The sequence below is a fragment of the Pinus tabuliformis genome, chromosome X (genome assembly GCF_031772625.1).
Source record: "Pinus tabuliformis cultivar Carrire ecotype Pingquan chromosome X, CPIR1, whole genome shotgun sequence".
NCBI lineage: Eukaryota > Viridiplantae > Streptophyta > Pinopsida > Pinales > Pinaceae > Pinus > Pinus tabuliformis.
The window spans coordinates 431,136,858-431,208,946 of record NC_142308.1 but is presented as its reverse complement, the minus strand read 5'-3'; positions in this window follow the sequence as shown (position 1 = coordinate 431,208,946).

The following is a 72,089-nucleotide window of genomic DNA, read 5'->3' as shown; positions in this document are numbered from 1 at the left end:
CTGATATCGTCTTTACACCATTACCAAGGCTGTGGGTGACAATGCATTTGAGCTCAACATTCCTCCATTCCTTAGTCTACACTCAGTGCTCAATGTGTACCGCCTTCAACCATACTTCCCACCATTGTTGGACACATCAAACATTGTAGAACAACTCACACCTACAAATTTAAATTCAGATTGCATGGAGCAAGCCACAACTGATCAGATCATGGACACGTAGATCAAGAACACTCGCCAGCAGAAGATCCAACGGTATCGAGTTGTCAAAGCAGGCCAACTCTTTCACCAGGGCAAGTGGCTCACCAGGGACCAAGTTCAACAGAAGTTTTTTCATTTCATGGATGAACTCAACGCAATGGGGACCATTGCTTCCTAAGGGGGGAGGAATAATCTAGGTGGATATTGGTGGCCACCCGCCAATTCCACTTGGACGCCCGCCATTATTTCTTTTAGTTTTTCAGTTTCCTTAATTGTAGCACAATTTACTATTTTTAGCATTTTTCGGGTCCTAAACTTCTGGAGCTGTTTTGAGGCCCTAAACGACGCTTTTTTGGCAATCTACCGCCATTGCTTTTTTTTCCCCAAAATTGTTTTTTCCATCATAGTCTTCAGAGAGATATTTCCAATGGGTTATCATGTGTGTCAAACAGAGATAATATGACCAAGTCGCGACCCCGGAAATTTGGCTGTCTAACTCACCCCAACAGGGCCCATAAGCTCTTGGTGTTACATCTCCTTGTGTTAGGGTTTTGGTTATTTATCATTTTCTCTTATTGTTCAATAATAAAAAGGCCGTTGAGCCTCGTTGTAACGTAGTTCAGAGGCATGTAGTGCCACAACTCTTCTCAGAGATAAGCTACCATCGCCCGAGCTAATCTTATTTCCATTTTGTTTGTAAGCATATTTCAGTATTTGATATTAATGAAATGAAGTGTTATTTCTACTACATTTTTGTATTTATGGTTATATATGTAATTTGTTGCGTCCCTGTTTAAATCTGGATCATTAGTTTTCTATAACCTAAATTTTTTTAAGACAAAAGTGTTAAAAATTGTAATTACTCTCGCATGTAGAGTTAGCTAAAACTTAGAGAGTCAGTTAACTGAGTCATTGAGTTATTGAGTGTTTGAGTGTTGAGTCAAGTAAGTGATAGACCACTTTTAGTGTGTGGTTGCATGTCAAGATATTTTAGGCAAGTCACTAGTTGGAAAAAGTTAAATACCCTTCACTGAGTTCATTGTAAACATTATGTTTTGTGTGACCAATAAAAGAACAGCAACTCATGTTTAATGTATGAATTCATATTTTGTCTCCTCTACCTTTTCAACCGACAAAAAAAACAAACAAACATTTTATCTTATAAATTAATAACAAAATTAATGCTATCGTTACTAATCATTATTTGATGATGGGAAAATGGGAAAAATGGCTTGACGCTATGTTATTTGAAAGCAAAGTTTATAGGAGCCTTTTGGCCTCGTGAAAAGACAAATACAATCTATACACTTTTCAAACCTTTTATTGTCTAATAAAAAGCAGTGTCAATATATAATGTCAATATATAATTGGCTAGACAAAAAGCAAAGTAAAAAAATTGTATGAGAAATTTAGGTTTCATATGATAAGTTTTACTATTTATTTATTTTTTTTCGGGGCAAAACTAATAATGAAGACCTCACCGATTACTGGAGGGACTAATAACAAGATTGTTGTATATTAATATAAGTGTGTTGGTACGATATATCAATTAAACATCTATTTAAGATTTTCCCATCATTAAATTGTTATACTCATAATTTATTTTCCATGTTTCGTTCAACCGAAACATTTTAATTAATAAGAGAAATTCACTTTTAATTAATAGAAGAAATTCGCTTTTGAAGGGTAATTTGTGTTATTATTTGAGGTTGGATTAGATTTTATTTTAAAACTGAAATTGCTATGTCTTTTTCTAGTAATGTAGATTTTGTAATTGTTTTGGTCTTTATTTGTACGATATATTTGGTTTCTCTTAATAATTTAGAGGTTTTTTCAGTTAGTTAATTTATTTTTAAAGGAAAAAAATTATTCCTTATAACATTTAATTATTAATTAGGGTTTAAATATATTTTGCCAAGTTATTGTGTAAATTATTTGTTAGTTGCTAAGGATTTATCATGAGCTTAACTTATTATAATAAATATTTCATAAATAATTAATTAAGTTACAACATTCAAATCAAAATAACAAAATATATTTTTTTTATATTTATTTCCCTATAAACTAGCAACATAAAATATCTCAGATATTATTTACACTAGTGAGTAAAGAGCTTAGAGGCTTAAGCTCTCCATAAACAAGTTTTCTTTTAGAAACTATATAAAAAATATGACAATAACAAAGAGTATTGTAAGTGTAATTAAACTAGTAATTGAATAACAAATTGCTTTGGTAAAGTACCTATAATAACTAATCCAACACTTGCTATGAGGAGTGGGTCTTGTATCCCCAAACATATTATTATGCATTTCTTTCAAAATATAAGAAAGTAACAATCCCATGTATATCAACTTCATAAAACCTATGCATAGAGCTTGCATTAATGAGAAAAGTAGTTCATAATACACTTCAATCATTAATCCCTTCTCAAGAAGTGAGTACATAAAGGCCTATTTCCCCAAAAAACACAAGAATAATTCACTAAAGTGACAAGAAATGTGGGGAGAGATATAAATTAGACAAAATGCATCATTTTAGGCAATAATAGGCCCAAAATGGTTGTCAATGGTCACAAAAGGTAACAAAAGATAGACAGAAAAATGTGTCCAATGATGGCATTTCTAAGACCCAACACCCCCCCAAAATGAAGGTTTTGTGTATTGTGACATCCCCAAGATGATCCCTTCTATGTGTTTATACATCTTATTATTAGTTTGGTGAGCTAGGTTGTGTTAGCCTTCAATACCTATGTATATTTATTTATTTTTTGTGAGGTTTGTCTATCTACGTTTATCTATTTTAATGCCAACAAGCCTAATGTTGTAAAATGTAATCACACACATGATAATAAAATACATCATGACTATATACCACTCAATAAAAAGAGTGAGGGGTGTTAGAAATTCATAAGAGGGAAAGGTGAGGGATGGAACCATGATGTGGTTCCTAAGCCATGCAAATAATAAAGCATTCATAAAGTCACTTTATGAAATAAACCCAAAGTCATGAAGGGTTATTATTTCCTAAGTCCAAAAGTAAGGTGAGGGAGTTCCCTATGTGCCACTTAAAATAGATAATACATGTACATATAAGTTGGATCTCCCTACACTTTAGAGGAGGAACAACACCATACCATTTTCCCTCCCCTATCCATAAATACCTCATTGTTCAGTCCCTTATTTTTATTGTTGGTTATTAGTTGGATATGTTGAGATTAGATGAGTTGTGAACATAGATCATCATCAAACCATGTGATCATGTAAATCTTGTGAATTCCATGGTGGAATTGATGATCAATTATCCTTACTTGTCTTGAATGAGATTGAAGCTTGGACGAGAATTGGATAAGCTAGTATGCCTAGTGAATTGTATGACCAATACTCCTTTCTCCCCTTGGGTAAGGCTAGAGTGTGGAGGGAGAATTGGTTGAAAGGAATTACCTAATGTGAGGCTTGAGGGGTCTTTGGACAATTCCTAAGGGTAGTTATAACTCCAAGAGTTGCATATCTTTGATACTTCCTGATTGTTTAGCACTCAAAGTGCAAGAGGAGTAGTTACACAACTTAATGGACTATAGGAGTAGATAAGAGGTGCATTTTCTTGGTTTGTGTAGGAATGGGTGATGTGGGGTTGTAGTTAGGGAGTCTATTAGAGATGGAACTTGGCCTAGTACCTATATGGTACTATACACATGTTTCAGATGGTCTTAGGTGAGCCTTTATCTTTGTGGAGTTAAAGCCCTAGATCAGGGATCTCGCTAGTGAGATTTTTAGAGTGTGGTCTATGGTTGGGGTTGTTAGGATCCTATAGTCTAGGAACCATAGTGTTTCCTTATCCTACTATTCCATTTTTGAATTTTGTTTGTAATTTCTAGCCTATGAATCATTAGGTGTCATAACCTAAAGGTTTCTATGTGAAAAGGTTTGTGGGTGTCATAGGTTGTCATCCCCCATTTAAAAAGGCTCCTGTTATAAATGGGTCTTTGAACCTAAACTTGAATTTGTAAAGTCTAAAGTTTAAATGCATGTGAGGGTTATAAGGTCATAATTTGCAAATGTGTAATCATGGAGGGACAAAGAAATCATGTAGGGTTCAAGGGGTCAGTTCATGGGGTTCTTCCATCATTAGTCAAAGTCATGTTAGTCAGATTCATGTTAATTAGAATTGCTATGGGTCTGGTTAGTGGTCTTTACTTCTCATTATTAATCATCATGGGAAGTTATCCTTGTGTCATTTCACCTTTCCTCCACTGAATCATTCATCCTCATGACATGAAAATAAGGCATATGGAGGCACTAAATTCAGGAGGGGGAAAGCCACTTCCACTTACAGATGTGGGTGAAGGGTTCCCAGCTGCAGTTCATTATCGACATTGGGAGACAAAAGAACCTCATTTTAGTAGAAGTGGTGAAGAAGCTGGGCCTAAAGACTACAACACATCCACAATCATACACCATCGGATGGATTCACTAAGGACATGATCTTCACGTCAGCCAACAGTGTCTCCTTCCCTACAACAACAAGTCCTTCACGGATGAGATAATGTGTGACGTTTCTCCTCTTAAAGTTTGTGATGTATTGTTAGGACAACTATACTTGTGGAAGCGACATGTTGTATATGAGTCCAAACCTTGCTCCGTGATTATTACTTTGGATAATAAGTTGTACATGATATTGGAGGTATCCCTGCCAAACACCATCTCTTTGATCACTACAAATTAATGCAGTAGGATCATTTCCTAAACAAGGAATTTTTTTTTCGTTATGATTTTCCCCCAGAGCAAGAAGAAGGTTATGGCCACAACTTCCAGGCAGGGCTCCTTTGCACAACAACAACAGATGGACAAGGTCATGGAGGAGTACAGGTATTTTTTTGCCTCACCCATAGGGGTATCTCTACACTGTCACGTCAAGCACTTCATCAATCTAACCCCGGGCTCGCCACTTCCCAATGGACCAATCGTTGGATGCTCTATTATGGATAATGATGAGATCAGGATGTTGATTCATGAGCTATTGAATGAAGGGCACATCAGGCCAAGCTCATCACTTTGTGGGAGCCTAATTGTATTGGTAAATAAGAAGGATGGGGCTTGGAGGCTCTGTATTCACTATCGGGCGCTGACCAAGATCATTGTTTGCAATAGGTACCCAATCCCATGGATTGATGACCTTCTGGACTAGCTCAAGGGGGCCAAATATTTCATCAAGATTGAATTGAAGTCAGGTTATCACCAGGTGCCTATAAAACCCTCTAATATGTGGAATATTGCCTTCAAATCCAAGGAGGGCCTTTTCGAATTGTTGGTCATGCCGTTTGGATTGATGAACACCCCGACAACCTATATGAGGTTGATGAACGACATCTTGTGACCCTTCACCAATGCATTCATGGTGGTGTATTTAGATGACATCTTGATCTTCAGCCAGAGTTTGGAAGAGCACCTCTGCCATATTCAATAGGTCCTTCAAACCCTCCGACAACACAAGCTGTGTGCTAACTTGGAGAAATGCACCTTTGGCCTGACCCAGGTTCAATATATGGGATACATCATTGATGAGAAGGGTGTAAATATGGACCCATCCAAGGTACAAGTCATTTGAGATTGGCCAGCCCCAACCACTCTAACAGAGCCCAACAAATGTTTGGGTCTTGCCAATTTCTACGGTAGGTTTGTGTTGGGTTTCTCTCATATCACTTAGCCCTTAAGTCAAGTCACCAAGGGTGGAGCGAACACAAAGTTTTTTTGGTCAGAAACCCAACAACAAGCATTCTCCATGTTGAATAATCACCTTTGTTCTACACTAGTGCTCACATTACCAGACCTACAACAACCATTTGAGATTGAGACAGATGCCTTTGACTATTCTATTGGTGCAATTCTTACTCAACATGGGCATCCAATGGCTTACCACAGTTAGACACTTTGAGATGCAGTTCGAAATTACCCCACTTACGACAAATAAATGTATTCCATTGTGCAAGCCCGTCGTCAATGGAAGCATTAAATTATGGGGAAGGAAACAATCATTGACACAGACCACCGACCTCTATGGTTCATACAACCACAAGGGAAGTTGCAGAATGATCGCCATCAGAAATGATCCACCTATTTGCAATAGTTCCATTTGAACATTAGGTATAAGAAGGGCTACACCAATAATGTTGCTGATTTCCTCAGTCGTCCACTGGTCATCGCACTGATCACTGTGCTCGACTCTTGTGGGCACGAGACATCGGGGTGGCCACATCTTTACAAGAGAAATCCAAAATTCAACAAAATATACCAAACACTTCTAGAAGGGAAGCAAGTTCCAAATTTTCACCTTCAATATGCACAGTTATGCCACTTGGGACACATCTGTGGTCCTGCAAGTGAGTGTGCCAAGATGATTTGGGAGGCGCACTACAGTCAGGTCATTAGAAATTTCAGAGTAGAGAAAATAGTAGCGGTATTGCAGAAGTATTTTTTTTGCCCGATACTTTGTCAGGATGTTGGGAAGTACAATAGATCCTGCACCACTTTTGACATTTCCAAACAAACCATCAAGAAGCAAGGCCTGTATACTCCTGTACATACTCCTAGCCGACCTCGGGAATCTATCTCCATGGATTACATGTCGAGCCTTTCTTCTACTAAGCATGACAACGATTGCATTTTTGTGGTCGGCGACAGATTCTCTAAGATGGCCATCAAGGCACCCTGCAAGAAGAGTATCACAGCAGAGGCCACTACTAAGCTCTTCTTTGACCAAATGTGGGTACACTTTGGGATCCCACAATCCATTATCTTAGATTGGGACAACAGATTCCTGAGTGAATTTGATTCAAGTCTCTGGTCGATGCTGGATATAAAATTTACTAAGTCCATGGCTTTCCATCCCCAAACTGATGTCCAAGCAGAGGTTGTCAACATGATGATCATACACATTCTGTGCATGTGCAACTTGAATCGTCTACGCACGTGGGATGAAATTCTCCCCTATGTCCAACATAGATATAAAAGATCTCTCTACAACTCAATAGGCCACAACCCCTTTCAGGTAGGGTTGGGATTTCAGCCATTATGCCCCATTGATGTGGCCATACCATTTGCAGCCACTCAGGTAGATTCGGCTCACATTTAGTCTGAAGTTGATAGGGCTAATAGCTTCATTTAGTGCATTTAACACATCTGCTAGCAGGTCCATAATATATTGGATAGGTCCAACGCTATGATCAACATTGAGTGCCACACAAGTTCCAGGTGGACGACAAAGTTTGGCTACATTTGCAAAAGGAGTGCCTTTCTGGACCCCATTGCAAGCTTTGCCAGCCCTGATATGGGCCATACACCATCACCAAGCCTATCAGTGACAACGACTTCTAGCTCAACTAATCAGGTGATCAATATTTAGCTCAAAAGTCAAAGTGCACAAAATCACTCAAAAGCTTAACAAAGGCATCTGTCTCGGTGATACGATCCTAACGCAACTCGTTTCACTCAAAATAGAGCTCGTATGAGGAAGATATCACGTTTTGTCCACTTTTCCAAACAGAGGAATTTAAAATAAAAAGGTATAGTCACTGCACAATCAGCAATCCGTACTATTGACATGGTAGGTGATTAGGAAGGTCAAAGGCTAGTAAGATCTTTCCAAGTGGTGCATTCTGGTTGGTAAATGGTGTGGTGAGTTGGCATTCTTATTGGTTGAGGAAGGACCAATGAAGAGGAGACATGTGGCAACCTTGGTGGCCGCCACATGTCCCTCCCCAAAGATCAAGCATAATTAGTGCGTTGCAGGCCATGGAGTCGAACCTATGACCTGCACTACACAAGCTCCACAACTTACCATTCTACCGCCACCGAAGTTCTTAACATACAACGGTTTGAGATTATATTTGATGTGTTATACGTGGTGGTTTGGAGGTAAGCAATTAATGGTAATTGACAAACTAAACCTCACATGTGACCACCTCCACAAACCACTGGTTAACGGTTAGCATAACTGCATGGATTAAGTGCTAACTACAAGACTAACTCCTAATTAATCTAACTTATCAACTAATTAATTCGTAGTTAAGTTGACGGAGTATATGGTGGATCCCCCAAATTCGGCACTAACTCCAGATTTAGCGAAGTTAACTGGAGTTCCTCCAGTTTTAGTGGAGAATTCCTAGGAGAAAATATTTTGGCCATAACTTTTGCAATTTTCGACCAATTTGGGATCAAGAAAAGGCATTCCTAGATGATTTTGACATAAAACTTGACAAAATTTACATGTTCATTCACAAACAACATAAAGGAAACCTATGCACATGAAGCAAATGATAAGCAAATGTTTCTAATTTTGAAGTTGAAATTAGCACAACAAAACTAAAATTCAACAATAGATCAAGTTGGTATTAGAGCAAAGGTTATTTGCTTGATTTATTGAGTTTTGTGGAAGTAGGGTTTTAATGGTTGCAAATTTTTGATGCTTACAAGGTTAAATTTGCATAGAGGAGAAGGGAAACTATTGTTTTCAAATATTGAGGTAATGCCCAGAAGAAGGAGAGCCATAAGGCCAAAATCTCCACCCAAAGTTTCAATCCTAGCTACACTTGAAGCGCCTCAAGTTTCACCTTCAATTGAGATTGAGGAGGTACAAGAAGTACCAGAAGCTAAGCTTGAATCCAAAGCCGTCATGTCTGGAGCAGGAGAGGCTGCAAGTATTTCAAAAGAGGAATCATTCAAGAAATATTTCTATGGCTTAACTGACAAGGTTAGAGTCCTCTTTGAAGAGAGGAATACTAGAGTGGCTTGAGAGAGTTCTAAGTCCCCACATGGAGAGGGAAGCTCAGAAGATAAGAAAGATGAAGAGAAGGATTCAAAGGGTAAAGGAGGAAATCCTCCTCCATCTCCACCATCTTCATCATCTTCCTCATCATCTTCATCATCCTCATCATCTGAAACAACATCATCTTCCACTTCCACCACAAAAACTGTTCATACTCATTCAGAAACCCCAAATAAAAAACTCCCTTACTCAAATTGGACATTAAATTTGAACTTCCCATGTACAATGTTTAGGTGAATGCAGAAAAATTAGACAATTGGATTTGAAAATTGGAGGTCTATTGTAGAATTTAGAACCTTCAAGAAGACGACATAAAAATCTAGTTGGCTTCATTGAGGCTAGAAGGAGAAACAATAGTTTGGTGGGAAGCAAAGACTCAGAGGAAATGTGACTTCATGGTGATATATCCATTTCTTTGGTTGAATTTGTTTCTTAAATTAAAATAGATTTTTATCCTTTAGTATATATGTAAAAAGCCATTGTGAGTTGGCAAAATTTTAGGCAACTCAAGGGCCAAATAGTTCAAGACTATACCCAGGAGTTTAGGAAAAGGGCTTTGTTTTTTAGGATTAAACTTGAATTCCCAAGTCACTCTCTTGAAATATATTGGGGGTTTACATTCCTACTTAAAACATACTATCCTTATGTTCAATCCAAGCAATTTAGATGAGGTATGTCTGCAAGCCACACACCTTGAAGCAGGAGGAAATAACATTCAAGAAGAGGGTAGTAAGAAGAAACCACTCAAGGGTAAGGACAAAGAGAAATGTGGAAAATAGAAAGGAAAGAAGAATGCGAGTTTGAAGAAAGAAGGGGAGAAAACTATATGCCAACATTGTTCCAAAGCGGGGCATGATGAAACTCACTGTTGGAAATTACATCCCGAACTAAGGCCTAAGAAACTGAACAATAAGGGAAAACAAAAGAAGACCACTACCACACAACATGATATTGGATCTGATTCTGGTGATGATACCAAGATTTCAGCCATGGTCACAAAAGGAAAAGAAGCTATTGCAAGCACTAGTTCCTCACATAGTCATAACAACACTCCAAATGAAGAATCAAGGATAGAGTTGTTCCATGTAATGGTAATTTCAAATCATACAAAGATTGATGCATTATTTGATAGTGGGTCACAATCAAACTTAATTTTAGAAGACTTGGTCAAAAAGCTTAACCTTGAAACTATACCTCATCACAAGCCATATCCCTTAGGTTGGATAGTCGATAATGAAAATTTACAGGTTACAAGGAAATGCTTAATCAGGTTTGCCATTACTGAAAAATTCATTGATGAAGTTGAGTTAGATGTAGTTCCACTTGACATCTCAGGGATCATTTTGAGAAGCCCATATTTGTATGATAGGAAAGCAGTATTTTATTGCCATGAGAACAAATATCTATTGCTCAAGGATGGAGTGGAGTGTATTGTGTGATCCCATCGTAAAATGTTAAACATTTCTTTGGTTAATGCAGGGCAGATGAAAGACTAGTAAATGCAAGTAACATTTGTATGCTTCTCATGATCAAGAAAAAAATGATATTGATTATGAATCTTTTGAAGGTTGTGATGATAAGTTAAAATCTGATTTGTTTGATGTGGTAAGAAAGCATGGCGAGATGTCTCGGGAACCAAAGGGGTTACCTCCCAAGAGGGGAATTCAACATGAGATGCAGTAGCAACATGATGTTCCACTTCCAAACGTTGGCATGTATCGCATGTCGATCATGGAGAGCAAGGAAATCAAGAAGAAAATTCAAGAATTGTTGAACAAAGGTATCATACGCCCATCAAATTTGTCATGTGGTTCACCAATTGTTTTGGTGCCAAAGAAGGACATGACTTGGCACATGTGTGTGGATTTCTGTGCACTGAATAAAATAACTATAAAGAATCGTTATCCACTCCCAAGAACTAATTATTTTCTTTATCAATTGAGGCATGCAAAGTATTTCACTAAGTTATATTTATGAAGTGGTTATCATCAAGTTAGAATCGCTGAAGAGGACATTTGGAAAACCACATTTAAAACTAAACAAGGATTGTTTGAATGGCTTGTTATGCCTTTCGGTCTTACAAATGCTCCAGCTACTTTCATAAGAGTTATGAATGATGTATTGAGACCATTTCTAGATGATTTTTTCATTTTTTTACTTAGATGATAATCTCATATTCAACCAATCCAGAGATGAACATGTCATGCATGTAAACGAAGTAATTGATGTCTTGAGAAAAGAACAGTTGTTTTTAAACATGTCAAAGTGTGAATTTGGAAAGACTTCTTTGGAGTATTTGGGACACATTGTTGGATGAGGTGAGCTAATGATAGACCCCTCTAAGGTTTAGGTCATTGTGAATTGGCCCAAGCCAAATAAAATTACAAAGGTAAGAAGCTTTCTAGGGGCAACACAATATTGGAAGAAATTTATTGCTAATTTTTCTTCCATTGCAGCTCCACTACATGCATTGACTAGTGGCAAGAAAGCCATCCATTGGGGAGATGTACAACAGAAAGAATTTGATGATTTAAAACAAAAGATCATTTCAGCACCAATATTGGCTCTTCCGGATCTTGGACAACCATTTGAGATTCAAACGAATGCTAGTGATTACGCCATGGGGGCAGTTCTTATGCAGCATGGTAAGCCCATTTCATTTCATTATGAAAATTTTAATGGTTTTGTGACTAACTATCCCACTTATGACAAAGAACTTTACGCATTGGTACAAAGTGTTAAAAATTGGAAACACTACTTGATGGGAAAGGAGACCATTATCCATACCAACCATCAACCATTGCAGTACTTACAGCCATGGTCAAAGTTGCAGCAATCATGACACTTCAGATGGATGAGTTTTCTACAACAATTTCATTTGGTTATCAAATACAAAAAGGGAATCTACAATAAGGTAGTTAATATGCTTTCTAAGCCTATGCAAAATCATCTATTATACTCAAGCACAGTTATGTTTTACATGAAAGTTACAATGAGAAATATGCATATGATAATACTTTCAAAATGTGTATGCAAGCTTGAGGCAAGGAAAACAAATTGAAGAGTTAGATTACCATGTACATAACAGTTTGTTGTATCAATTGGGCAAGTTATGTATTCCACAGGGAGAAAGAAACAGTACCATAAGGGAGACACACACTTCATTGATTGTTGGACACTTTGGTGTAGATAAGACAATAGCGAATATCCAAAGGTATTGTCATTGGCCACACATGTTTGATAATGTATCTCGTTTTATTAGAGGTTGTTCTTTGTGTGCAATAAGTAAGCCTATCAATAGAAAACTAGGGTTGTACGCTCCACTTCCGGTACTTTCACGTCCATGGGAGAGTATCTCAATGCATTTTGTAGGAAGTCTTCCATTGTCAAGGAAAGGTCACGATTACTTGTATGTAGTTGTAGACACGTTCAACAAGATGTGTATTCTAACACCATGTAAAAATCAAATTACAGTTGAACAAACATCTCATCTTTTCTTTCAAAATATTTGGGTTCATTTTGGTCTTCCTACTTCCATTGTAAGTGATCCAGATTCTAGATTTGTTTGGAATTTTTGGTCAAAATTGTGGGACAAGAAGGACATTACGTTATATGAATTCAACATGATATCTAAATTTCCCAACATATCGATAAAAAAGAAAATCCTATTGTATAGGTACCCTAAAGTTGTTGATTCTACCATTATTTTTACACATTTTTAAACTTTAAAGTTTTTCTAAATATAAGTGTATTTGTGATTTTATAGAAATGGATTTTTCTTTATGTATATATATTCAATTATTGTATCATTAATATGTCAAATCTTGATGACTTCTAATTATAATTAGATAGTTTTTTATTAATATTTTGGATAACATCTCATTATAATTACGTAATTTGTTATTTAACATTTAAATGTTGAAATTATACCAAGTTTCTTATTAGGAATATTTACCAATCAATAAAATCTATATTAATCTGATTCTAAACTTTAACGCTAACATAAATTTAATATTTTTGCTTTAATTTAATTGCATTTAACTAAACGACACGCACTAATTACTATGTAGCCTTTGTTAATCATGTGACAAGGAACAACTTCTTAGAATCCGTTTCAAGGAGGAACATGAGTGAAAGTAAAGTCCACATTAAACCAATAAACATACTCACTTAATAAGCAATTCATAATGGTATGTTTAAGTTCTTAAAAGAAACTATCTGGATCAAAACCAACAACATCGAACTGTCTCAAACTGTCTCAAGACGTGTGCTGAAATAATGGGAGGGGGAAAAATCATAATATCTAATGCTTAAAGGACGCAACAATGGCACAATTTATATTTAATGAATGTTTTTATTTGTACACACGGAGTTTGCATTTTCTGATAAATTGGAGAAAATTATAGAGTTTGTGGATATAAAGATGCATATTGATGTGCTGATTTTGATAATTGAAGATCAACATTAACTTCTTTTTTAAATTGTGAGCTGCAACAAAATTTTATGTTTTTGTTTTTGTTTTTCATTGGAATGGGCCCTATAATTTTTAGTTGGATTTCCATTTTTATTGTTTTAAATGTTTTTAAAAATTATAAATAAATTATAAATTTTGAAAAAATAGAATTATATCAATTTTACAATTCAAAATTGTGATTTCAAACCATTTTTAAAATTTGTAAAATAAATATGGCTATATAAAATTTTCCACATATATATATATATATATATACTCAGACTACCTCAAAAAAAATCAAATTAGAAAACAAGTTGTCTTCTATTGAGGAACTGATGTCGTAAAAGAATGTCATTGGGCGTATAGGAATAATTTGAGTTTTTACATAAGTTTGATTTTTTAAGATTCAATTACTGGTGCACGAAAATATTCCATAATCATATTGAACATGATTATGTCATAGAAGAGATTGACTAATGCATTTGGAGACAGGTGAAATGATAGGAAGAGTTATTTTCAATGGAGTTATTGTTAGTGATGTATCTAATTTTGATCAAAATTTGTAACTTCAGTTTTGCAAACAACTCGGGAGTTATTATACAAACGTTATCAACCGTTAATGCATTTTATTAGTAATTGACTTTCCACCACATATTGTTGTACATAGTTTTGAATGTGATGGAGTTGTTTAAGTTTTATTACAGACACACATCACAAGTATAAAATTGTTAAAAAGAAGTCCAAAGAAGTTTTGGCAGATAAAATTAAAGTTATGGAACAAATGTGGTACACTAGTCTAGAGGAGCTTGCAGGAGGATCATGCTCATTTTCTTCAAATATTTACTCTCTAGATATTCTCTTTTTTGAGGTGAGTGAAGATGAGGAAATATGAATTGCATAATTTTAGGAGATATGTTATGTAACATACTTAATGATTGAAATACTAAAAGTAGTGTGGCTAATGTTATATGTTAAGAACATGGCATATGAAATGTGATTTTTAAAATTCAACAGTTACATCTATTTGCAATATTGTGTTACAAGCTATTCCTTCAGGTCAAAAGCAGAGTAATCAAAAATAATGTCATATCTTCAACATTGTGTCCCTCCTTAGTTTCTACTAGAGTGGATGAAAGAGATTGCATTTGGTTTAAGGTTACTTCATCTTGATCCAAACTGTCATACAAATATGTAAGTTGTTGGGTTGTTGTTTAAGTTTAGATTAGTGGTATCAGAGCAGTCTTCTCTTTCTCTGTTTTTCTTTGCATGTCCCCAACGAGGTCAGGGTATATGGAGTTAGGGCTTGATATAGTTGAACCATTGCAAGATCAACCTCTCAAAACCCGACGACCTCCCATGGCAGAAGAGAAGAAAGACGAGGGGGTAGGAGATTCTTTCAAAATGTTGCTTGAGTAAGCTCTCGAGTGACAGAGGGATGCAATGATGGATAACTTTGCTCATATCCTTCGAAGACTACCCATAAATGATGCATATTCATCCAGTAGCCACTCTAGAGGTGCCTCTCGTTTTAAGGTACAAGTTAAATTCAATATTCCCATATTCGAAGGCCTGATAGATGCAGATGCCATAGATAAATGGTTAAATCTGTTGGAAGGATATTTTCCAGTTCATGACTTTTCTAATCAAGAAAAGATTACTTTTTCACTTCTCAAAGTCGCCCCACACATCAAGGACTGGTGGGAAACCTACTATGAACAAAAGAATGAGAGTGAACCCTCATTTTTTCAGTCACACCCACTTGAAATTCTTTCCAAGACGCCATCAAGGAACAATATTACCCTGTCGATATCTATGAATAAAAATACATAAAGTGGACCACACTACGACAGTGAAGGGACCAAGATGTGCTAGAGTTCACAAATATTTTCCATACCCTTTGCACGAAGTTGGGTATCAAGGATATTGAGCGGAATTTGGTGCTCAAGTACTGTGGCTGTCTACACAAGCACATCCAGGACGAGATGGAGTTCCTTGGAATTTCCTCACTCGGCGCATCGTATCAGTACGCTGTCAAGATTGAGTAGAAGTTTAAATAGAAGAAGTGGGATTTTGGATATGTGAATATAAAGCAACGAAAAGGCACCCCCAAACCATAGAACAACGGACCAATTCAAGGTGGGGCTACCAAGCATAGCCCGCCAAAGCCCCAAGTAAAGAACAACACCACAAAGATGAAGAAGGACACAAGAAAATGGTGTGAGTTCCATAAGAGCTCCTCTCACAATACAAGTGAGTGTCAGGCATGTATTCACAAGTGGCCGAGTTGAAGGCTTCTGAATCAGACACAAGTTCCAACTCTAAATCAAAACCCAATAAGGGAACTCACAAAGGGAAGCAGATCATTGATGCAGAGCCCAGTGCCACTGTGGCCACCACCAAGATTTAGAATATTGAGCCTAAAGATCTAGAGGAGGGGGAACTCCTCTTCCACTCACATATGTGGTTGAAGGGTTCCCCACTACACTTTATGGTTGAAAGCTGGAACCAAGAGAACCTCATTTTAGCAGAATTCGTGAAGCAGCTAGGCCTAAAGACTACAACATATCCATAGTCGTACACCATTGAGTGGCTTTACGAAGGACGAGATCTTTGCATTAGGCAACAATGTCACCTTCCCTACAACATCATTCCCTTCACGGATGAGGTACTTTGTGATGTTTCTCTTCTTGAAGTTTATGATGTATTGTTAGGACAACCATAATTATGGAAACGAAATGTTGTATATGAGTCTAGACCTTACTCTGTGATTATTACTTTGGATAATAATTTGTACAGGATACTACATGTAGCCCCTCCTACCGCCACCTCTTTGATCACTGGAAAGAAATGCAATAAGATCATTTCCCAGACCAATAAGTTTGTTTTCCTTATGATTTTCCCCTAGGGAAAGAAGAAGGTTGTGGCCATGATTTCAAGGCAGGGCTCCTCTAGACAACTGCAGCAGATGGAAAAGGTCATGGATGGGTATAGGGATTTTTTTGCCTCACCCACAGGGGTACCTCAGCACTATTAGGTCAAGTACTTCATTGATCTAACCCTGGGCGCACCATTGCCCAATGGATCGATCTATCGACGATCTATTCTGGAGAACGATGAGTTTAAGAGGCAGATTCAGGAACTATTGCATAAAGGGAACATTAGGCCAAACTCATCACCTTGTGGGAGCTTGATTATATTGGTACATAAGAAGGATGGGAGCTGGAGGCTCTATATTGAATATCAGGCACTGGACAAGATCACTGTTTAGAATAGGTACCCAATCCCATGGATTGATGACCTGCTGGACCAGCTCAAGGGGGCCAAATATTTCGTCAAGATTGACTTGAGGTTAGGTTATCACTAGGTGCCTATAAAACCCTCCGATGTGTGGAATACTACCTTAAAATCCAAGGAGGACCTTTTCAAATGGTTGGTCATTCCGTTCAGATTGATGAATGCCCCGACAACCTCCATGAGGTTGATGGACGACATCTTGTGACCCTTCACTAATGCATTCGTGGAGGTGTATTTAGATGACATCTTGATCTTCAGTCAAAGTTTGGAAGAGCAACTCTGCCATATTTGACAAGTCCTTCAAACCCTGCGACAACACAAGTTGTTTGATAACTTGCAGAAATGCACCTTTACTGTGACCTAGATTCAATATCTAGGATACATCATTGATGAGAAGGGTATACATGTTGACCCATCCAAGATACAAGTCATTTGGGATTGGATAGCCCCAACCAATCTAACAGAGATCCACAACTTTTTGTGTATTTCCAATTTCTACCGTAGGTTCATGTTGGGGTTCTCTCATATCGCTTGGCCTTTAAGTCAAGTCACCAAGGGTCTAGAGAAAGAAAAGCTTTTTTTGTCAGATACCCAACAACAAACATTCTCTGAGTTGAAGAATCTCCTTTTTTTTTCACTACTGTTCACATAACCAGACCTACAACAACCATTTTAGATTGAGACAAATGCCTCTGACTATGCTATTGGTGCGGTTCTTACTCAACATGGGCATGCGGTGGCTCACCAAAGTAAGACACTTTCATACACAGTCCAAAAGTACCCCACTTACGACAAAGAAATGCATTACATTATGTAGGCCTTCCATCAATGGAAGCATTACATTTTTGGGAAGGAAGTTGTCATCCACACATACCACTGACCTCTATAGTTCATACATACACAAGAGAAGTTGCATAACTATCACCATTAGAAATGGTACACCTATTTGCAATAGTTCCATTTGAACATTAAGTATAAGAAGAGAAGCACCAATAATGTTGTTGATTACCTCAGTCGATCATTGGTCATGGTGCTAATCATTGTGCTCAACTTGTGTGTCCATGAGACATCGAGGTGGCCACATCTTTACAAGAGTGATCCAGAATTCAGCAACATATACCAGACACTCCTGGAAGGGAACAAAATTCCAAATTTTCACCTTAAGGATGAATTGTTATGCCACCTAGGACACATTTGTGTTCCTTCAAGTAAGCATGCCATGATGAATTGGAAGGCACACTACAGTCGGTTCACTGGAAATTTCAGAGTAGAGAAAATAGTAGCATATTGTGGAAGGATTTTTATTGGCTGAAACTTCATCGGGATGTTGAGAAGTACATTAGATCATGCACCGCTTGCGCCATTTCCAAACCAACCATCAAGAAGAAAGGCCTATATACTACTGTACATATTCCTAGCTAACCTTGGGAAACTATCTCCATGGATTACATGTCAAGTCTTCCTTCTACTAAGCACGACAACAATTGTGTTTTCATGGTCATCAACAGATTCTCTAAGATGGCCATCATGGCGGCCTGCAAGAAGAGTATCACAGAAGAGGTCATTGCTAAGCTCTTCTTTGAGTGAGTGTGGGTACACTTTGGGATCCCACTTTCTATTGTCTCAGATTGGGACAATAGATTCCTGAGTGCATTTTGGTTAAGTCTCTGATCGATGTTGGATATAAAACTTACTAAGTCCACGGATTTCCATCCCCAAACTAATGTCCAAATAGAGGTTTTCAACATGATTATCGTAAACAATTTGTGCATGTACAACTCAAAGAATCCATGCACGTGGATGTAAGTACCCACTATGTCGAACACAGCTATAATAGAGCTCTCCACAAATAAATAGGCCACAATTGATTTTAGGTAGGGTTGGGATTTCAGCCATTATATCCCATTGATGTGGCCATACCATTTGCAGCCACTCAGGTAGATTTGACTCACGTTCAGTCTGAAGTTTAAATGGCTAACAGGTTCATTGAGTGCATTCAAGACATCTTCCAACAGGTCCATGATATATTGGATAGAGGAAATGCTAAGTACAAGCAAGACCATGATCAACATCGAGTGTCACACAAGTTCTAAGTGGGCGACAAAGTGTGGCTACATTTGCAAGAGCCCCTTGCTGGACCACATGGCAAGCTTTGCCCACTCTGATATGGGCCATACACCATCACCAAGGCTGTTGGTGAAAATTCCTTCAAGCTCAGCATCCCACCTTTCCTTGGTATGCACCCAGTGTTCAATGTAGATCCCGTTCGACCATACTTTCCACCATAGTTGGACAAATCTGACATTACAAAACAGCTAACACCAACATAGCTCAAGCCAGATCGCTTGGAACATGCCATAATTGATCAGATCATGGACACATAGGTCAAGAACACTCGCCAATAGAGGATACAAATATATCGAATTTTCACAGTAGGCCAACTCCTTCACCAGGGACCAGGATCAACAGAAATTTCCTCACCTCATGGAGGATTTGCACGCAATGGGGACCATTCCTTCATAGGGGGGGAGGAATGATCTAGGTGGATATTGATGGCCACTCGCCTATTCCACCTAGACCCCCGAGCCTGTGTCATCTATTTCCTTGTTCATTTCACCATTTATTATTTTTACCAATTTTTTGGGTCCTAAACTTCTGGAGCAGTTTTGACCACCTAGATGAAGTTTTTTTGGGGTTTGCGACAAGCCCATAGCCATAGGCAAGGGAATGTGGTGAAACCTATAGTTTTTGGAGAGACATTTCCAACAAGGTATCTTACGCGCCAAACGGAGATGATATGATGAAGTTACAACCCTAGGAAGTTGGCTTCCAAACTAACCCTAACGGGGCCAACAAACTCTTGGTGTTACATCTTCTAGGGTTAGGATTTTGATTGTTTATGGTTTTCTCATGTTTTCCAATAATAAAAAGCCCCTTGAGCCTCATTATAACACAGTTCTGAGGCATGTAGCCACCACATATCTTCTCAGAGATAATCTACCATCGCCTCAACGATCTTATTTCCATTCTGTTTGTAAGCATAGTTCAATATTTTTATATTAATGAAATGAAGTGTTTTTATGTTGCATCTCTATGTTTATGGTTGTATCTGTAAGTAGTTGTATTCCTATTTAAGTTTGGATCAACTAGCATTATTGAAGAACTTTCCTGAGCTTGAAAACATGATCACAACTACATTTGTATCATAGAGGGTGGACAATTCTTTGCCCTTCTTAAGCGAACTTTTTCTTCACCTCGTGGAGGTGGATTGCTTGATTGTCGGATTTTCTATCCTTTTGATTTGTATTTTCCCTCTTCTCATTTCTTCTCGTCACATATATCCACCTAATAGTTATTGATAATGAAATTAAAATACTATTTTCGTTAAAATAAATAAGTAAATTTACTAAGATACTAAATTTATCTGTACGTGATGAAATCCATTGATTCTTTAGTTTAAAAAGTATATAAGCTTTTCCTAAAAATCAAAAGTATATATGAAGATGTTGGGTCCCTATAATACTAGTGATTACCCCATTACTATTGTAGTTGCATCCCTTATTAATATTGTTGTGCCCCTATTATCCCCATATTGTTATTACTATGCCCCATAGAATCCCTCTATTGTTATTTTTGTGGCTTTATATTATTATTGATAGGTCGGCTGGGTTATATTGTGACTCCTTAGACTCCTATATAGAAAGGAGGTTTTGTCATTTGTATCATCCAAGAATTGTTAATTTATGTAATGTAAAGGAGGTTGCCCCCTCGAAGAGGCTGAATTCTAAGGCGTTGATCTATATTTTCTATCTTTTCTTGAGCTGGTTTCATAACGCAAGATGAGTTGTAGTTATCCTTGGAGAAACAAGAAGAGAGACAAAAAAGATCAATTTTACCAATAACCAAATAAAATTTTACTAATTTTCATCTTATAAATCATATACATACCTTACCTTTCAAAATTAACATATAATCTCAAAATATATAAAATCATTATACCTTATGAATTATCGATTGAATCTAACTGAATCGATGTACCAAATATAAAAGAAAAATTACACATACAATGGTGGGCTCAAACTCCATGTTGTATTATATGTGTACACTGTGTATTATTATGTAAAATGAGCTCAAATAGTCTATAGATCGTTATCTTTGACAATAAGAGATCTAAGAAAATATTGCATTCAACTCCAGTTTATGAAATTTTACAAATGAAACCAAAAAGAAGCTTTGATTAATAAACCATTATGACTCAACCCATGGTTATTTCCATCCCAAAAAATAATTCACTGAAAGGGAGATTTACATATTAGATAAATCAATAAAAAATATTTTGTTGCTAGTGACCCACAATGATAGAGGCGCTTCAAAAAAATTCAGAGGTTATCCAAATGAATTTTATGTGACTCAAGAGAAGTTTTGAGAAGTCGTTGAACTATGTGACCTAACATGTAGATTGATCTAGCACAATAAAAATGTTTATAACACTAACATTCTTATCCTTCCATTTACACTGTAGGAACTCCCTTGGCGATCTCCAAAACTTTCTCCTTTGTGCTTGCAACTTGAGTTATACGATCTTCACTCTAAGCTTTCATTCACCAGTTGTATTTTGTTTCTAATATTTGGATTGATTGAACTTTGTTTGGTCCTACCACTCTAATTAGTATTTCTGTGAACTTTGGAATGTATAAGATCTTGAGTAGCTGATTCAATTTTTGTGAAGTTTTCAGGAATATTATCTAATGACGACCTTCATGAATGAAAATTAATCTCATAATTATTCATACCTAATCTGAATTGGATCCATGAATATTATCAAAGTGCTATGACTGTATCAAAACATGACAGACTTTGAATTTATGAACACAGAGCGATCAGGAAGACCTCTAGATAGTGGTAGTTTGTATCTAGTGAGGAACGATGAGGACCTCGGTCAAAGTGCGCTGACCGAGGCCCATGGAGACTGCGCAGGAGGCAAAATTGGCAGTTGAGAAGCCTAGATCAAGAAACGGAGGCCATTTCTAATGCGCGATTAGCATTGTGCATCGCTGGGCAAAACCCCTCGAGAAGGAAAGGCCCCGAGTGCTCGGTTGCATGGGAAGCCGAGAAACTGTGGGGAAAGAACTAAGGCAAAATGCAGGTCTCACACTCCAAAAATGGCAGTATATCCAAGGGCATCCTTGGACGATTGGCGGATTTGGCAGAAAATGAGTCATTCCATTCATCGCACGATGCATGTCCAATGGATGAGAGAGAAAACTGCCTCTCATCGCGTGCTAACGGTTGAGCAAGTCAACTGCGCGAAATGAGCAAATATCGTAGGATCTGGGGGATCCAGATCTGACAGCGAAGATTGTGCCCAATGGAGAAACTAGATTTGATATGGGATTAAGCCACGACATATGAGAGTTTGAAGTCCGATTTGACCGCTGAGTTGGTGGATGAGTCATTCCACAGTGTAACTGAAAAACCGAACCATCGAGGAAGAGTTGGTGTAGTTCATGAGAGGATAAGTGTCCACTTCCTTGTGGATGATGGCAATGATGCAGAGGTAGGGAACTCCAAGCAAACAGCAACAGGCGAATCGAAGGGGTAGAAGAGGAAGTGAATATTCAAGGAAAAATTGGATTTAAGCCATGAATAGACGGAGAACAGAACAGAGAGAGGAAGAAAAATGAAGATAGAGAAAGTTAGAGCAAAGAAATGACAGTGAAGCAAGAAGCAGAAAATAGAGAGCCGAGCTGACCTAAGGCGGCATCGAGCAGACAAAAAGCTTGAGAGGTTCAAGCAATCCTTGAGAGGCTCTGTCAGGAATTGAGTACCACATTGGGCTCCTCCCATTAAAGACCAGAGAAGTTAAGATTTGGTAAGGGAAGAGTCTGTGCACTCTAATGGCTTGGGGAATCCAAGAACCACCCTACCAAGTATTATCTGTTTCAGGAGACTCAAATTGAGCTCCTCATTGTAAATCTCTGCTTTAAAGACACAATAAAAGAAGGCCACCACTGAAATCTGGACTGGAGACGTAGCCTTGGAGGATAGGGTGAACTCATTATTAATTTGTTGTGTTCTTGTATTTTCTTACTATGTTTCTCTCACTGTTTTCCATTTTCCAGTGTCTGTGTATTTTGCAACCTGATCGATCCGTTGCCTAAAATGACATAGAAACACACAAGCACATTAGTCTGTAATACCTTCATTCAATAATTATTTAACTGGGATCACTCAAGAGTGATTTTCATATCAAGTGGTATCAGAGCTCTAGGTTGTTAAGGTTAGACAAGCTTGTATTGTTTTAGGTGTTGAATGATAACTAGATCAAAGCTCAGAAGACAATGTCAGAAGAAGGTTCTATGGGGCCAGACCCTCAATTCATAGATAGTTTCCTAGCCATAAAGTCCATGGTAGAAGAAATGTATAGGGACTTTAGAAAACATATGGATGAAGATTCATCATGCTCTAAACAAGACAAAGGGGAAGATGAGTCTCACTTCCATGACCACTCAAAGGGAAAAGGGAAAGAGGAAATCTTTCTCACACCTCCTAATAGCCCTAAACACAAAAAGAAAGCATCTTTGATCAAACTAGATGTTAAATTTGATCTACCTATATGTGATGGAGAGTTGAATGCACAAAAGTTGGACAATTGGATTAGACAAATTGATGTTTATTGCAGAGTGTAGAATATCAATTCAGACAAGAGCAAGATTCAGCTAGCAAGCCTACGCCTTGGAGGCACTGCCTTGGTTTGGTGGGAAGGCAAAACCCAAGCTGACATGAAAAGACATGGTAAGACCATCTCTGTCTGGAGTGAATTTGTTTTTGCAATAAAAAAGAAGTTCTATCCATTGGCCTACATGCAACAAGCCATGATGAGTTAGAAAACTCTTCGATAGTTGAAAGGGAAAAGTGTGCAAGGGTACACTCAAGAATTGCTAACATGAAAAGACATGGTAAGACCATCTCTGTCTGGAGTGAATTTGTTTTTGCAATCAAAAATAATTTCTATCCATTGGCCTACATGCAGCAAGCCATGATGAGTTGGAAAACTCTTCGATAGTTTAAAGGGCAAAGTGTGCAAGGGTACACTCAAGAATTTAGAAAGAGAGCATTGATTCTAGGAATTTCATTAGACTCACCTGAGACTCTGTTGAAGTACATTGGTGGTCCACACAGCTACACGAGGTACACTATCCTCATGTTTAATCCCACTAGTATAGATGAGGTATTTGTGCAAGCTAACTCATCTAGAAGCTAGAGGAAAGAATGGAACTCCAGAAGTTGGGGATCATCCCAACCCACTGTAGCAAGAATAAGGAGAAAAGAAAGCAGAAATGGAAAGCAAGGAAGGCTAATACTACACAGAAAAGCAAAGCTTCATGCACTCACTGTAAAAAGGATGGCCATGATGATGAGCACTGTTGGATTTTGCATCCAGAGCTGAGTCCTAAGAAGTTTGAGGGCAAGAAGAAGAAGACTACTGCAACTATTCATAAAGATTTGGGGTCAGACTCAGGAGATGAAACAACCATTGCAGCCATAGATATAAAAGGTAGGAATTCTGAAGCATCTACTAGTAATTCTGCACAATCTACCATTGATGAAGAAAATGAGAGAAAAAGACATGAGCTTTTCCGTATTCGAGTTATTTCCAAACATCAAAAGATTGATACTTTGTTTGATAGTGGCTCCCAAGTAAATTTAATTTCTGAAGCAATTGTAAAGAAGTTGGGATTAGCAACTACACCTCACAAGAAACCATACCCATTAGGATGGTTGAATGATAAAGCACAACTACAACTGACTATACAATGCAAACTCAAGTTTTCTTTTGGGTTAGCATTTGTAGATGAGGTTGAGTTAGACATAATTCCTTTGGATATATGTGGAATTGTTTTAGGAAGTCCTTACTTGTATGGCAGAAAAGCTATTTTCTATAGAGCTGAGAACAAGTATCTACTTGTTAAAGATGGAATCGAATACTTTGTAAGAGCTCATAAGCTCAAGAATAATTATACTCTGATAAACTCAGGGCATATGAAAAGAATGATAAATTCATGCAAACAAACAATTCTTACTGATGATTATAAAGGAAAAGAAACCTGATAAAACCAATGTATTTGAGGGATGTAATGCTAAACAACAAGCTAATTTAGAAAAGGTTGTTTCAGAGTATGATATCTTGTTTCAAGAACCTAAGGGTCTACCACCCAAAAAGGAAATAGTGTATGATATTATTTTGCAGCAAGATGCTCCATTACCTAACATTGGAATGTGCAGGTTGTCCGCTTTAGAGAATGTTGAAATCAAGAAGCACGTGCAGGAGTTTCTCGAGAAAGGGTTCATCAGACCTAGCACATCACCATGTGGGTCACCAATCGTTTTGGTGAGAAAGAAAGATGGCTTGTGGAGAATGTGCATTGACTACCGAGAACTGAATAAGATAACAATAAAAAATCGTTATCCCCTTCCTCGCATAGATGATCTTTTAGATCAATTGAAGGAAGTTGTTTACTTCTCCAAGCTAGACTTACATAGTGGATACCATCAGGTCAGAGTTCCATAACAAGATGCATGGAAGACTGCTTTCAAAACAAAGCAGGGATTGTATGAGTGGCTGGTTGTGCTTTTTGGCTTAACTAATGCTCCTGCTATTTTCATGAGATTAATGAATGATGTACTTAGACCTTTTCTTGATGATTTTGTTATTGTGTATCTGGACGACATTCTGATTTTTAGCAAAACGTGGGAAGAACACTTAAAGCATATTAAGTAGACACTAGATGTTTTGAAAAGAGAAAAACTTCATGTTAAACTCTCAAAATGTGAATTTGGCAAAACATCTCTTAATATATGGGTCATATAGTAGGGGGTGGTGAATTGAAGATAGATCCCTCTAAGGTGGCAGTCATTGTAAACTGACCTAAACCCAAATCTGCTACAGAAGTTAGAAGCTTCTTAGGAGTAGCACAGTATTGGAGGAAGTTCATTTCTAACTTTTCCTTAATTGCATCTCCCTTACATGCTTTAACAAGATTGAACAAGGTGTTTCAGTGGGGAGGAAAATAGCAGAAAGCCTTCGACACCTTGAAAGAAAAGATTAGTATAGCACCTGTACTAGTACTGCCTGATCTTCAAAGACCATTCGAGATCCAAACAGATGCCAGTGACTATGCCATGGGAGTAGTGTTGACACAGCACGGTAAACCCATATGTTATCATTTTGAGACTTTTAATCTTGCAGTAGGTAACTATCCTACAAATAATAAAGAGTTGTATACATTAGTTCAGAGTGTGAAAAAGTGGAAACATTACTTAATGGGAAAAGAGATAGTAATACATACTGATCATCAACCACTTCAATATCTACACTCCCAAACTAAGTTGTAGCAATCAAGGCACTATAGATGGATGGGTTTTCTACAACCGTTTCATTTAGTCATCAGATATAAAAAGGGCATACACAATAAAGTTGCAGACATGTTATCTAGACCCATTATAAATGAATCTACTATACTTAAGCATAATTATATGCTACATGAAAGCTGCATTGAACAATATGCTCAAATTATAGACTTTAAGGATGTATATTAAGTCAAGGCAAAAGAGTAGAAGAATTGGATTATCATGTAAAGGATTGACTCTTATATCATTGTGGGAAGTTATGTATTCCACAAACTGAAAGAGTAAAGATAATTAGAGAAGCACACACTTCTCTTATATCAGGTCACTTTGGGGTAAGTAAAACAGTTGCACAGCTGCAAAGATTTTGTTATTGGCCAAAAATGAACGAGGTAGTTTCTAGATATGTAAGAGGGTGTACTATGTGTGCTAAAAGCAAGCCCAGCAATAGATAACTAGGCTTGTACACTCCATTACCAGTTCCTTCTCACCCTTCGGAAAATGTTTCCATGGATTTTGTTGGAGGACTGCCTAAATCTAGGAAAGGTCATGATTATCTATATGTTTTTGTGGATAGGTTCAGCAAAATGTGTATTTTTATACCTTGTAATAAACATATTATAGTTGAACAAACTGCAAAGTTGTTCTTTAAACATGTATGGGTTCATTTTGGATTACCCACTTCCATTGTATCTAATCGAGACACCCGATTTGTGGGGAAGTTTTGGTCAAGTCCGTGGGAATTAATGGACACCAAACTGAAGAAAAGCATAGCTTTTCATCCACAAACTGATGGCTAGATAGAAGTAGTTAACAGGACAGTGATCCAGTTACTCAGAGGATATTATAACAAACATCCTAAGCTTTGGGATGAACATTTGTGTTATGTGCAGCATGCTTACAACAAAACAAAACATTCTTCTACACAGAAATCTCCTTTTGAGACATGTTTTGCTTTCACACCAAGGTCTCCTTTGGATTTTGTCTTTGGTAAAGACACCACAGTTGAGGGACACAGTGATGTGGACAGGGCAACTAGGTTCATTGAATAGATCCAAGAGATCCACTAGGCAATATAGGAACAGCTAGAAAAGAACCAAGCCAAATATAAGGCAAGGCATGACAAGCATCGGATGGAGCATAGTTTCCAAGTTGGTGACCAAGTCTGGTTGTATATCAGCAAGGATAGGATGCAAGGTGAAGGTAAAAAGCTAAAGCCTATCAGGTATGGACCATTCAAGATACTTGAGAAGATTGGCGAGAATGCTTTTCGCCTTGATCTACTAGCTTACATGCACATCTACTCAGTCGTAAATGCAGTTTGCTTGAGATTGTTTTGAATCCTCACTGATTGAGGATCTCGAAGAGCAGAGTCAATTGCCTTCTATTGATGACCTGCTACCTGAATATCTTAATGAATTGTAGGAAGAAATAGTTCTGGACAGGAAGGTGAGGACGACGCGTAGAGGAGATGTTGAATACCTCAGAATTGGGCTCAAGGGTTCAAAGCCGAGCAGTGCAAAGTGGATAGAGATTAGATAAGTGAGACAATTGTACCCTCACTTAGTCGATGCTTGAAAACCAACTTTTGGTGGTCCAAAAGATTTTTCAATGGGAAGGCCACAATCCGAATTGGATCCATGAAGATTATCAAAGTGCCATGACTATATCAAAATAGGATAGATTTCGAATTTATGAACACAAAGTGATCAAGAAGACCTTTGGATAGTGTCATTTTGCAGCCAGCGAGGAACGACGAGGACCTCGGTCAAAGCGTGTTGACCGAGGCCCATGGAGACCGCGCAGGAGGAAAAACTGGCAGTTGGGAAGCCCGGATCGGGAAACAGAGGTCATTTCTAATGCACGATTAGCGCTTAGCGCTAATAGCGCATCGCTGGGAAAAACCCCTCGAGAAGGAAAGGTCCCGATTTCTCGGTCACATGGGAAGCCTGGAAACCATGGGGAAAGTGCTAAGGCAAAAGGTGGGTCCCGCGCTCCAAAACCGGTGGTATATCGGGGGCATCCTTGGGTGGTAAGTGGATTTGGCAGAAAACGAGCGATTCCATTCATCGCACGATGCGTGTCCAGCGGATGAGAGAGAAAACCACCTCTCATCGCACACTAACAGTCAAGCAAGTCAACCATGCGAAATGAGCGAATATCGTAGGATCTGGGGCTCCAGATTTGATGGCGGAGATTGTGCCCGATGGAGAAATCGGATTTGACAGGGGATTAAGCCGCGACATATAAGAGTTTGAAGTCCGATTTGACCACTGGATTAGCAGATGAGTCATTCCACAGTGTAACTGAAAAATCGAACCGTCGAGGAAGAGCTGGCGCAGTTCATGAGAGGACAAGTGGCCACTTCCTTGTGGACGATGGCGATGACACAGAGGCAGGGAACTCTAAGTGAAAAGTAGCAGGTGAACTGAAGGGGCGGAAGAGGAAGTGAACTTTCAAGGACAAATTTTCTTTAAGCCATGAACAAATGGAGAATAGAACAGAGAGAGGAAGAAAAATGAAGACAGAGAAAGTGAGAGCGAAGAAATGACAGTGAAGCAAGAAGCAGAAAACAGAGAGTCGCGTTGACCTAAGGCAGCATTGAGCAAACAGAAAGCTTGAGAGGTTCAAGCAATCCCTAAGAGGATCTGTCAGGAATTGAGTACCACATTGGGCTCCTCCCATTAAAGACCAGAGAGGTCAAGATTTGGTAAGGGAAGAGTCTGTGCACTCTAGTGGCTTAGGGAATCCAAGAACCACCCTACCAAGTATTATTTGTTTCAGGAGACTCAAATTGAGCTCCTCATTGTAAATCTCTGCTTTAAAGACACAATAAAAGAAGGCCACCATTGAAAGCTGGACCGGAGACGTAGCCCTGGAGGATAGGGTGAACTCCTTATTAATTTGTTGTGTTCTTGTATTTGCTTACTGTGTTTCTCTTACTGTTTTCCATTTTTCCAGTGTCTGTGTATTTTGAAATCTGATCGATCCATTGCCTAAAATGACATAGACACACACCAACACATGAGTCTGTAATACCTTAATTCAATAATTATTTAACTGAGATCACTCAAGAGTGATTTTTAGATCAATACCTTGCACTAATCTTGCTGATATGCAACTTGACCTTGAATTCCTCATAGCTACAGTGCCATTCCCAGCTAATATCTCCCCTTTTACACAGAACTTCTCCAACACAAGAGATGCAAAGGCTTCCTGTCTACTCTCATGTGTTGTACCATCGAAGTTAAGAAAATCACATAATTCCTTTGCTAGATATCACCACCTTTAATCAAAGCACAATATGGTCCGCTAGACATTGCTACAATGGATTTACAATATTATGTTTTAGATTATCAGTATTAGTAGGTTTGTAGGGTTGTCTCTCAAAATGTGAAAAGTTACGGTTATGCACTAAAAACGAGCTCTGCTTTACATCACCATTGCTCTTCTCTACCTATAGAGATTGCTAGAAGTGAGAACTGCCATCACCTGCAGAGGCCTCTGGCCAAAGATAATTACCAACAAAAGAACCCCAAAACTGTAAGCATCTCCCTTCTTTGAGAGAACACCATCACTACCATACTTACAACGAGGTAAGCCCACAAACCATAAGGCCTTCGGGGAAGGAATTGTTCTTCTTGCAGTGGATGCACTTCAGAAACATTTCCACGACGAGGGAATAATGATGCATGTGAAATTCTTCCACGATGAAGAAACAACCACACACTTCTGAGTGAATTCCATGACGTCATCTATAGTGTCACGTGTCAACTTTATGATGTCATGTGTTGACGGTGTTGGACCCGCCAACATTCAGGGGATCACCTCGGTATGAAGTCCCAGGCAGGACAACGTTAACAACTTATACAACACATTTTAATTAATATATGTATTAGAACAAATGAATGAATTCAAGTGTTAAACACAGGTTAAAGCAACATGTATTACAATTGTTCAAGACAAATCATACAAACAATTACAACACATGTGTGAAAATGTGTTGAACTGTTAGCAAGATTCTGAATTAAGTAAAAGTTCCAAGACACATCGATACACCATACATCACTAACCCCATGGATAGGGCATTGGAGCCACTACTTACTCCTCAAAGAAAAGATTACAAACTCTCAAGGCTATGTGGGAGGAGCTAAGGTGAAAAGTCTTTTGCATGTACAAATGAGGGTTATTTATGGCCAAGGGTAAAACTAACCCCAGTGACTGTTCAACTTCCCTCATGACTATTTGACGTGCATGACCTTTCAACTTTACATGAGTCTTCATATGACAAGTGGGTCTCTTGGACATCCATGTTACATTACATTGATCAATAATATGGCCCACAATAGTGATGTGGATGACATGAGTCATGAGAAGACTTGACATGATAGTGCTGGTACATTCGTTGTTCTGCTGGTGTGCATGTCGAGTTGTAGTGCTGCTGGTGATGGATGTCCTCATGGTGTGTCATAGCTTCACCTCCGCATGGCAAGATGTGCAGAGTCTTCAATGGTTGTTGGGTTTGCTTGATGGTGCATTCACATGTTTCTCCTTACTTGTACTTTGGTATGCTTGACATGTTCGTTCGTTCGCAAAAAGTGCGCGTTCGTCCATCCATTTGCAAACACATATTCGCATGTTCGTCTGTTTATCCACCCGAGAACACATCTTTTCATGGTTGTTTGTTTGAGAACACATCTCTTCGCATGCATCATTTGTTTTTCTATCCGCGAACATGTCATTTTTGCATGTACTCGTCTTGTTCATCCCATCCGTCGTCGCACCATATTTATTTGTGTACCTGTATCTGCAGTCACTCATGACGAGACAACATCAAATCCATAAACCTCCTAGTCTACAATGATGCATGATTGTTTCAGATGCAGGTGACCGAGAGAGAAGAAAAGGTTATGAAACTGCGTGAGGCAAGTTTGGAGCTGGGATGTGGGCTCCGAGAACTACTGGTGAAAACTATGCAGAAGTCACTAGGGGACGGTGACGGGCAATCTGGATCGGCAGTGATTGTCTGTGAGATTTGGTTCTGTTGGAGGACAAATTTGCACAATTTTTGGGTGAAGCAGTGTGGGTTGCAGGAGGGTTAGCAGGCAAAATTTGTGCAATTTCTAGAGTGAGCAGCTAGCGGGAGCTTGGAAACAAAAACTGCTTAGTTCCTAGAGGAAGCTAGTAGTGGGCTAAGGGAGATGTTGGCGGGAAGAACTGTGCAGATGCTGGGAGGCTGACCTGCTGACCACCTCTGCACAGTTTCTGAGATGAGCGGACTATTGGTCTATAGAGGGATTTCTCATGAAATCTACATAGTTTTCTTGGTGAGCAGCAAGCCGGCTGACTAGTGATTGGCTAGGAAAACTGTGCAGTTTTTTTAGGGAAATAGGGATAGGCACTAGGTGTTTGTTTGGCCTATCTTCGCAATCTTCTCAGTCAGCGGAGCGGGCATAATCTGCAACCTCTGCACAATTTTTTAGAGGAGTCATTCTCGGGGTGACTACCCAATCAAACTCTCCAGTTGACCAGTAGGAGGGTTGATTGATCAACTTGCAGGAAGCACAACTTGAAATGGCTTGTTGGGTGCTTCTGTGTTGTTCTCAATGACAGTCTGTCGAGTTAATGGAAAGGTGAAGGTTCGATCATTAGAAGGTGACTTGGTCATCAAAACTTTAGAAAAAAATGACAAAGTGTTTGAGCGAGTTAAAATGTGCATACACAATCTTGCAAACACACACTCACATGACTTGATGATGAGATGACTCAAACCATCCAAACACACATGCTCAACATGGCTGACCGACAATGAAAATAGACAAGCGCGACGTTGTTGATTGATCTTTGGATGAATACAACAATGCTTGTGTGAAAATTTATACGACTCCATGTGTGAGCTCGACGGATGTTTACACAATGAACACAACATGTACACACGAAGCAAAGACCTTATGTATGACCAGAACATGGTCGCAAGGGAGCCATTATTACCAACATGCAAAATCTTCCAAGGTGGGTGCAAAGACTCACATGAGCCCATGGGGTGAGCCCAAGTGCATGCAATCATCAAGTAAAAACTTAAGGGAAGCTCCAAAAATGAATGCAGGCCAAAATTTTTGGAGGGTGTTGCAACCACTACAACACTTTGCGACACATTGGTAGAACTCCAGCTTCTTTGTTTTGGTTCATTGACAGCACAGGGCCTTGGTCTTTTGGGGAGTATTGAATTGATGGGCGGGTTACCTCAGCTTCCCCACTTACCCCATGGATAGACATGGTTCACATTTTTCTAACTTAGTCAAACACAAAAAAGGTTCAGCTTGATCACAGTGTTTTGAAATCAGGGAGGGTATTCTGGCTCGCGAGTTGAAGATTTTCAGAGTATAAGTTTTCATCTCTTGTGTTGCTCCACTGCCAACATGCCTAGACAGTACCTCGATAGAGTCACATAGGAATACACACATTACTCCACTGCCAGCGAGCCTGGTCAGTACCTCGGTGGATTTGCATGCTTCACCTCTTTGCACAGGAAGCCTTTATCTTCTTTCGCCTTTGTATTTTTTAAGAAGACTGTGCATAGGCACTTATTTATTTTTGGGGAGGAAGAGGGATCCCAACTTATTGAGAGCAGAATAGGTTCTTCCTTCAGAGAAGCATGTAAGACCTTTGACATAGGTTTGCTCATTTAGATTTTCCCCTTCTCCGTTTCTACTAGTTGGATGAGCTTGAATACATAGAGCAGAAGGCTAAGTACAGGCATGGGGCTTCTGAGTGTGGACACAGGTTCATGGTTGGACAAAATCTCCCCTTGAAGACAACTCATATTTTCTAATAAGACTTCATCGGCCGAAGGTTATAACCAAGTATGGAGAAGACGAACACAATATTGGCCATGTGCTGCAGTGTCACAATTCCCTTCAGATCTTAGCCACGCAGTCATTCAAAATCTAGGACTCAGTATATGGTAGAACTTATTTTCAGAAAACAAAAATAGCAAGGTATCAAGCAAACCAAACAAAACGAAAACAAATATAGTAAGAAAAACAAACAAAGTTGTTGTGGGGAAAAGTATCCGACTCGGATGACCCTATCCCTACTCTAAGGGTGACAGTCCTTAGCAACAACTGAAAGTAAAGCTTTGATATTTTCCTTTATGAAAGTACAGAGAAGGAAGAAAAGATTGACCAACCGATATCCTTCGCTTTTGTCGATCTTGTCTTCTCTCTTCGTCCCTTGCTTCCAGCTCCTTGTTCTCTTGCCGGCCCAGCTACACAAAGATCCTGCACAAACAAGAGAGGGAAACTACAAGAAACATGTACTCATAACTGATGCATGGATTAGAGTGAATCAGATATACAAGTAAATACAATACATCAATGCAATACAAGTATATAGGAGAACATTCAAAGCTTTATTGATAGAAGTAAAAGGTTCTGAGAAGGTTACAACCATCAATGGCTCCAATCCAGCAGCACCTCCCCAGCAACAAGAAATCTCCTCTTCCCCTCTATAAAAGCAATCACCTAATGGCTCTAACTGTAAACCAACAACACTTCCTTACTTTGCACAAAATTCCAGCCCCCTTAGACCTCATAGAAGAGCTCTATATATAGGATAGAAGAAGAAAGGATGAGTCAGCTTGAGACTGACATAAAGCTGCTTTGTGTCCTTTCCCTCTTCAGTTAAACTTCAGTTCTTGAGTCCACTTGGAGATCCTTGCTTACACATGGAGATCAAGTACCTCTTACTCATCACAGGGCGAATCCCTTGAACCAAGTGTCAGTTTGGAAGCTTCCTGGGCAGTTGACACCTTGCAGAATGACTGTGCCACTTGGCCAATCTCGCCCAGCGCAGGTAGCCTTCATTGGAGTTGACTTTCAGCACAGGTACAAGGAGGAGCAGTTGACATTCAGCGCAGTTGCTCAGTGGAGCAGCTGACATGATCAAAAAATAGCCTGTTTTTGAGTGTTTTCAGGTGGAGAACTGATAGGAAGTGCTGTGGTTTGCTGACATTGTTCTTCTAGGGGTAAGAACAACATGTTTAGGGACTGAGGATCCCTGTAATTATTGACATTTCATGCTCCATGCTGCGAGGCACAAAAATGTCTATAACAGTTGCCCCCTAAAGTATGAGGCCGTTTATCGGGTGAAATGCTTTATCTAGAGGGTCCGAAGTTCATTCCAGTGCTGAGGAGGCGCCCTGTAATACAATACAATACAATACATTATTTTTCATTTTGTTTTCATGATCTAGCTGAGGCGGGCATTCCCATGCTCAGCTTTATAAATACATTTTGGTACATAGAACAGACGATCGTCTGATGGTAGACTGATAATTCTCTGCTGAAATTATCATCCTTTGAGTAGGATGATCATCTGCTGCAATGATGTACATGACAAATGCTTTTATATTTCCCGAATATGTATCGCAGCCCGGATGGATGAAACTAGATCCGGGGTCTTCAAACTCGTTCGATCTTCACTCTAAGTACAAGTCGATCCATGTGAGAATTTCGCTGAAGTCGAACATGGAAAGACATCGCTTGATTACCGGTCAATGATGAAAACCGTTAACAAGCGCGAGAGGAATCACCGATAATGATAATGACCCTCAAGGTACTGCAGTACAATTCACGTGGCGTGAATAAAGGACTTGGCGTCGAACGCCACGCAAAATCTTCTGGTCGAAGGTCATTGATGTATTCCTGTCGCCGGAAGTGAGAAACTTGCCATTGAGGCATGCAAGCTTCAAAGTACTGATGGGGTTGTTCCTAGATCAACTTCTTGGATAATGAGCTGAAGTCGACAAGAAGCGATCCGTCAAAGGAGGGCCTTAATGAATCTCACATCAATGACACGGAACGGAGCTAATGATTTTAGTGGAGGTGAAAACAAACTGTGTTATATGATTCAGGGTGGCGATCATGAATGGATGAAGGATAATGTATGGCAGTGGATGGGACACGGTTGACACTTTCAGAATGACCTCTCTTGAACATATAACGACACTGATGCGATGGATCGGTAGCATTACCCCAAAAGTGGACGGTTTGGCGAAGACCATGGTGATGAGACCGGTGAATGAAACAACCCAACCCGATGTAGTACGGAGGAAAAGTGTCATGTTCAAGAGCGACTTGCTACCATTAAACTTTGATGTTCTCCCAATTTTTCCCCAGTCATTTCTGACCAGTACCTCTTTATTTTTGTCAAGCTTGAGGAGGATAACATATGCTTGTTCTATAACCTGCCCTTCGGGCAAGCCCATCGCTATGATTTAACGAGCTTAGCGATAGGGAAACTCGTTCTCGTCTAAAGACAAGTTTGTCGCTATTTAATCATTTTAACGAGTCTAACGACAAGGAAAACTCGGTCCTTTTCATTTTTAGAGAGTCTGAAAAGGTACATAAAGTCAACTCCAGAATTCCTTTTTCGTCATCTAATCCCTTAAGTCCGAAAAAGTATAAAACAATACACAAGGGATGAATTTTCGATTGCTTTAACGAGCCGAACAAAACAAGCGCTCGATCTTTTTGTGCAATAATCCCTCAGGTCCAAAAAGATTAAAATCTAGAGGAGGGATAGCGTTCCGGTTGTTTAACGAGCTGGAAGGCCAAAACTTGGCAAACTTTTCATATTTTACGAGTCAGTGAAAAGAGCTCAAAGAAGACTCGTCTTTTGAGGAACGAGTGATAAACAGGGATAGCAGCAGATTCCAGGTACAAATTGGAATTTTCCAATCACGGTAGTGTCACAAGGATGGCTAGATGAAATCACTCTTCGCAGATGCTCCTCAAAATGGGTAAACACACATATGGGGGTGAACGACCGGCCAAATGACAGTGGAGGTGATGGATGAAAACACGACCAAGGCTTTTAAGGCTGATGAATTTACGATCGCAATGGTTATTTACCGAGATAGGTTCATTTTTTAATGAGCTTGAACTCTGGTGGAAACTTTTGCTCACACTTTTCTATTTTTTAACGAGCATAAATTCCGTGGTAAAACTGCTCGATTCATGGTCAAATTTGATTTTTTACTTTTACTAGCTTTTCTCTTTTCAAATGTAGTACTTCACCATCAATTGCTCTCATTTACCATTTCATTTGCATTTTGCTTGTTGGAGCTCTGGAGGTGCCTCTTCTTCCTTGATTTTCACCAGCTGATTCCGGGAGATTCTGTGGACGATTTTCGGCGCCGTTTGGACCAGGTAGGAGCTAAACCTTAGCCCTTCACTTTCATGGTTTCCTTTTTCAGTTTCATGCACATTTTTCAGGGTTTCTGAGCCCCAGGGGTTTCATTAAGGCGCCCTGGCATCAGCGCAGGTTCTCCTTTCGAAACCTGCGCTGTATGTCAGGTTGTCTTGAGGCAGACTGCGCCTCAGCGCAAGGGAGAGACTCTCTGCCTGCGCTGGGCCTAGAAAAACTGATCCTGCATGTGATTTTTGATGATTTTTCGCCAGTTTATCATCAAAATTGGGAACTTACTCCTTCTCTTGTTTGCTTGCAGGGAACTTTGAACAAAATGTCCCTTACATGGCGAGAACGAGAACATGAAGCAGAGGACATGGTTGCACTCCATGACCCGGTCACGGTGAACGCGCTTCGGAACTGTGGCCTACTGAAGTTTTTCCGTATCTCTAGCATGAGAGCACAGATTTCTTTACTGCAGTATATGCTTGATGCTTGGGATCCTGTTAACCAAGTATTCCAGATTAGGGGAAAACCATCCCTTTGACGATAGAGGACATGTACTTCTTGACTGGGTTGTCAAGGCGGGGTACCCCCATTTCTTTGTCAGGTACGGCTCGAGGGACTAATTCCACCAGAGACTATATTCGTCAGTATTGCCGGGAAGGTTCACAGCCGAGCAAAGACGGCAAGATCAATATCCGCGACATCACTGACAGGTCTCTTAGATCCATTCTGTTTACTATTGGTAGGATGGCCGGTAGCGCAGCTTTACATGTTGCCAACAGATCTTACATGCAGCACGCCTTGGAGTGTCTCCAACCGAAAGTGTTTAACTGGTGTGATGCAGTACTTGTTCAGATGAAAAGTCAATTGACCAAGGTAAAGGACGGGAGGCTGAAGAACTTTGGATTTGGTTCTATTCTGACCGCCTTCGCCTTGGAGAAAATCCCATTGATGCAGCCTCAGTACATCATACTTGACTTGCCTTCTCCGACCGAGCCACGCATGCAGAGGTGGGTTGACCACATGTCCCGACATGCTGGTCAACCTCAGATTACTTTCACTGAGGCTTTCTTTAGGTGGTTCGAGCGTCAGGAGATGGCGTTTTCTGAGTATCCATATGTGGGTATGGACTACCGAGGTGATCCGGACTTGGTGCTACCGGATGGCGAGCAATGGGGCGCTATTGGTAAAATCTTTGACCATGTTACTGTTTATTGTTTTTACTCATGATGTTATTGTGCAAAACTGATCAAACTCTTGGGTGCATGCAGATGTTGGTCCTGTTCGTCCAGCAGCTCGTCCACGATCGCCAGTTGCTGCCCCAGCAGCAGAGCCTGCTAGGCGAGTTGTTATTCGCGACCTTGGTGATACTGAGATACTTGCAGCTGTGCAGGAGCAGGTCGAGAGCCTTACTCGTGGTCTTCCGGATGTACAGATTGACGAGTTACCTTTACAGTTGCAGCGGCACACTATTGGCGTGCCTAGACGATGGACTCGTCTCTTGCGCATGATTGCACAGACCGTGACGTACTTTCATGAGCACCACTAGGCTAGGGTGCCCCCTAGCATCTTTTTGAGTTCTAGGTCATACGACCAATTTTGTTTCGATTACAGCACATCATGTATAAACTATAAACAGCTTTATATATTTTGATTTTCGGGGTTTGTCTTGGTTTATTAGCAATCCACTTGCATAGCACCGATGCATCTCTCTTTTATATATGTTGCAAATGTCTATCCAATACATAGTTTGCTAATGAATCTGTTAATGTGTTCAAGTTTCTGGAAATATGCTGGTATTGAATTGAATCAAACTCTCTTTCCAAAATCTTAACCCTTAAAAACATTCGATAAATAGCTGGATTGCGGACTGAATATATACCAGTGAGTTGTAGTATCACAAGTTGTGAGTCTAGCCTAACAATTAGTCGGCGTATACCATGAGCGATGGTATCAGAGAGGAGTTCAATCAACGCGCTATACTCAGCGATGTTGTTCGTTGACTGTCCAATGCACACACCTCTAAAACTCACTAACTCGCCGCTTGGATCAAAAATGGCCCAGGCTGCGGAGGACAAATTCCGCGTACTACGACTCGCTCCGTCGGCATATCCCACATATGTCTCAGAATAATTCGACATCTGCAACAAACGAGAAGGGTGGATTACTAAACAGAAACAAACACTTTAGCGAAAACAAAATACAACAAAAGCACTCAGGTTACTATTCAGGCATAGTAACGCTTGAGGTACAACCCGTTGCGGGGTTGCGCCAGTGGTATCCCGTCATAATCCATTAACTCGTAGGCTCCTTTTGCTAACACCCTTTTAACAATATAGGGACCCATCCATAAGGACTTAAATTTACCTGCTCCTAATTTGTCGGATTCTTGGTCGTAAAGCAAAACCAAGTCACCCTCAGAGAAGATACGAGGTTTGACATTCTTGTCGAACTGTGCTTTGACTCGTTTCTTATGGGCTTCGTTCGCCAAAGCGGCGTCACGACGGTTTTCATCCAACTGGATCAATTCCAAGAAACGAGCCTCTTCTTCTGAGGTTCCGGGGAGGAGGTCAATTGCGAGTTTAAGAGACGAAATTTCGCACTGGATCGGTAAGACTGCCTCCAGGCCATACACCAATTGGAATGGTGTGAACCCAGTGGCGTTCTTTACCGAGGTTCGGTAAGCCCACAATGCTGAGTACAGGAGTAGGTGCCATCTTCTTTTGTGAACCCCGATCATCCTTTGCAACATACGCTTCAGGACTTTGTTGATTGCCTCAACTTGTCCGTTGGCTTGTGGATAATATGGGGTAGAGCTGTCATGCGATAGCCCTAGTTTGGCAGCTAACTCAACCATCATGTGATTGCAAAAAGCGATCCATGATCTGTCACTATAGCCTGCGGAACGCCGAACCTGGCGACTACATGATTAAAAAAGAAAAGGGCAGCTGTTTCACCAGTGTTATCCAATGTAGGCATCGCCTCGGCCCATTTGGTAAAATAGTCAACAGCGACTATAATATACCCATGCCCCCCGGTCGAGGTGGGGTTACATTGCATGAAATCGATGCCCCACTTGGCGAAAGGCCCAACAGCGACTATAGGCTGCAAAGGTGCGGGCGGTCTCCTGGTTTTGCTATCAAAGATCTGACACGCATGGCAACTTCTGACAGCTATTATGCAATCTTTAAACATAGTTGGCCAGAAATATCCTGCTCGTAAGATTCTTTGTGCTGTTGCATATCCAGATTGATGCCCCCCGCACGCGCCTGAATGACAATCATTCAGGGCTTTCTCGGCCTCCTCATGGGTAAGGCACCTCCTCAGAACCGTATCGACACCACGACGGTAAAGTGTATCACCGACGATCATGTAGTCTTTAGATTGGTATCGTATACGTTTCCGTTCCGAGTGTGAGGTATTAGGCCTAAATTTTTGGGTTTGGAGATACACAATGATGTCTCCATACCACTCATCGCTTACTGATATCATAAACAAATTTTCATCCACGATTGACTCTTCTGATGTTTCATCGTTGGACGACGATGGGAGATTGCACAATAATTCTGCGAAAACTAGAGCTTTCTTCGATTTGGATTTTACAAAATCCAGATCAAACTCTTGAAGGATCGCTATCCACTTCGAATATTTGCCCCCAAGCAACTGTCGTGACAGTATATACGTCATGGGGTTGCAATCTGACAGAATGATAGTTTTCCTAAAGAGGACGTAATGTCGAAACCTTTGAATCGCTTGAACAGCAGCAAGCGCTAGTTTTTCAACATAGGAATATTTACTTTCTGTGTCATTTAAGTTTTTACTTAAATAATAAATAGGATGTTCAATTCCATCGACTTCTTGCACTAAGACCATCGCAATGGTCGTATCTGCTGCAGCTAGATACAGGTTAAAATCTCTTTGATAGTCCGGGGCGTACATTAATGATGCTCTTACTAGAGAATCTTTTATAGCGTCAAAGGAAGCTTGCACAACCTGGTCCCAGACGAAAGGTACATCTTTTTTCAAAAGACGAGTATAACCTTTGGCAAGTTCTGCGTAATTTGGAATGAACCTCCTCAGAAAGTTTGCATTCCCTTGGAGTTTCTGAATCTGGAGCAAATTTGAAGGTGGAGGCAAATTAATGATTGCCTGAACCTTACAGGGGTCGAGACGAATCCCATCCTTAGAGACTACAAAGCGAAGTAAATGACCAGAACCGACGCAAAACACACACTTGTGCGGATTGAGTCTTATCTTGTAGTGTCGGCAACGTAGAAATATTGCTCTCAAATGCCGCGGATGATCAGTCCGCTTCCGCGAATGAGCCGGAAGATCGTCGAGGTAAGGTTGAATGATGTTCTTGATGTCATGGAAAGCATAATTCATTGCCCTCTGAAACGTCGCCCCTGCGTTCTTTAAACCAAAGGGTAATTTTCGATAAGCGAATGTGCCCCACGGACAAATAAATGCAGTCTTAGACTGGTCCTGTGGGCGGATATTTATTTGATTATACCCGGAAAATCCATCCATAAAGGAAAAGATTTCACATCCGGCGCATTCATCAATTATCTGGTCGATGAAGGGTGTAGGGTAGTTGTCCTTTGGACAAGCTTGGTTTACATCCCTATAGTCGACGCACACTCTTATCGTCCCTTGTTTTTTCATAACAGGGACAATATTCGATACCCAATCGGTTAGAGGAACCGGGTAGATGAATCCAGCATGGAGAAGTTTTTCAACTTCTGCCTTAATGGCAGCGGCTTTCTTGGGGTGCACCTGCCGAAGCCGTTGTCTTACTGGTTTGACATCAGGATACATTTTAATCTCATGTTCAACTATGCTCGAGTCAATGCCTGGCATTTCATCATATGACCATGCAAAGACATCTCTAAATTCGCGAAAGAGAGCACCATATATTTCCAGTTCTGAAGGGGAACAACTTTTGCCGACATGAATATTCTCTACAACATCAGATTTTGTCGAGATGTTTACGGCTACGGTCTCTTCAATATTGGATAGGTTTCGCTCTGAATCCACTGTATTTACAGTGTTTGTTAGGAATTCAAACACTGAAGGGTGATATAGGTCTTGTTGAGTTTCTTCTTCACACTCTGGAAGAAGGGAACGATGGTGGTGATCATTCCATGGTGCCCCCTCAATCATCATTGATTGTAAGATTCCTTCGTCAGTCCCATGAACTTTTGACCATGGATCTAATGGGGTACCATATTCTCCAGACCTATCTACCCAAACGCTTGACGAGCGTTGATTTGGGCTCGCCTCCCATGCCTGAAATATTGATTGCTACAATATTTCTATAGGGCTAGGTGGCAACACCACTTGATAATCCATGACGACTTTGTCTCCTGCGACCTTTGAAGAAGATACCATGTTGCATGTTGCTACAAACGGGATATTCCCTACATGGAAAGGAGGTGGCAACGCGAAAGTTCCCATCATGGTGGGATCTTTTAGCAAGCCTACTCCGATATCTTGTATTGAATGGTCGCTCCCATGGATCAGGGGAATGCTTCCAGTAACTTGTGAACCATTAGGGAGGAAATTCTGCTGGTCGACGACCGTAATCCCTCCTTCAAACGGGAATGCGATCTTCCTAAAATATGTCGACACTACAGCTGCCATGGCATATATCCATGGTCTTCCCAGTAGGATGTTATAGTCAAGATTGCCATCAATGACTTCAACATCAATTTCCACTGTTTTTCCTCCTAGTTCAACCTTAAAGTTATTTAGGATACCGTACGGAGTGTACGTCCTACCGTCAAATGCTTTCAATGTCATCGAAGATCGCGACAAGGTTGGAGATCCAAGAGTTTTCCAGCAACTCATCGACATGATACATGTCGATGCTCCCTCATCAATAATCGTTCTATGAACAGTTTTGTTGAGTGCTTTCACTTGAATAAGGAAAGCTAGTTGCGCTGGTAACTGAGGGTCATATCCTTTGTGATCAAAGGATACAAGATTGGAATCTTTAGGATCCACTCCACCAATTGCTGATAACAATTCCTGCCTTTGGGATGGACAATTTTGCAGTACCTCAAGAGTCGACATAGCAGATGGCGATTGGGCCAAATCTTCTACTATGTTATAATGCTGCGCCGCTCTGGCACGAGGATTAAATGTCGACTTGTGTACTACTCCCTTAGGTGGCTTTATTGTTAATTCATGCGTGAGGGGGGGTACAACTTCTGCCGAAGTTGTTGTCGAACTACTGGGTTGATCTTTCCCTTTGTCGTTCGACACCGGCGGATTCCCATAATCTTTATTCCTGGTCGAGATCAAAGCATCATTTTGCTTAGAAACCGACAACATAAGCACTTGAGACGGGGAAGCATTTCCACTATCAACCATATTTTGACCTGGGTTGGGGAATGGATCAGTCAACACAGCTGAAGTTTGGGAACTTTTAAAGAACCTCTTTAACTCAGCTTTGAACGGACAGTTCTTTGTCGAATGATTTTCATCGCATATCTGACATGGATAAAATTGTTTCCCTTGCCCAGGAGGGTTTGAAGAAGTTTTTTGAGGGGATGACTCACCCTGTTTCTTCTTCTTCCCTTTGTTTTGTTTCTTCTTGCTTCCTGGTTGATTGGAGTTTTTGCCTTTATCCGTAGATACAGCATTTACCTCCGAAGCAAGAATCTCTTGATTTGCTTTTTGATTCGAAGTCTTACGGGCTTTCTTATTTGAATCCTTTGTCGACTTAGCGTTTGCAGTTCCAATCACGCCATCACCGGCATGAGAGTCACTATTCGATCCGGGAGGAGGAGGGATTGAAAATTCCGGTCTGGGGGCGTCAGGTATCTTATCATAGAGCGTGCCCGACTGAGTATATACTAAGTCCAAATATTGAGCACGAGCAATAACCTGCTCCTCTGTTACGACGCCTCCCTTGGCCACATCTTCTGTTATAGCAGGAAGAAGCGACTTTATAAACCACTCAGCTAATAGATGATCTGGAACATAGGTCTTTACCATTCTGCGACGACGACGCCACTCATGTATATGATCTGATATATGTGTGGCCGTTGTCTGCTTGAAATTGGTCAAGATCTCTGTTCCAGTTTCGTACCTTATAGGTAACTGAAAGTGTGTTAAGAAAGTCGTGGCTAGGGAACTAAAATTGTCGAAAGAGGCTCTAGGTAATTCAATATACCATTTAGCCGCCGGACCAGTCAATGTCCTCTGGAAAAGGTGAAGCCTTATCGAATCATCATTCAAGGTATTCGACGAACACCACAGATGGAATGTCATCACATGATTCGACGGGTCTTCGCCAGGATTTCCATTGAATTTAGGAATGTCCGAAGGAAGTTTGTGAGGAATCGTTGGCCACCAATGGGCATAGGCGATTGGATCGTTCGTCAATCGATGTAAATCTGGTAATTCTAGAGTTGCCACGAATGGCAATTGCTGATTCAGGTTTGGCGAGGCGTACCCAGGATACGATGGAATCGCCTGAGCAGTAGGCCTTTGCATACCAGCATAATGTAACTGATGTTGATATGACTGATATGGCTGGTGGGCTTGGCCACTGTAAAGTGGTTGATTTAACCCGTTCTGAATATAGGGTTGCCCACTATTCGCAAAGATCTGTTGTTCAGATCCCTGGTACACCTGTTGAAACTGAGGTTGTTGGTATTGCACCATCCATGGTCGCGAAGCCATGTTTTGTTGTGCGATACTAACCGATGGACCAAGATGCGGGGTTATGGTTCCCGTTTGTGTCTGTGTCGTCCCGACAGTTGGCGATTGTGGTTGTGTTGCAGGTTCAATGGGCTGTTGCATTCCAACTTGGGGTTGACATACAACAGGCATCGATTGAACTTGCGACACGGTTACAATTGCTGGTGTCGTCGGGATATTAGACATAGGTACACACTGTTGCATGGAATATACAACTCTTGGTTGTTGGGGTAACATAGGTACCCAACTACTCGTCGTTACTTCAGTCAAACCTGAATGTTGTTGAAAACTGCCGTATGGGTATCCCCCCGGAAGGGGAAGTGAAAGGGCATATTGCCCCCCATATGGTAACAATCCGGAACTCAAAGGTATAGATTGCCTTTGAGGACTGGATGGCCCAAACTGATTTCCAAAGGGATCAATTTGTCTAGTTTCAACATAAGAATTACCGGGTATTATACCGGAAGAACAAACTGGAACAGACCAAGTTGTCGTAATAGTCCCTGGGTGGACTCCTTCTAGCTGATGAGAGCTAGTCGGGACAGCTGGTATGCCGGCAAACATCGTTGGATTGACAGCAGGAGCTTCTGCTGTCGCTGTGTCATTTGGCACAGTCCTAGATGTCGACGGTTGCTCAGACATTTTAAGTCTATCCAATAAACTGCCTAACGATTCTACAGGAACTTCCTGTGGCGATGGACAAACTTCTGACGCAGAAGGAAAAAGAGCGGTGCCTACTCCAAAATGAGTTGGAGTATTTGCTTGCTGGTCCTCTACGATTTCCTCTATTGCGATCAGACCAGGAGGAAGAGGAAGACCGTCAGGTCCGTAAAAGATTTATGGTGCCGAAGAAGGGGTTGCTTCGACAGCGACAGTTGTTTGAACAACAAGACTCTGCGGACCGGTTTCAAATGGAACTGGTTCAGTTATGCAAGTACTTGTCTTCAGACTAGGATCAGTACAACTGTCCCTCTGTTGCTGTTGAACTTCTTCAATAGAGGCAGGGATTCCAGAAATATCAGGAGTGACCAGAATCTCAGATGTTGTCGGAACTGTTGTTCTAACTTTAATGGGAGATTTTGACCCAGTCAAGCGAGTTCGCTTCGTCCGTACTACTCTCGGTTCCGGAGACAAAGACGGTTGACTCGCGAGTCTCCTCGAACGACGGAGTTTTAATTGACTTTCCTCCACGGTTGCGGATTACTTGATCAACTAAAATACAAAAAGGGGTATTATGTTTCCGTATTGAATGAATTTTATTAGACGCTTTTAGACACAACCTTGCTTTTTCATGTTTTAAGAGTCGAGAAAAAGCTAAAGATGACTCTAGTCGCCTTCGATGTATTAACGAGCCCGAAGTGACAAATGCTCGGTTGGACTTTTTCAGTTATAGAGTTTGAAAAAGGCCAAAAGAAACTGCTCTGGAGATCTAGGCAGAGGGTGTGCCAAACCTTTCGCGAAACCACAGAATACGTTTTACGGTACAGGTGGTCGATCTTCGTGAATGCTGTGTTCACTGCATCGCGATCAGTAGGGCGGCCGACACGGCTTCCTAAGGATAAAGGATAAATGCCTATAGGGGTCTCCCAATATACGCGACGGTACGCGGGAGCACAAGTCCGTATTAGTGCTATCGTCCCTCAGGAGGAATCACCCACCTTCGTAGAGATCGACAGTCACTACGTTTAACGACGCCGGAACACGTCTCTACCTAGACCTCTATTGTGAGCGTTATGTTGCAAAGCGTTTTTAGATTCATTCAATATATTTTAAGTTGATCTTGTTTAGCAGTTTGTCTTTCAGGATCACCACGAGATGTATTGGTACAAATTCCTAAATGCAGCTAAAATGATAAGCAAGCTTTACAATCTTTTTAGCTTTGAAAATCCTAACTACTGAGGGGAGAGAAAAACATTATCTTTCCACACAGAGCACAAAGCACAAACTAATGCACTTTCTCCTAGATCAATCACGCAAACTTATCAAAATATGCAAATGCAAGATGCATGTATTTCTTTTCTTTTCCTTTAATGTTGATGTAGACAAAAGGAAATTGTCGTGTAATTTTCGAATTCAATTTGAAGCGTAAACAAACAAGTTTTGTCTAAAATGAAAAGACGCCTTACAGGTACTTGTTTTGACACTAAAAATGTATGAATTCAAACCATAAGATGAAAAACAAACAAACTCAAACAGCCATGAACAGTAACAAAACTAGCTCTTAAGATCACAACGACACTTATACAGTTCAGGATCTAAGAGGCCACAGTTATACTGGTTTGCTTTTCACAATGGGAAACTGTGACTGAAACAAGAAATACTGAAAGAACAATCACAGTTTCATCACACAACTGAGGCGGAATAATGTCAAGGAAAGTTGGTTTACAGCAAGTACGATGACAAGCAATCAGCAGCAAAACAACAGTGAAAACAGGGCTAAGACACAGTGGGAAACCTCAGGAAGACATAGCCTAACTGGATCAGCGCAGGCTCTGGTCTGTCAAATTGACTCTCAGCGCAGTTCCCGAAGGGAGTACCTACGCTGGAATGCAGACTGCCTGTGGACAGCCTGCACTGAGACACGAGAGTTGCGTTTACAAGGATTTCCGGGTCATAAAAAGCTCAAAAATTCACTGTTTTTGCTGAAATAAAAAGCTATAGGTCAAGTACAAGCTAAGGGATGATCAAGAGGATGAAAAGCTATCACAAAGAGTACAAGAGTCTTTTGTAGATCAGTTCTTCAAATCATGAATCTGCTCAGAAAATGAGCAAGAGTAGCAGCCCCTCTACTTCGCTTTTGATATAGTCAAAAGCTTTTCGATTTGGTACTCTTTTGTTCAGGAAATGAATAGCAAAGATACTACAAACACCAACAAGATACTAGGCTCCCCAGCGGAGTCGCCAGTTTGTTGTGGGGAAAAGTATCCGACTCGGATGACCCTATCCCTACTCTAAGGGTGACAGTCCTTAGCAACAACTGAAAGTAAAGCTTTGATATTTTCCTTTATGAAAGTACAGAGAAGGAAGAAAAGATTGACCAACCGATATCCTTCGCTTTTGTCGATCTTGTCTTCTCTCTTCGTCCCTTGCTTCCAGCTCCTTGTTCTCTTGCCGGCCCAGCTACACAAAGATCCTGCACAAACAAGAGAGGGAAACTACAAGAAACATGTACTCATAACTGATGCATGGATTAGAGTGAATCAGATATACAAGTAAATACAATACATCAATGCAATACAAGTATATAGGAGAACATTCAAAGCTTTATTGATAGAAGTAAAAGGTTCTGAGAAGGTTACAACCATCAATGGCTCCAATCCAGCAGCACCTCCCCAGCAGCAAGAAATCTCCTCTTCCCCTCTATAAAAGCAATCACCCAATGGCTCTAGCTGTAAACCAACAGCACTTCCTTACTTTGCACAAAATTCCAGCCCCCTTAGACCTCATAGAAGAGCTCTATATATAGGATAGAAGAAGAAAGGATGAGTCAGCTTGAGACTGACATAAAGCTACCTTGTGTCCTTTCCCTCTTCAGTTAAACTTCAGTTCTTGAGTCCACTTGGAGATCCTTGCTTACACATGGAGATCAAGTACCTCTTACTCATCACAGGGCGAATCCCTTGAACCAAGTGTCAGTTTGGAAGCTTCCTGGGCAGTTGACACCTTGCAGAATAACTGTGCCACTTGGCCAATCTCGCCCAGCGCAGGTAGCCTTCATTGGAGTTGACTTTCAGCGCAGGTACAAGGAGGAGCAGTTGACATTCAGCGCAGTTGCTCAGTGGAGCAGCTGACATGATCAAAAAATAGCCTGTTTTTGAGTGTTTTCAGGTGGAGAACTGATAGGAAGTGCTGTGGTTTGCTGACATTGTTCTTCTAGGGGTAAGAACAACATGTTTAGGGACTGAGGATCCCTGTAATTATTGACATTTCATGCTCCATGCTGCGAGGCACAAAAATGTCTATAACAAAAGTGAAAAGAATAATCAATAAGATGACTATGTACATGGTGTGGGGCACAACCTGACCTACTAAAAATAGTGTTTGAGATCTTTTTCGTTGACAAGAAGGTTGTCAATCATCCTATCAATTGATTGCAGATGGTATGTGTGTGGGCCAAGCTTCTCGTGGACTGTGTATGGACCAATCCACAGGGACTGGAACTTTGTATGCTTGCCTTTGTCTTCATGGGATTTATCCCATTTCAAGACTATGTCACCTACACTTAAGTTATCTTTCCCTGTAGACTTCTTATCAAACCATCTCTTGATACAGTTTTGGTGGAGCGTAAATTTTTATTTTGCTTTCATCCTTTCTTCCTGAAGCTTGTAGAGTGTATCCATCCTACATTGAACTAGCTAGCAAGGCATGCCTTGGGATTCTAGAGATAACTAAAGTGCAAGCAAGTAGATATTGGGTCGTAGGGTGGCTTCTTTACCATAGACCAAGAAGTATGGTGAGGTATTCAAAGAGGGTTTGGGTGCTACGGGGTCAGCCCATAATGCATTTTTCATGGCGGAATTCCAGTTGCATTGCTTGGAGTAAACAATATTTTTTGTTATGCGGATAAGGTTTTTATTCGTGGATTTTGCGAGGTTGTTTCCCTGAGGGTAGTAGTTAGATGAGTGTTTCAGCACAATACCATTTTGTAATGCAAAATCATAAAGTTTTAAAGATGAAAAGTACATTGCATTATCAAATGAAAGTGATAACGAAACGCCGAAGCATGAGATGATGTTCTATTGGAGGAAGTTGATGGCCTCATCATCATTCAATTGTTTGAGCAGAACTGCTTCTGTCCACCGTGTAAAGTAATCAGTTGTTGTCAGAATGTAGTGGTGTTGTTTTGATGAATGTGGGAAAATTACCCTAAGGATTTCTAGACCCCATTGTTGGAATGGTTTGGTCACTGCAACAGGGTGCAGTGGGGCTACTAACCTTTGTGTTTTGTTGGTGCATCACTGATAGACTAGGCACTTGTGGCTATAAGCATGTGCATCCTTGAATAATGTGGGCCAGTAGAAACCGGCTCGCATAACTTTGCATGCAGTGGTGTTTCCCACAAAGTGACCCCCAATGGGTCCATCATGCAAATCTTGTAGTACTTTCTCCAATTCATGTGCCCCCAAGCACTTGAGAAAAACTCTGTTGTTATGCTTCCTGTAAAGTTCTTTGTGAACTGAATGATATGCTAGATATTTTAGACTCAAATTCCTCTTCTGTCTAATGTAAAAGTGAGAGGGTACAGTGCCGTGCTCAATGTACTGGCGCACATCTGCCTACCAAGATTTTTTGTCTTCAACGGATGTTGCTCACACTACATCATACATTTCAACTTCCTGCTCTGAGCCAACGAGCTCTTCTTCCTCATCTTGTGCGTGTACCACTTCAGTTGCGAGTTTGCAAAGCCCATGACCTTTGACCGTGTGAACTAGCTTGATGTCAAGATCATATTCTTGCAAGCCTGTCATCCAGTTCCCACGTCATTCATCCATTTCTTGTTATACGAGAAGTGTGTGGATTTTTGGGTGAGGGACGTAGACTATGTAGTGGTTCTTTAGCAAGTAGGGTTTGAACTGTTTCACCACCTTGTAAATTGCATATGCTTGTTTTTCAATGGTGGGGTATTTGATTTCAGGTCCTTACATGCTTGTGCTCATGAAGGAGATTGGACGTTTGTCGTTCATCTCTTCCTTCTGAGTGAGTATTGCAGCGAGTGAATACAGAGGTGAAGGTGTATAACAGGAAGTATTTTTTAAAATCCAGGCTATAGAGTGCAGGTCATTTTCAATAGCCTACTTGATATGGGTGAATGAGTACTTTTCTCTCTTGCCCCAACTGTAGACTGCATCCTTCTTGGTCATGTCCTACATGGGTTTGACTATCTGTGCATAATCAGAGATGAACTTACGAAGGAAGTTTATCTTGCCCAAGAAGGACTGCATCACTCTCTTGTTGGCTGGGTGAGGGATCTGTGTAATAGTCTGGACCCGGTCCGAATCAACCTTGATCCCACTTTTGGAAATGATGTGTCAAAGAAGGTTACCCTCAGGCACTGTGAATATGCTCTTTTTGGGATTCAACGAAATCCCGTATTTCTGACATCGATCAATTTTTTTCTTCAGATGGCGTATGTAGTCCTCACATTTCCTTGAAAACACAATCACATCATCGAGGTATACCACTACGATCTGTCTAATGAGTCCTCGGAAGTCGATGTCCATGTCACACTAAAAGGTTGTGCCTGCATTCACAAGCCCAAACAACATTCATTTGTATGCAAACATACCCCACCTGGTACGGAAGGTAGTTATGAGTTTGTCAGGTTCTCCCACCAGAACTTGATTGTATCCTGAAAAAATGTCAAGTAAGCATCTATGCCCCAGATACTGTTTTGAGAATGTGGTCCATAGATGGCACATGGTAGTTGTCTTTATCTGAGGCGTGGTTCACATTCTAGAAATCAACACACAAGAGAATTTCCTCGGACTTCTTGCATACAAGAACAAGGTTTGAAACCCAAGTAGAATTACGAACTTTGTATATGGTCCGTGCATCCAACAGCTTGGTGAGCTCTTTCTATATGAGGGGTTCAGGTGACGGATGTACTTTCCTCAATTTTTGTTGATATGGCTTGACCCCTTCTTTGATCAGAATGATGTGTTGGATTATTTGTGTGTCATAATTTTTCAGATCATCGTACGTCCACGCGAACACATCCCAGTACTGTTTGACCAAGCTGACAAAGGCTTGCCTGACTTGCTGCATGCAAGTACCGAGATTGACGAACTTCATATCTTGTTCTATTCCTAAGTTGATCAGCTCATGCATCATGGTGGAACTATGAGTTTTGTTGTTCCTTGACCCCTGATAGCATTCTTGCAAGTCATAAAGCTTTTCTAATGATGCCACTCCCTTATGGATGAGGCAGCCTTTCTTGCTACCAGCTTTTGTTTGCAAAGATTGCTCATGCTCGTTTTCATCTATCGCTGCATCTTTGAAGGTGTTAGTGTTGGCCATGAAATGCAGTATCTATTGATCATCATTAAACATGCGTAAGTTAGTTATGTTATTTGGGATAGACAACCTATATAAAATTTCAATAGTAAATCTATGCCTAATCTATGACATCCTAGAAGCTGCGTTTTCCATAGCATTGGCAGCTACATTACGCGTACTTGGTACAACAATGATGTTAAATGCTTGGAAGTTAGAGATCAATCACCATACCTCTTGCTGGTAACTTTTGAGTTACATTGATAAATAGTGAATGGTGTTACGTACCTATCGTACCACTTTCTCTAAATCACCTACCACTTTGAGCGCGACCACATTGAGGCTAATGGGTTTTTGCAAGACCAACACGAGTGCTTTGTACTCAGCAACGTTGTTCGTGCACTCGAACTCCAAGAGACTCGAAATCAGATGTTCTTGATGTAGACAAAATTACATAGGAACAGTTAGGAGATATGGATAATGACGAAGATGTTGCACCATATGAGGCATTAAGATCTGAGCATGTGATAAACATGTATTTGTGCTCGCAAGAAGCGTTGAAGATGAACACTGAGAAACAGCCTCAAAATGATCAATGTGCAATGGAGCAAGACATCCGTGCAAATCATCCAACTTGATCGAACATCTATACCAACCATTGGTGAACTTCAATATGTGATCATCTGACTATCCCACGATGGTCGAGTCCACCAATGCATCAACATTGTTGTTGTGGGCATACCAGAAGCGTATGACTTACTACTCAGCAGATACTGGTCCAGTAAGTTGAATAGATACTTCTCTACGGATTGGTCGCACATGTGGCTTCCATACAAGGGTAAAAGCAATCAAATCTGGTGTTATCTAAGAGGTATATGAGGAATAATGTCACTCCCATCAATGGCGAAAATGAACCATTCGCCTTCGCAAAACTCATGTTTAGCAGCTGCCTCTTGGAAATAAAAATGGGGTGTTATCCTCCACGGCCAACCCCAACGCCACTAGACACACAGTTGGGTCTCCTTCCTTTCCCAACTAATGGAAATGAATCATGTACAGTACATTGTAACAATAGTAATAGTAATAGTAGCAAAAGTAGTAGTATTAGTGCAAGTGCGTCAAACGGTCTGTGTACAGATGAGTTGTGGTCCATGTAGTTGTGAACATTACAATTGAAAACTTCTAATGAGAGTAGGAATGAAAGACAATATGAGTTTGCTTCTTCCATCCGGAGTTTGTTTAACACAGTTGAAAGTGATCCAGGAGGTGTGCTTGCTCCCTTGTTGGTAGAGGTTGCACTGTTTGTTGCTATCTGTCCCAGAGGTTTCTGAGGTAAGACTAGTGATCGTGTTTTCCAGCGGAGTATTCTTCAGTTTGTTTCTCATAGACGTACGCTTGTCTGTCGCTGTCTTCCTGGTCTTGCTTTGCATTTTATGCTTTGGTACGGTTGGTGGAGTAACCTTCTCATCATCAATTTCAGCTTTTATTACATTTCCCCAACTGTAGGGGGAGCCCCCTTACTTCTGAGATTGTGACGATCATTTTTCTTTTGAGGCTGTTTCTCAGTGTTCATCTTCAACGCTTCTTGCGAGCACAAATACATGTTTATCACATGCTCAGAGCTTAATGCCTCATATTGTGCAACATCTTCGTCATTATCCATATCTCCTGACTGTTCCTATGTAATTTTGTCTACATCAAGTGCGTGACTGTATATTGAGTCTGCAACTCACTTCCAGTCTGAACAAGACCTTTCTAAGTTTTCATCTTCATGAAATGAACATAATTGGTCATTTGTACACCATTTGAGCTGAAACACAGAACTTTGCATAGTTTTCATTGGGAGACAGTTGCTGCCTAATGATATGCTTCCTTGTCTTTGTCTCGGTGAATGGTTGCTCATAGATGTGTCTCTTTTTTGATGTTTAAGCTCAAAAACTTCTGATGTCAAGTTCTTGACTAGGTGAGTGAGGGTTTCAGTATCATTGTTTCCTTGTCTCTACCTTTGCTCACCGCTAACTGGGACTTCCTGCTCGTGTCCCTGGATTCCTTTACTGGTTCATCATATTTGATGATTCCGATTGTGCACAGGTCTTTCTTAACAATGATTGCCTCTTTGCAGTTTTCCAATAACCTTGGTTTCATAGCTCACTTGAAGAACTGCGCAATGTTGGTCGGCAATGCGGACATGTAGTAATAGACAGTGATGGAGTCATGAGGCTTCGTGTCTACTGCAAGATTATTTAATATGCACAAAAACCTCTTATTGATGTCTTTTACCTTTCATTTCCCCTCCATCTTCAGGCTTCCTAAATCTTTGAGCAACATGGATGGGGTCTTTTCATTGACAAAATTTTCCAGAAACATGCGTTTGAGTGCACCCCAGTTATGTATGGATTTTGGTAGGAAGGCTGTGATACCATGCAACTACGTGACCATCCAAGGTACATGGAAACAATCTACATGCTACGTCATTGTACCATACCTCAAGGGTCTGCAGTTGTAGGTAGAAGTTGTCCAAATGATCTTTTTCCTTCACTGTGCTATCACAGTCGAAATTTGTGATCATCCTCTCCGACTGCTTCGGCATCTTGTGCAAAGCACCCAGGAGGGCCAATGGTCCCTGAGTCATCCATTCTAGATTTTGGTCAGCCATGTCTTCTTCTTCTTCATCCTCCTCCTCTTCTTCAGAATCTGACGGTTCTGGCTCTGAGTCTGTTGGTTTGTCTCTGCCTCTACCTCCTCCGCTACCTTCTCCTCTTCCCCCTGTACTAGAGTCTGAGCCTAAGATCACGAGGGTGTCTCTTTCTCCCCATCAGAAGATCAAAGGTTCCTCTCTGTCTTCAACAACTTCTACCAGACCTTCAAGTGTGGCAAGAATTTCTTCTTCCACTGGTGATACAACAACCCCTATGGGAGTGATTTTTGGCTTTCTTAATGCATATGGAAGATGTTGCATTCCTGGGATCAGTCTGACTACTTTCACGAACTGACGGGTGATGGAAAGGACAAAGCGAAGGTGGTGATATGGAATTTTGTTTTCACGTGTGGGGGATGAGGAGTAACCAACTTCAAAGTCGTGCTTAGGTGAGAGGGAGTGTGAGTTACTATGGTGACTAGATGATTGATGAGTGAGTGTGAGAGGACATTCAATGATAAACAACTGAAGGCCCTCCTTCTAGTGCTAAAAATGTTGATGGTGTTGGACCCACCAACATTCAGGGGATCACCCCGGTATGAAGTCCCAACTAGACCTCACATCTTTTGGTATGGGAGTCCCATCTAGTATGATGGCTCAGTTGCCATTATCTTAAATGTTTGCCTTAGCTCTTTCTTGTGAGCACAGGAGAGTGGTTTTCTTTGTCTTCGAGTAGCGAGGTTCACGTGCCTGGTGATTAATAATGTTACTTGTGTCAAGGTTCTTTCACTACAGAGAGAGAGGGTGGGAGTGAGTCCCAAGTCGAATGGGAGGAAGCCCAACTCTTTTAGGAACAAACAACATAAGAGGATTTGCGTAGCCTCCAAAGGAGCAATCCATACCGATGTGGCAATCAAAACACACAAGAGAAGATAGCACGTACAACACGCAGCAAACAATATACACGAGTGCAAAGGTCATTATAGCAAGTTTACGTGAAAGGTTTTGTCTGATGTCCACGAGGTAACAAACACGAGCAAGACTGTTGGACATAGATTGTCATTGATGTCAATATGGCAATATTCAAGAGGAGGAGACAGAGCATATCGAAGCCAAGAGGAGCAGATCGTATCGGAGGAGCCACATATATCAGAGCAAGAGGAGCCATATCAGAGGAGTGCCAGAGCAAGAGGAGCCATCGGAGGAGCTATCGGAGCATATCGGAGCAAGAAGAACCATTGGAGGAGCAAATGAAGCAAACAGAGCCATATATGCCTCAGATAACGTTATCGGGAGCTGTTCGGGCGATCAAAACCCATATATGCCTTCATTAATACTATCGGGAGTTGTTCGGGCAATGGAAACCCACATATGCATGTATTAATGCTATCGGGAGTGTTTGAGCGCCCAAAATCTACATATATGCATTTATAATAATCAAAGGCCTTTTCCTTTTTGGCGGAAACAACACAAGTTAAATGTGTTTCGGCACATATGGACCCGATGGCATATATATATATATATATATATATATTTCGCCAAATCGGCGATCGGGGAATGGAGAATGGAGGATGCGATATGCGATGGACGCGATATGCGATTTAGCGCTGACCGTCCGATCTGAAAGAATAATGAACGGCGGAGATCTAATCGGCAATCGGCATATCGGAGTGATCGCGTCGGAAGGATCGGGGGAAGCGATATGTGACATCGCCGATAATTGGAGCCGAAATATTATAAAACAGAGCCTAAAGGAGCGTCGGGTCCGCAGACCCTTTGTATTACAAAACTGCCGATGCGAACCTGCCGAAAAGCCGGACCCGAAATCATTATAGAACGGGTCATTAAAGGTTATCGGGTCCGCAAGAGCTTAGGACTGTACGCCCATAAACGGAGCCGAAATAATATACAGAACAATTGAATGGGCCGTCGGGTCCGCAGAACTATCGCATCGCAAGAGGCCGCGATAACCCCGATATCTTGGACCCGAAGTCATTTTAGAAAGAAATGTAAGGAGGCATCGGGTCCGCGTTACATCGGAGGAATGGGTCTATTCTTTATAGCGATCGCCGAAATCATATTAGAGAGCAGCCTAAAGGGAGATTGGGTCCGCTAAACCTTTGCGTTACAAATCCACCGAAGCGAACCTGCCGATATCCCGAACCCGAATTCAATATAGAGACGGGAGTATAAGAAGGCGTCGGGTCCGCATTCCGTCGGAGGATCGGGACTATTGTTTATAGTGAGTGCCGATATACATCGGACCCGAAACCAGTATAGAAGGGAGTCTAAAAGAGCATCGGGTCCGCTCCTCATCGGAGGTAAGGCCTTAAGAATTTTGTTATGGTTGCAAAATCCGGACCCGCCGAATTTATGAAAGCATCCATATAATCCTTGAGATCCGCGTACATTGAGTTAAGCGGTTTTTATGCTAGTTCTGTGTATTGATATTATATGGTTACATATGGCCATGAGGGGTTTTATGGTAATTCCATATATGTCTATAAGTGTGGCGGGTTGATTAAAGCGCCCGGTGATGGTTGATTAAAGGCTCGGTTGGTGGCTTTCGATGGTTGATTATAAAGCACCGATAAAAGGTGGCTTCGATTCCTAGTAAGTCCATGGTTATAAAAGGCCTTCGGCCTAAAGAACGCTTCCGATAAAGCCTGTAAGACAGAAGAAGCAAAGGAATGGAAGCCGAAGTGTCAAGTGATCAAGTGAGGAGGAAGCCAAAGAGTCAGCATGTAAGCGGAAACGAATGGACAGATAGTGGAAGCAGCAGAAGAAAAGGGGGCAGCAGAAGCAGTGGAAGCTGAAAAGAGCGCAGCAGCACACCAGTGTATACCAAAGAGGTTGGAGCCTCAGAATTGAAAAGGATTGAAGTCCTTGGGAGTTGGTGCTCCGAAGTCCAAGATTGGTGTCTTGGCAAAATAGAGTTGGTGCTCAGTAGGTTGGAGCCTCACCAAAGTCCAAGTTGGAGCATGGCAACCAATTTTGACATTCTATTTATTGTATTTATTTTACTGCACAGTTATATTAATAAAATCATTTATTCCTGCTGTTCATTTTTAACTAGTAAAACAATAGTGAGAAAAAGAAATACTGATTCACCCCCCTCTCAGTATTTCCAACAATTGGTATCAGAGCAGGCTTCTTCATTCTAGCCTAACAGCTTGAAGAAGGATCAGCAACCATGATGAGAAATCATGAAGCATCAGGAAAACCTCCTCTGTTCGATGGCACTAACTTTGGTTTTTGGAAGAAAAGAATGACTTACTATTTAATGTCTCTTGGACCTGAAGTCTGGCATTTTTGTCAAACTGAATACCAAGCGACTTCCACTCTTCCAACAGACCAAGACGAGAGGAAAGGCTACATTGCAAATGCAAAGGCCATGAACTCCATCACTAGTGGAATCACTGATTCCGAGTTTACAAAAATCATGCACTGTAACTCTGCCAAAGAAATGTGGGAGAAGCTAGTTAGCTTGTACGATGGAGACTCAAAAGTCAAAAAGGCAAAGCTTCAAACTCATATAAGACAATTTGAAAGTTTGAAGATGGAAGAGGAAGAAGATATTGCAGCATACCTCCTCCGAGTAGCTGAAGTGGTAAATTCCCTGAAAGGATTGGACGAAAAGGTTGAAGAAAGTACTATTGTACAAAAGGTATTAAGGTCCCTTCCAGACATATTTGACTCCAAAATAAGTGCTATAGAAGAATCAAAGGATCTTGACACCCTCAAAATGGATGAACTCCATGGAATTCTCACTGCCTATGAAATGAGGAAAGGTGGACCTAGCTCCAAAGATGCAGCATTCAAGGCCTCAAAGTCAAAGAAAGGGAAAGAAAGGAATGACTGTAGTGATGAGTCAGATGTGGAATCCGAATTGGCTCAATATGTACGAAAGCTAAAGAGAGGATCTAAGCTTAAAGGAAAGTATCCTCTTATCTGTTTTAAATGTGGTAAAATAGGTCATTATGCAGCAAAATGTCCTCATAAACATGACAGTGATGATGAAAGAAATTCTAAAAGAATGACATACAAAAAGAAAGGGTTCAATAAGAAAAACCTTCTCTCCAAGCAAGATGAGTCTGATGAGGATGAGTTTATGGTCATCAAAAAGAAATCAGATGAGGAAAGCGATCATGATGAAAGCCAAGAAGCATTATTCATGGCACTCACAGATGATGATGACTCGGGGCAAGAAGGAAATGTGGATGAACTGTTAATAAGTGCCATTGAAGAGAACGAGAAACTACGAAACAAAATTATCTCTCTCAAAGTGGAAAACGAGGAAATAAGAAGGAGAGAAGATCTCTTGGAAACAAAGCTTAAGGAAAAAGAAGAGACTTGTGAAGAACGTGAGGCCGAAGTAGTATCTCTGAGAAAGGAGTTGGAGCAAATTAAAAAGGGCTGTAAAAGCTCTCAAATACTTGATACTATTCTGAAAAATCAAAAACCTCAACATGATAAGTCTGGAATAGGTTTCAAGGGAGAATCCTCAAGCAGTAAGAATAGTGCGAAAAGCTATGCCGATGCACTTTCCTGCAACCCAAAAGATGAAAAAGTATCTTATCAAAAGTGCATCCCAGATTCCAAGAATCAAGAAAGAGTTATTCCAAAGAAGAATGTGGAGTCGAATCATGGACACTACAGCAAATACAAACCTGTACTCCACCAAGGGCGCATCAAAAATCCAAAGGACGAGGGAGGAGTAATTCTCAGAAAGGAAGGCGAATTAAACCGTGCTTGCTTCAAAATCATATTTCTTGGACACTATTTTCACTGTAAAAACTTCGGTCACCAAGCTAGACACTGCATGGCTTGCAGAAGTGAAAAGACAACACAAAAGGACCGAGTAATCAACTCATATGCTCCCAAAAGATAGGGACAAATCAAAACCTTCAATTCATTCGATCCCTTGACTAAATTTGATCTGACTTGCTCTTTTTGCTACAATAATGGACACTATGAACAAAACTGCCCACTCAAAGGAAGAAAGATGAGTAGCAAGATCTCTGCAATGGACAAATGTGGCCTGGATCTATTTGCGCAAAATAATGGAAACCATTGGTTTGTGGATAGTGGATGCTCCAGACACATGACAGGAGACAGAAGGAAATTTATCTCACTGAGCAAAAAGGAAGGGAATGTGTCCTTTGGAAGCGGAACTGGAAAAATTGCAGGAAGAGGAACAGTTACTCTGATCAATGGAAAAGGAAAAGCTCAAGATGCTCTGCTGGTTGACGGACTCAAACACAACCTTCTGAGTGTCAGCCAAATTTGTGATCAAGGACATAAGGTTTTCTTCAGCACCAAAGACTGTGAAATAAGGAACTCTGTCTCTGGGAAACTTGTGGCAAAAGGAGTAAGAACACCAGACGATATTTACGTTCTGAACAAGATTCAGGAGAACAAATGCTACTTGAGTCAGGCAGATGAGAGTTGGTTGTGGCACAAGAGACTTGGACATACCAGCTTCGAAAATCTGGTCAATATCAGCAAAATCAAAGATGTACAAGACATCCCAAGGTTTTCCAAACCAAAGCAAGCAGTGTGTGGTCCATGTCAACATGGAAAACAGACCAGAACCAGCCACAAGACAACGGAACACTGTACATCAAAGCCCTTGGAGATCGTCCATGCTGATGTGTGTGGGCCAACTAGAAATCAAGCACTCCAAGGAGAAAGGTACTTTGTGTTATTTGTTGATGATTATATTAGAATGATGTGGATATATTTCATAAAGTATAAATCTGAAACTTTTGAGTGTTTTAAGAATCTAAAAGCTCTTATAGAAAACGAAAAAGATTCAAAAATTAAGTGTCTCATAACAGACAGAGGAGGAGAATTCACGTCAAACGAGTTCAGTGAGTTTTGCAATATTCATGGAATTAAAAGGGAATTCTCGGCTGCCAGAACACCTCAGCAAAATGGGGTAGTTGAAAGACGAAACCGAACTGTCCAAGAAATGGCAAGAACCATGCTGTTAGCAGCAGACCTACAACCTAAATTCTGGAGGGAAGCAGTAGGGATAGCTGTCTATACATTGAATCGAACTCAATTAAGACCAAATTGTGACAAAACTCCTTTTGAGCTATGGAAAGGAAGACCTGCTTCGGTGAAGTACTTCAAAATATTTGGAAGCAAGTGCTTCATAAAAATAAATGATGGTTCACCTGGAAAATTTGATTCTCGAGTTGATGAGGGGATATTTCTTGGATACTCTCCACGGAGCAAGGCTTACAAGTGCTACAATTTTTGACTGAAGAAAATAGTGGAAAGCATTGATGTTAAGGTTGACGAAGATCTTCCAGAAAAGGAAATTCAAGAACAGGAAGATGATTTTCTCATTGAAGAAGAAGAATCTAAAGAAGAAGAGATAGATGATGAAGAAGAAGAAGAGGAAAGAGAACCGTCTCATACTCCTTCAAAGATGAAGTATGTAGAAAGATACCATCCAGAAGAACAGATCATTGGCAATAAAGATGAAGGTGTGCAGACCAGAAGAAGGATAACAACCTCACCCAAGAGAAAAGCCATTGCCCTCCTATCTATGATAGAACCAAAAACATTCACAGAAGCAAGTAAGGATCCTCATTGGGTAAAAGCAATGGAAGAAGAAATGTCCCAAATTGAGAAGAAAAAGACATGGGAGCTGGTACCTCGTCCGAAGGACAAAAACATAATAGGAACCAAATGGGTGTTCAAAAATAAAATGAATGAGGAAGGACAGGTTATCAGAAACAAGGCAAGACTTGTTTGCGAAGGCTATTTGCAAATTGAAGGAGTTGAATTTGAAGAGACGTTTGCACCAGTGGCCCGTATGGAAGCTATCAGGATGTTTTTAGCATTTGCTTGCTCGAAAAGATTCAAAATCTATCAAATGGACGTGAAATCAACATTTCTAAATGGGGAACTCAAGGCGGAAGTCTACATGGAGCAGCCAGAAGGTTTTGATCTGACAGCAGGAAAGGACCTAGTCTGTAAGTTGAAAAAGGCTTTGTATGGGCTGAAACAAGCTCCTAGAGCTTGGTATGCAAGACTGGATAACTATCTCCAACAACAAGGCTTCAAAAAGGGAGTGGCTGGAAGCAATCTATACATAAAGACAGATCAAGGTAAGTTACTAGTTGCTCTTGTTTATGTCGATGATCTGATTTTTGCTAGTAATAATGATGAAATGAGCCATGAATTTTCGCAAAGCATGGCAAAAGAATTTGAGATGTCAATGATAGGTGAACTATCCCACTTCCTTGGACTTCAAGTATCTCAAACCAGAGCAGGATTGTATATATCTCAAGCCAAATATCTAAAATACATGCTCAAAAAATATGGAATGGAGGACTGTGCACCCATGAGCACCCCCATGACCACAAACTGCAAACTGAGCAAAGATGATGACTCCCCTCTAATAGATGCAACTCATTACAGGTCAATGATTGGAGCCCTCCTATACTTAACAGCTACACAACCTGACATAATGCAAGCAGTAGGAATGGTGGGAAGATTTCAATCGGCTCCCAAATAATATCATTTATTAGCTGTAAAAAGAATTCTCAGATATTTGAAGGGAACTTCTGATTTTGATCTCTGGTACCCAAAGAGTTCAACATTGACTGTAACTGCATACACTGATGCTAATTGGGCTGGAAATATAGATGATCAGAAAAGTACTAGTGGAAATGCATTCTTCCTAGGAGACTGTTTGGTATCCTGGCTCAGCAAAAAACAGTCATCCATATCATTATCCACAACCGAAGCTGAGTATATTGCTGCAGCAGACTGTTGTACTTAGATACTATGGATGAAGGAAGCGCTAAAGGATGTAAACATATGTACAGATCAACCAATTACTGTTTATTGTGACAACACTAGTGCTATCAGTCTTAGTAAAAATCCAGTGATGCACTCAAGAACCAAACATATACCAATCAAGTATCATTTCCTCCGTGAGCAAGTAGCTGAACAAAACATCGCTCTGGAATATATAAGTACTAAGGAGCAGATAGCTGATATTTTCACTAAACCTCTTCCTCGGGAAGCATTCGAACACCTGCGACAAAAGATGGGGGTTATTTCTTTATCATCACTCAAGTCTATTCATAAAGATGCAGCAGGACAGGGGGAGCAACTTGACAGGGGGAGTTCGTATGCATTCCTTTGCCATTGATGTCAAAGGGGGAGAAAGCAGAAGAATATTACCATCAATAACAAAGGGGGAGATTTTTGGACACAGATGGTCATTGATGTCAATATGGCAATATTCAAGAGGAGGAGACAAAGGTGGCTTCCGATGGTTGATTATAAAGCACCGATAAAAGGTGGCTTCGATTCCTAGTAAGTCCATGGTTATAAAAGGCTTTCGGCCTAAAGAACGCTTCCGATAAAGCCTGTAAGACAGAAGAAGCAAAGGAATGGAAGCCGAAGTGTCAAGCGATCAAGTGAGGAGGAAGCCAAAGAGTCAACATGTAAGAGGAAACGAATGGACAGGGGGATGGAGCATATAAAAGCAGCAAAAACAGAGAACTGAAGGTGTCGTTGGTGGATGGCATAACTTGAGCATGAGATAGTGGAAGCAACAGAAGAAAAGGGGGCAGCAGAAGCAGTGGAAGCTGAAAAGAGCGCAGCAGCACACCAGTGTATACCAAAGAGGTTGGAGCCTCAGAATTGAAAAGGATTGAAGTCCTTGGGAGTTGGTGCTCCTAAGTCCAAGATTGGTGTCTTGGCAAAATAGAGTTGGTGCTTAGGAGGTTGGAGCCTCACCAAAGTCCAAGTTGGAGCTTGGCAACCAATTGTGACATTCTATTTATTGTATTTATTTTACTGCACAGTTATATTAATAAAAACATTTATTCTTGCTATTCATTTTGTGTTCTGAACATATATGTTTTAACTAGTAAAACAATAGTGAGAAAAAGAAATACTGATTCACCCCCCTCTTAGTATTTCCAACACAAGACAACGTTAACAACTTATACAAATCATTTTCATTAATATATGTATTAGAACAACGAAATGAATTTAAGTGTTAAACAAAATTTAAAGCAACATGTATTACAAATGTTCAAGACAAATCTTACAAACAGTTACAACACATGTGTGAAAATGTGCTAACCTATTAGCAGGCTTCTGAATTAAGAAAAAGTTCCAAGAAACATCGATACACCATACATCACTAACCTCGTGGACAGGGTGTTAGAGCCACTACTTACTCCTCAAAGAAAAGATTACAGACTCTCAAGGTTATGTGGGAGGAGCCAAGATCAAAAGTATTTTGCATGTACAAATGAGGGTTATTTATAGCCAAGGGTAAAACTGACCCCTGTAACTGTTCAACTTCCCTCATGACTGTTTGACTTCCATGACCTTTCAACTTTACATGACTCTTCATATGACAAGTGGGTCCCTTGGACTTCCACGTTACATTACATTGATCAACAATATGGAGCACAGTAGTGATGTGGACGACATGACTCATGACATGACTCGACATGACAATGATGGTACATTCGTGCTGTTGTTGGTGTGCATGTCGAGATGTAGTGCTACTAGTGATGGATGTCTACATGGTGTGTCACAAATTCACCTCCACATGGAAAGGTGTGTGGAATCTTCGATGGTCGTTGGGTTCGCTTAATGGTGCATTTGCACATTTCTCCTTGCTTATACTTTGGCATGCATGACATGTTCATCAGTTTTTAGAAAGTGTATGTTCATCCGTTCGTTCGCAAACACATATTCACATGTTCATTCGTCCATCCATCCGAGAGCACATCTTTTCATGGTCGTCTATTTGATAACACATCTATTTGCATGCGTCGTTTGTTTGTTTATTCACGAACATGTCCTTTTGCATGTACTCCCATTTTTCATCCCATCCGTCGTCCCTCCATGTTTATCTATGTACCTGTGTCTACAGTCACTCATGACGAGACAACATCAAATACATAAACCTACTAGTCTACCATGATGCATGATCATTTAGGATGCATATGACTGGGAGAGAAGACAAGCATACGAAACTGCTGGTGAAAATTGCGCAGAAGTCACTAGAAGACAGGGACAGGAATCTGGATTGGTAGTGACTGTCTACAGGATCTGGCTCAGCTGGAGGACAAATCTGGGCAATTTTGAGGAGAAGTAGTGCAAGCTATAGGAGAGCTGGGTAGGCAAAATCTATGAAATTTCTAGAGTGAAAGGGCAGCGAGATCTTGTCATCAAAAATTGCATAGTTCCTAAAGGGAACTGGCAGCGAGCTGTGGGAGCTTGGTAGCAAAAACTGCACAGTTCCTAAAGGGACTTGGTAGCGGGTTGCAAGGTAGCGGGTAGCGGGTAGCGGGTAGCGGGTTGGTAGAGGGTTGGGAGGATAACTTGTTGACCACCGCTACACAGTTTTTGAGTTGAGTAGACTGTTGAGCTGTAGAGGGCTTGCTCATGATATCTACGCATTTTTCTAGGTGAGCAACCGGCCGTCTGATTGGTGACTGGCTGGGAAAACTGCATAATTTTCTAAGGGAGACAAGGACAGGAACTAGGTGTCTGTCTAGCCTATTTGTAAAATTTTCTCAGTTAGCAGAGCCGACATGGTCTGGAACCTCTACGCAAGTTTTGAGGGGAGTCAATCCCATGGTGACTGTCCAATCAAACTCTTTGGTTGACCACCAGGAGGGTTGATTAATCATCTTGCAGGCAACACAGCTTGAAATGGCTTACTGGTGCTTTTGCATTGTTCTCAGTGGCATTTGGTCGAGTCAATTGCGGGATGAAGGTCCAGATGTTAGAAGGCGACCTGGTCATCAGAACTTCAACAAGAAATGACTAAGTGTGTGAGTGAGTGAAAATGTACATACGCGATCTTGCAAACACACACTCACATGACTTGACGACGAGATGAATCAAACCATCCAGACACACATGCTCAACGTGACTAACCGACGGTGCAAATTGACGATCGTTGGATAACCACAATGACACTTGTGTGACAATGTATATGACTTTGTGTGTGAGTGCAACGAATGTTTACATAACGAACACAACATCTACACACAAAGTGAGACCTTGTGTATAACCAAAACATGAGCACAAGCGAGACATTGTTACCAACATACAAAAGATGGTCGTTGAACGGTCAAGCAAGGTGGGTGCAAAGACTCACACGAGCACACGAGGTGAGCCCGAGTGCGTGCAATCATTAAGTAAAAATTCAAGGGAGACTTCAAAATTGAATGCATACCAAAATTTTTGGAGGGTGTTGCATCCGCTACATCAATATGTCACGTCCATAAAAAATAATAAAAATAAATTTCACTAATGTCAGCCAAAACATTCGTTTGAATCTTAAATTATATATAACTTGAATCTCTATATTATATGACTTCACATCAAGGATTGTCTTAGCAAAGCACCCAATCACCATCTATCCAAGACCCTATGGACAAATATAATATTAATATGACTATATTATAATATTAATATTATTAAATTTATTAACTTTGGATTAATACAATATTAGGTTTAATATAATATTCAATTTGTTATATATATATATATATATATATAGAGAGAGAGAGAGAGAGAGAGAGAGAGAGAGAGAGAGAGAGAGAGGGGGGGGGGGGAAGATCAAAGGCAAAGTGATAAAGGTAGAGAGATAGAGGGAGTAACGAGGAGGAGATGGAAATAAAATAAAGGATAGGGGAGAGTAGGAATGACAAGAGAGAGAGATACACAAAAATGGAGGGGGGAGAGAGAGGGAGAGGGAGGGAGATGGTGACAAGGTTAGAGGGCAAAGAGAGAGTGAGACAAAAAGAGATAGATGAGGGGAGAGAGAGGGAGGTAGGAGAGAAATGGAAAGAGAATGTGAGAGGGAGGAGAGAGGGAGGGAGAGAGAGATGGAGTGATAAGACATAGATAGAGAAAGGTGGAGAGAAAGGTGGAGAGAGAGAGAGAGATGTATTGATTGTAGTTTAGATGTTGATTTCTAATTATATTTGATTGCTTGCACGAGATGCATTGATTTTAGCGTAGATGTGGATTTCTAATCCTATTTGATTACTTTTACTTGATGCATTGATTTTAGTGTAGGTGTTGATTTATAATATCATTCTGGATTTCTTGCATTCGATGCATTGATTTCAATGTAAATTTTGTTTTCTAATCCTATTTCATTGCTGGCATTATATGCATTAAATATTGTTAATATTGAGGTTGTAGATTTATATATATATATATATATATATATATATATATATATATATATATATATATATATATATATATATATATATATATATATATATATATATATATTTCAAGATATATTTAGTAATACCTAGAGGGACACTATTAAGAATTAATTAGCTCTCAAAAGTTTTGGTACCTAGAATTAAAATGAAATAGATGTGCAGAATCAATACCTAGAATTAAAATGAAATAAATGTGCAGAATCAATCCTCCTGCAAAGGGCAAATTAATGATTGACAATAATGTCTCCTTTTTTCAATATTAGCAAAGAAATAAATTATTTCAAGAGTAACCTTCATGGAGTAAATTATTAAAACTACTCTTCAATATATATATATATATATATATATATATATATATATATATATATATATATATATATATATATTTACTAATACCTAGAGGGACACTATAAAGAATTAATTAGTTGTCAAAAGTTGTGATACATACAAACCATTCAAGGCAAGCAACACATACTAAATTAAAAGAGAGAATGATATGGTCATGCCAAACAAAGAAAACATAATCTAACTTTTAATGTTTATCTCAGACATATGCATGATATTGATAATCTAAAAATGTGACATTGTTGCACCTAGAGGAATCAAATGCCTTGAGGTGCAAACCTTTCCTCAACTTCTACACTCCAAAAAGAAGGTTTCAACCTCAATGGATTTGATCCCTCTTGGCCCATAAAAGTTTCTCTCAATAAATTTAAATTATATATTTAAATTTTATAATTTATATTAAAGCAAAATATTAAGTTGCAGTTAACTCCATTAAAAATATTTAATTATTCATAATATAACCTTATACTAGATTCTCTTTTGTTACTTTGTTTTAAATGTATTAAAAAATGCATTGATGGGTGACAATATAAATATTGTAAAATTTAGTTACATTCAAGGTATTTGAAAATATCGAGTCATTTTTTTATATAAGAAAATGACAATTTTATTAATCCAAAATTATAATTTCAATAACCATTATTTAATTATTTTTTATATTGACAAATTGAAAAAGGTAAAATGGATAAAAATGCAGAGTATGTTACATTTAAGTGTTGATATATTAAAAAACCACAAATAAGTGTTGATATATTAAACAACCACAAATGAATGTATATGTAGATCTTCAGTAATCAATTTGTAAATTCAATTCATATAACTTCATACATAAATTGAACTAAATGCTTTTTAAATATTTGGTTGAGGAAAATAATTAAGCCATATCTTTTTACAAATTTATGTGGTAGGGTCTACACTGCCATACAACATTTTTAATATCTTTGGTGCCCTAAATATTTTGGGGTTTACCTTGAGTACCATCTTAAAAATGAAGAGAAGTACTAAGAGGTTAACTTTATATATATAAAATAAATATTGATTGATATTATAGAAACCTCGTAATTAAATGGAGACTTTTAGAAGCTTGGGGGCTAAAATCTTGAGTTGTAAGTCAAACAATAAAAAGTTTATTAAAGCCCAAAAGTAGGAGAGAGTTACAAGTAGGAAAGAGTTATAGTTACGCTCTTAGCATACCAACTTTACAAAAAACAACTACAACATGAACCAACTTCCAATAATATAAATGTCTATAAGTTGAAACACACTACTAAGGAATTTGACGTTAAAAAATATGGACTAACAAATAGGAGGCATTTGAATTACAAAAAAGATATAACCAGTGAGAACACCTAACTAGATCATATTCTACTCTCATGGCAATATGGGTTCTTCGTGGACAATCCCACCCAATCATTTCGGAAATAATGATATAATTATGGCCCTACTTGGTTTGAGGTTCCAAAGTTTTACGAATGTTGTATATAGGTTGAGTTGAACCATATGTAGAGTTACCATACAGGGTGGTGGGATTAAGATTACCACATGTAGAGTTACCATATGTAGAGTTACCATACAGGGTGGTGGGATTAAGATTACCACATGTAGAATTACCATATGTAGAGTTACCATATAAGGTGGTGGGATTAAGATTACCACATGTAGAGTTACCATACAGGGTGGTGGGATTAAGATTACCAGATGTAGAGTTACCATATGTAGAGTTACCATACAGGGTGCTTCCTCGTATTGTCGACGTCACAGGGTAGTGATAGGGAACGTGTTGACGTGGCGTATTAACCTGATGATCACTTTCGGCCTCTATCGCCGCCAAGGCCGCGGCTACCTCAACGTCTACCTCAGCCTCCTCCGCAGCCAACTCCGCCGCCAACGCTGCGTTTTTTGCTCGCTTAGATTTATAGTTCCTTGGCCTCTTTTGTATCTTCTCTATCTTCTCTTCCGTCGCTATCTCTGATTTCTTTGGCTTTCTCCTTTGCTTCCTCGTATTGTCAACGTCAGAGGCGCCGCCACCACCCGCCTCCTTTTCTTGCTGTGGTGTCTGAGTAACGCCGGTCACTGCAACGGGCGGTCGTTGGTTTTTGTTGGCTTCCATTGGAATATGTTGCTTATAGGGATGTCCCACACGGGGAATTACATAAAAAACTGCAAAATTCCCCGCGTCTCGCAACCGCTTAGGCCTGTCTACGGCATTGAAAGAGTCCGTGATCTCGTAGCCATTGAAAAGGTACCTCCTCTCCATTCTATATATATATTCCTTTCCTTTCCTTTTAACGCTGATCCTCCAGATTTGCGGTGAATTTATTTTATTTTGAGAGTGCTCTGTAAATACACATTATTTTGTCTTTTAAATATGTGTCGAGGGGCTCTTTTCACTCGCGCCCACTCCTAAGCCGACCGACTTCACTATTGTTTTTGTTAACATTATTTTTGTGGATTTTAAACATGTTAATTATAAATTGAACTTTATTGTTATTCCCACAACAGCGGTAGATGATCTCAATTCTCTTTCACATATTACAATGACATCAGCGTATATTTACAATCACATCAGATTGGGTTCAGATGTATTTTTACAATGACATCAGCGTATATTTTAAGAAACAATTATGCATCGATACTAAATTCGAACATTTATTCCCCTACAAATGACTGGTTAAGGGCATATATTTTATAACTTTACCAGACCTATCCATTCGTCTTACTGAGAAATTTGGCCCTTTTTAGCTTATATTTTAATTTTAATTTTAATTTTTTTTATTTTTGGGTGAATTAAATTTTTTAGGTTATCAAAATAGTTCAGATATATATAGTTGTTATATTTATTTATTTGAGTGAATTTTTGCTTTTCCAAATAAAGTATTCATTACTCAAAATTATTTGTTAACTCCAAAAAAGCACAAACTATCCCACTAGTCAAGAGTATACAAAAAAACCTTTCTATTTGGCTACCAAAACATAGCATATCATAGCAAAAAAACACTAGAAAAAACATCAGAGATGAAAGCAAGGTCCCTAAAAAGTCTTGCCACTAAATCTCACAATTGTCCTGTATTTTACATCTCAATGTTTCATATAATAATATTGAGCACTAAATCTCACAATGGGAAACATATAATTATATTGAGCACTAAATCTCACAATGGTCCTGGATTTTACATCTCAATGTTTCATATAATAATATTGAGCCAATAGTAAACAAAGTTTTTAAATTAAATGTCTGTATTTCGAATTTTAATATTGTACATAGCCAACAATAAACAAAGTTTTTAATTAAAGGTTTGTATTTCGAATTATAATATTTTGCGTACATTAAACAAAGTTGGTTTTACTAAATGTTCTATATGGTTACTCATAATTGTATTAACGTTTTGGGTGAACTTTTCAAATTTTAATGTAATTTATTTTGAAAAAATAAATTTAAAAATTAAAAAGATTTAAAATACTCTTCAAATAAATGCATTAAATTAGACATGGAACCATGAGGACAAACTCCACTCCATGGTAATTACCTCAATAGTTTTGGGTGTGAGTGTAACAATCAGATTAAGTAAAACAACAATGTTAAGCTACTTCAGGGTTAGTATAAGTAGATTGAGCAAAACAACATTAGTAGGTTAGTGTAACTAGATTGAGCAAAACAACATTAGTAAGCTTTAAGAGTTGTACGTATATAAAATCCCTCGTTTTTGTTTTCATATGGGTTTTCCTTATCTCGTACATGCAGTTACTCACATGACCATGATCTTATATAGCTCGCTCCGTGCTAGTGGATTGGATTGGATTTGATTTATAATGATTTATGTTGGCTTCATACTAGGTATGGTGAATCGCTATCACTCTTCTCCCACTAATGTTAATTATTTTGTATTATCATGCTAAGCCTTCGCTTTAATTTTTATTTTGGGTTACACATTACATTACATTTATTTTACACATTACATTACATTTATTTTACTGCTTTTACTTTTATTGAACTTTCTTGAAGGAGAGGAGAGGAAGCTAAATGTACATTTGTTGAAGTTTTTTTTAAATATGGTAGCTAATCTTTATTGAATTTGTTGCCGCTTTCACAGATTACTAGTTTGTATTGTAAAAATAAAAATGGGCCAGAAAAGGTTGGCAATAATGAAAATAGAGGAGGGTGGTCTAAGAAATGGATGTTTTTATAAAAGAAACTCAACACTCATTAAAAAAGCACGTGAATTATCTATTCTATGTGGAGCACAGGTTGGTGTTATAATCCTTCCGGAGAAAGGAAAGTGCATCACCTTTGGATGGTATGACAATATGTTAAATATGACAAATGGAAATTGATATGGAAATGGAAAGCCCAACAACGACTTTGGATGCAGGCGTGACATTAATAAATATGTCACAAATTAGACTCATCCAGATGAGAGTGATGCTATCCACTGCAACAAACATAAGATGACACAAAAACAGAAACATAAATTGCAGGGCATGAAAATGAAATCAAAGAAATTAGTACGTGTAAGTTGCTGCCAAGGGTTATATTTTCAATTTTTTCCATTTTGGGTTATATTTTTTTTGGTGAATTAAATTTTTTTATATTATAAAAATATTTTAGAGAGATATAGTTGTTATATTTATTTGTTTGAGTGAATTTTTGTTTTTTCCAATGAAGTGCTTATTACTCAAAAGTATTTGTTAACCTGAAAAATCAAGAAAGCACAAACCATCCCACCAGTCCAGAGTATACGAAAAACCCTTTCTATTTGGCTGCCAAAAGAACACTAGAAATCATAAACATCATTCTATAACAGAGGAAGAGATGGGAGCAAGGTCCTAACACTTGATATAGGAGGTGCATCGATTTCCGAATCACAGTGGACGTGTCCTTCAGCGTGGGCAAAACTTGCATCCAACCTCTCCAAAGTGAAGCGTTGGTTCCTCAACATCCTCTAAATGTCCTCCAAAGAAGCAAACACATTATATTATTCCACGCGTTTGTCCTTCCTTCAGGACTAGGTCGAGAAACATCTTCATCCGCAAGTGAATGGCTATTGAGTCTAAGTATTTCTTTTTCCATTCCTCAGTATGATGAGGATCCAAAACACAAATAGGAACCTCATCCAAAATCTCAGAGTCCAAGTGTGTTTCCAGTTTTCATATTTCCCTCTGTGTCTTTGGAGGAACAACGTTAAAATAGGTGGCAACGGAGTCCAAAGCGAACAACGTGGCTATTTGTTGGCCTTGTGGGATGCTTACCCCAACCCCCCTCATGCAACACATTTGCTGCTTTGGAGGCATGATTGCCAAACGGGGGTCACACATGTAGCAACATGTGAAGCATCCACAACCTAGAAGGGTGCAAGAGAATGAAACATATGATGCACTAGCGAGAACTTGGGCCACAAAAAACAGAATTGACATTATACTACATATGAGAGATCGAATTGTGCAAGAGATCCTTACGCCCAGACAACACAGAGCTCGCTCCACTCAGAATACAAATCCTTGTCCCTAGAAAATTCAACCAGGTACAAAGATACAAACCAACTAGAAGAACAATATTACCAAATTTACACAAACCCATATTAGACCAGGAGGGGAGAGAGATTTCATCTAATTTCACAGACTCGTCATGAGAGACCACTAGATAGAAATGTGGTGAGGCACGCACACAGTCATTAGAGACCACTATATAGAAATGTGGTGAGGCATGCAGTCAGTAAATGCCTAATCTTTCTGCTGAGATGCCAAATGACCAAAAATAGAATGAAAATTAACCAAACAAACTCTC